Source organism: Passer domesticus, chromosome 29 (assembly GCF_036417665.1).
Source record: "Passer domesticus isolate bPasDom1 chromosome 29, bPasDom1.hap1, whole genome shotgun sequence".
In the NCBI taxonomy this organism is placed as follows: Eukaryota; Metazoa; Chordata; class Aves; order Passeriformes; family Passeridae; genus Passer; species Passer domesticus.
In genome coordinates this window covers 2404746-2473465 of record NC_087502.1, presented here as the reverse complement: position 1 = coordinate 2473465, position 68720 = coordinate 2404746, and the positions used below count along the sequence as shown (strand labels likewise).

The window sequence follows — 68720 nt, the reverse complement described above, 5'->3', positions numbered from 1 at the left end:
CTGGGGCTGGCATTCAGCCCTGAGCAGCCTCAGCCTGAGGCATCACAGCCAGCCCTGGGCTGCTGTGAGCCAGGGAAACAGGCTGGGCTCCCAGCCCTGCCCAGCCCAGCAGGGCCTCTCACTCACCCGTCTGCAGGGGCTGCACCATTGTCACCTCGTAGGGCTCCACTGGGGAGCTGCTTTCCTGGGGACCCCCGTCCTCCTCCCAGGCCACCCTGGGCTGGCTCGGGGCTCTCCTCTCCATGCTTTGGTAGAAAAGAAAAGTCTGGTAGTGGAGAAAGGGGAAATAAGAATCGTTTGTGAAAATCCTCAGCACCACGGGGCTGCTGAAGAAGCAGGGAAACTCTGGAGCTTGTGTGTAGAGGCTCCTGGCCAGCTCTGTATTCCCAAACTATCCTCTTCTCTCCCTGTCCAGCTGGACACTGACCACAGGGCCAGCAGTGGGGTGTCACAAAGGGCTCCCCTGTGACACAGCACCTGCCCCCAGAAATGGATCCAGGTAACCATTGACATGGAACCTGCCCCCAGCAACAGGCCAGGGACCCGGGCAGGGAGGCTCTGGCTGTCCCTGGGGGCATGGGCACAGCTCAGTCCTGGGCACACAAAGTGCTCCCAATGGACTTCCAGGCACCCTTTGCCCTCCTGTCCCCTCCGCACATCCCTGGTGCCCTCCAGCATGCCCCAGAGCCCTGTGTTCAGACACCCCCACATGCCCCCAGGATGTCCTGTGTGAAAAACAAGGTTCACTCTCCTGTAAAACATTCAAAGTTTAATAAAGGACAAGAGGAGACAAAGACAAGAAAGCAAAGATTTACAGCTGGGTGCATCTTGGCACTTAGCCAAGCGCACACCTGGTGTTTTGGAAACACCCTTTAGATACCATTTCTACTGCATCAGCCTATTCATAAACAATTATGCATAGTAAACTTTTCCCAAGCTAGCTTACATATTCCAAGAACTGTTTAGAATGGCTCCTCCTTAGGTCTGCCTTTTTAGAGCATGTGGATTCCTTGGCTGTGGTTTTAGTCCTTTTTTATCATCACCTTCAGTTCTGGGCCTTGGTGCATACTTTCTACTGATGGCAAGTGTTGATAGTTGGCATATCTGTACAGGTGTCCTCATCTTGTGTTCTTTGGGTTTTATCCCATTCAAGCAGGCATTTTAACACAAGCATACTTATATCAGCTATTTCTAAGTTTCAGTAAACAACAGAAATAAAACTATATCTTTATAGTCAAGTTATTTTAACACCACACATACAGAATCCATTTTAATATTTGTGAAAAACCAATATTATAATACATATGGTCTTAGGTTGGAAATGGGTGTGTGCATTCTATTGCTATCTGTGGAGCAGTTATCTTCTGTTCATTGGGCAGTTTTCTTGATCTCTTCCACAACCAATCCTCCAGAAGATATCTTCTGTTAATGGGCCACTGAGTGTCACTAATATAATTACATCATCCCACTGGGAGATGCTCTGCCCAGAGGGAGGAGCCAAGCATTCCCACCTGGATAGCATCTGAGATTTGCAACACCACAGACAGCCTTTTCCCACTGGATTCCCAGAGGAGCAGCTCTCTTCTCCACTGGATTCCCAGAGGAAGCCCAGGCCCATCTACACTGCCACTGGACCTTCAGAGGAAAACTCCGCCCTTCTACAGGATCACTGCTCCAGCAGAATCACATCTATCACTGCAGGAGGGCTGCAGCCACCATTTAATGGGACTGCTGCCAACACCCTGACCAACGGGGTGTCAGGTCGTATTCTGACTCTGTCAGTGTTGTTTTGTATTACTGCATTGTTATGGTTTTTTAAATTTTATTTTCTTCCCTAATAAAGAACTGTTATTCCCATAACAGTATTTATTAGGGAAGAGCTCCCTATCTTTGGGAACTCCCATATCTTTATTAGGGAAGAGCTCCCATATATTTGCCTGAGAACCCCTTAATTTCAAAATTAAAACAATTTGGAGGGAGGGGGTTTACATTTTCCATTTCAGAGGAAGCTTCTGCATTCCTTAACAGACACCTGTCTTTTCAAACCAAGGCAGATTTCTATAACAAACCCCCCTCTTATTCTTTATAAATTATTTGGCTTGAGTAATATTTCTTGTCTACTTGTATGTTTTGGACTATGCTGGTAATTAGCCAAATAAAATGGGATTAAACAAGGAAGAAATATCAAACCATCTGTAGCACATAAAAGGAAGAAGCCTAATTTCTTCCACCATTCTATCCCCAATGCATTGCCCCACTAGCTAGATTTTCACATTGGTTCCCAATTTTGGACCAGTACCTGGGTTATTTTTTCTGATATCTTTTGCTATTTCCAGGATGACATCCCTGTTCTCATCTATATTCAACAATCTGATATATTATAAACTTTCCACAAGCACCCACTTCTTTAGCCAATAACCTAAAGCCAATCTATTTTGATACACTATGGTTTTTGTTTGGCTTTGTTGACTTGGTATTAATTCCGATGCCTGAGCACTTCTGTTTGTTAATATCTTGAAAACAGCTTGGAGTCTTATCATAGAATTCAGCACATAAATTTGGGTTAATAATGAGTTAGATTGCTGTGCTGGTTTTACCTTTTTGTTTACTAATTGTTTTTTTCCCGAATCTTGAACTACACCCCTAAGGGCAAATGGGAAACAAATCCATCTCTCTCCTTTTGGATATTCAATTCCCAGTCTATAACCACTTTTTCCTAAGTTTCTTACAATCCAATATTTTTTCCTGTTTTGCCTACAGGTACTTCATTTGGATGGGTTATAACAGTGCCTGTTGACATGGGGGTGTGCAATAAAAGAGGAACTTTGGTTTCTTTCTATGTAATGTTTTCGGTAGCATTTGTGATGCAATCTTGCCATTATCCCAAAAGGGAAAAGACAAAAGATGAGTGACAGAAAAAAGAATAACTGAGGTCTGGTATGGCTTATACCCCCACCTCCCATGCCCATGGGGTTGCAGCCTGTTGGAACCCTGCATGCTGAGAATTTTAGATTTTCTGTACAGACAGACTCTGACACCCTGGAGAGCACTGCATTTGACCTGAGGCTGTGGAACAGGCTTCCAAAATTGATTGATAGCACTGGGGTCATGGGTGTGTAACTGGTTAGAGGTGTGTAATATCACAGGGTGGAAAATTTAGAGTTTGGGTTTTAGAATATCGTAATAAACATGAAGCAAGATGGAGGTTTTAGGGTGGAGACAGGTTGTTCTTCTTTACCTTATTCTTCCTTCTTCTCCATGTGTTTGGGTGGTCTTTTGTAATTAGACAGAAAGGTCCATACTTTGGGCTTTGAGGGATTAGTTATTGTGTTAAAAGGGAAAATAATTTAGGCTAAACTATCCAATTTCTTAATTGGATAGTTTAGCCTTAAAAGACCTTGTAACAAGAGATAGCGAGCCATTTTGTGCCTTGCTAATGAAAGACTGAAGAACTCATGGCTGTGAGGCTGTAACATTGATAAGAAATAATAAACACCTGAGTCTGAACGTGAACTATTGTCTCAAGTGCCTTCATTTCTGACCTCGACAGAGGTAGAAAAAGGAAGCTGAAAACCGGCAGCAAGCCATTGCAGGTGTATTTGATCTTCTCGGTGGCAAGTACAGTGGCCAACCCGGTCTTGCCCTCTTTTTCCCTTGTCACTTCCTTTTTCCTAATTTCCAGGCAAATAATTTTTGACATTTCCTTAACTGTTTCCCTCCATTCCTCAGGTATCTCCCATTCAACAGGCACTAATAATTCCCATCTACAAAGCAAAGTTATTATTTCAGCTGTTTCTGGTGTTTGGATAGCAGGACCAATTAGGTCCAGGTGTAACGTAACTTTCTATAAAAGCAATGGGTCTCTTAATAATGATATATAGAATAAAGAGATTGGTCAGCCTTCTGTGAGTCATAGAGTCAATGCTAATTGTTACCAGTTCAGGCACGCCCTGCTGCGACACTGACAAGACACCAGGCAGCCACCAAATCTGCTCTGTCACTGCCCTCCACAGCTGGACCCCCATTTTGTACTGGCTGTGCGCTGCTCAGGATCCCTCCCAGTCCTGTGTCCAAGCCATTTATGGAGGTGTTGGGGAGCACAGGGCCGAGGATGGAGCCCTGCAGAACCCCACTAGTGACCGGTGCCAGCCTGATGCCACCCCAGTCACTGTCACCCTTTGTGCCCAAGCCTTGTGCCCATTGTCACCCATCACATGGCAGGTTTATCCAGCTGGGGCTGGATAAACACTTTATCCTGAAGGATCCTGGCAGAGACAGTCTGGAAAGCCTTGCTGGAATGCAGATTCTCCACCTACACCCCGTGGGCAGTCAGGGGGTCACCATGTCCCAGGAGGAATCCGAGACGCGCTGGCTCCAACCAGGGCTGGCCTCGTCCTCCAGGGCTTTGCAACAAGTCCCAGGAAAATCTTTTCCAGGATTTTTCCCGCAAGTGAGACTGAAAGGCTTGTACTGGTCCCATGCAGCTCCTGTACTGGTCTCCTATTGGCCTGTGCTGGTCTTTAATGTTCCCTTACTGGTCCCGGTCTGTTCCGTACTGGTGTGTACTGGTCCCATCCTGGTTCCATATGGGTCCTCACTGCTCTCATCCTGATTCCATACTGGTCCTGCAATGGCCCATTCCTGGTCCAGTACTGGTCCCACACTGGCCTGTACTGGTCACATTCTGCTCCTGCAGTCACCCACAGTGCTCTCATACTGGCCCAGTGCTTGCCTGTAGTGGCCTATACAGCTCCTTACTGGTTCCCGTACTGGTCCAGTACAATCCAGCACTGGCTCATGCAGGGCTCTGCTGGCCCCATGCTGCTGCCATACTGCTCCACAGTGTTTGTACAGTGCTCACACTAGCCCTCACACTGGGCTGTACTGGCCTGCACTGGTCCCACACTGGTTTGTGCTGTTCTCTACTGGCTCCTACTGGTTTGTACTGGCCTGTGTTTGTCTGCACTGGCCCATCATGTTCCAGCAGCAGTCCCATAAAGGTCCTGCATTTGCTTGGCTTGGTCTCTACTGGTCCCACACTGCCCTGTACTGGTCCTACATCAGTCCAATCCTGGTCAAGTACTGGTCCCATCCTGGTGTCATACTGGTCCCATGCTAGCCCTACTGGCTGCATACTGGTCCTGTGCTGGTCTAGTACCAATCCCTTCCTGTTTCCATACTGGTTCTTACTGGTCCCATACTGGTTCAATACCAGCCCTTTTAATCATTTTGGAAGCAACTGAGCCATTTGGAGTGGGATTTGAATAATTTTGGAGCTGCTCCATTTTTAGGAGTTATTGAAAAATTTTGAGTAATTGTGTAAGTTTGAGTGATTATTCAGAGCTTGAGGCAGGTTCTCTACAGGAAAAGAGTTTGGTCTTTGGGACCTTTTCCTCTTTTTTCCCTGTTATGTTTTAATCCCAGAACTGATAGATGAACAGAAGGAATTTGAAGTCAGCACCTGGAAATTCAGTCTGGAAGAGATAATTCCCATTGCTGCGCAGTACAGTGAGACCAGAGAGGTAAATCCAACGTGATCAATGCATCTTTCCCTTCACCTGTGTAAAATTTGAGGTGGTTTTTGGGATTTTCCCAGTTTCAGTATCTCATGCTGCTCATTCAAAGGGCCTGGCAATTCAGGCTGACGAATTCCCACATCCTAGAGAGCTGCAATGTTCCTGTTTAATCCCAAAAATCACCCAAAAGAAAGACTCCATTTAGGTGTAAAATTGTGGATTATTTCAGAAAGCACCAACTGCACCTAGAGCAATCCCAAAGGTACCGGCGGGCAGGTGGGCACACACAGGTGTGATGGAGCTGGGCGGGATCAGGCCAGGAATCAGATGCTGATTTTGTGATTTACAGCAGGATTTCTCCCCTGATCCCAATTCCCAGTGTTGTGGTGGTGCCAGGTGTGCTGGTGGTGGGTCTGGGACGCTCAAACTGGGATCTGGATTCTTTAAACTGGGTGTGGGACTCTCAAACTGAGAACTGGTACCCCCAAATGGGGGTCTGCAGCCCTCCAGCAGGATCTGGGATACTCACACTGGGGGCTCAGCTCTCCAAAATGGGTCGGGACTCCCCCACCCACCCGGAGTTTGGGCCCCTCAAAGAGGGGTTTGGGATTCTCCAGCTGGGTGTGGGACCCTCAAACTGAGATCTGGGTCCCCTCAACTGGGTCTGAGCCCTTTAAACTCTTGTCCCAACTATGGGCTCATTCCTCAGGTGCAAATTCCCACAGCAAGGCAAAGGATTTTTATTTTTCATCCCAGTTACTCAGGGAGGAGATGGGAGTTCCTTGCAAAAGGCCCATCCCAGACGGAGCAGCAGAACTGACACTGGTTTGGAGTAGGGGCTCAACAGGTCAGTGGGCACAACCCCCCCCTTTTGTTGGTTCTAAAGTGGCTGGTTTTGCATCGAGTGCAAAACCTGAGGGTTTTGAGGGTGGCACCATGAAAAAACTGGAGGGACGTGGGGGAGTGAGGTAGGGGTTTATTTGGGTGTACAAAGAGAAAAGGAGGAAGGGGACACCTCAGGATGGAATTTTGGGTCCACCTTAGAGGGGGGAGGTGAGTGGGAGGACCCCAGGATGGAGATTTGGGATCCCCAGGGTGGGCTTGTGGGGTCTCAGGGGAGATTTGGGGGTCCCAGAGTAGGTTTTGGAGGGGCCCACAGTGGATTTTTGGGGTCCCAGAGTTGATTTAGGGGTTCCAAGATAGATTTTGGGGTCCAAAATAGATTTTGTGGGTCCCAAGATGGATTTTGGAGTCCCAGAATCTGGGGAGGTCTCAGGCATTGGAGGTCCTGGCAGATGGGAGGACTCAGTGCCAGATTTTACAGTCCCCTCAGCCGGGGGGCCTTTGGGGTTTGAGGATTCCCAGGGTGGATTTTGGAGTTTCACAGTGAGTTTTGCTCTCCCTGGGATTGATTTGGGCATCTCAGGTTGGGTTTTGGGGTTCTGGAGTAGGTTTTTGTAGGTCCCACCTTGGATTTTGGGGGTTCTAGGGTGGGTTTTCAGGGTCCTGGGATGGATTTTAGGGTTCCAGCCCCTGCAGTGCTAAGTCCAGGGCGGGGGCACTGTGGGTCAGACATCCCATGGACACCACGTCAATGTGGGGCACCAAGAACTGGGGGAGGGTCTCCAAAACGATGCCCCCACTGGCCTCCACCATCACCCCGGGGTGTGCAGCCTTGACCTGCACCGCCGCTGCCTGCAGCTCCTGGGGGGGACACCCCGTGAGCAGGGAGCTCGCCCTCCCCAAAATTTGGGGGCACACTGGACATCAGGATGTACAATGCTCAGGAATCCTGGCATGCAGCCAAAGACCCCTGCGGCTTTGAGTTCCACCCATGGAGCAAATTACCAACTTTATATGAAGAATTACGAGCCATAAAACTTTAAGCAGCATAACAGCAGTTGTCACAGGGTGAAAGGTGGAATTTGGAAGAATTTTACTATGGGGGTCTAGGGGACAAGATGGAGGGATTTGAGCGTTGTCCTGTTCTTCTTCCTTCTTCTTCCTAGCCTCCATCTTCTTGGTGATGGTAGCATCCTAGGTTTAGTGTAAAGTAGAATGTCAGTGTCTAACATAGATGGATAGGTAATGGTAAATAACTGCAAATAAAGTACATGTAGTTTTTAGTGTAAAGAGATATCACCGCCTCAGGGCAGAGTAGCGTGCCTCGGACTGACCTGCTGAACACACCTCGGCAGGCCAGACAGAAAATGTTTTAGATAGGAAATAATAAACAACCTTAAGAACGCGAGCTGAAGACTTCTGACTCCTTCTTTGACAGCTGGGTTGGAAAAAGAGACTTTTAACACACCTCGGGCTCACCTTGACCAGAGGAGATCCCGAGAGGGCAGGGGCACGAGAGCAGCACTGGCAACACCAAGTGCTGCTGCTGCTGCTGGGCACAGCTGCTGTGCCAGCACTGATCTGCCCCAGCTCTGCACACAGGCATTGCTGCTGCAGCTCCAGAGAAGGCAACAAAAGGAGGATCTCTGGTGGGAAATATTTTCTTTCATTTAAAACTACTGAGAGTGTAACCCCTCATTGACACAGTCTGTGGCCACAGGGAAGGTGGAGAGAAACAAAATGAGCAGTGGCACAAACAATGGCATTTCTTTGTGGACAATATTGAGAAAGAAAACAAAGAAACAGAGCCTCCAAAATGAAACCAACAAGCAGTATCAAAAATTACTTCTATTACAAGGGATTTGCAGAAAATGGCCAGCAGTTCAGTGTTTGTGAAACCTCCGCTCATCACTCTCAACACTGCAGCCTTGAGCTCCTGGTTCCTCAGGCTGTAGATGAGGGGGTTCAGGGCTGGAGGCACCACTGAGTACAGAACTGACACCACCAGATCCAGGGATGGGGAGGACATGGAGGAGGATTCAGGTAGGCAAAGGCTGCAGTGCTGAGGAATAGGGAGAGCACGGCCAGGTGAGGGAGGCAGGTGGAAAAGGCTTTGTGCTGTCCCTGTTCAGAGGGGATCCTCAGCACAGCTCTGAAGATCTGCATGTAGGAGAAAACAATGAACACAAAGCATCCAGAGGCTAAAAAGACACTAATCATGATAAGCCCAAGTTCCCCGAGGTAGGATTTGGAACAGGAGACCTTGAGGATGTGTGGGATTTCCCAGAAGAACTGGCCCAAGGCATTGCCCTGGCACAGGGGCAGGGAAAATGTATTGGCTGTGTGCAGCAGAGCATTGAGAAAGGCACTGGCCCAGGCAGCTGCTGCCATGTGGGCACAAGCTCTGCTGCCCAGGAGGGTCCCGTAGTGCAGGGGTTTGCAGATGGACACGTAGTGGTCGTAACACATGATGGTCAGGAGGAAATACTCTGCTGAGATGAAGAACACAAAAAAAAAAACCTGTGCAGCACATCCTGTGTAGCAGATGTTCCTGGTGTCCCAGAGGGAATTGTGCATGGCTTTGGGGACAGTGGTGCAGATGGAGCCCAGGTCAGTGAGGGCCAGGTTGAGCAGGAAGAAGAACATGGGCGTGTGCAGGTGGTGGCCGCAGGCTACGGCGCTGATGATGAGGCTGTTGCCCAGAAGGGCAGCCAGGGAGATGCCCAGCAAGAGGCAGAAGTGCAGGAGCTGCAGCTGCCGCGTGTCTGCCAGTGCCAGCAGGAGAAAGTGGCTGATGGAGCTGCTGTTGGACATTTGCAGCCTTGGGGTATGGTTATAGAGGATTAACACCTGTCTGGGAAGGAAATGGCTGTGCCACATTACTTTAGATTTCACAGAATAAAATCTATTCCAGACCTCATGTAAAATCCCCCTGAAATAATTTCTCCTCTCTTACACAAACCTTTGATGGCCCATTTTAGGAAATCTGGTGAGGGCTGGCTCAGAAAGCTCCAAGGAACAAGGGGCTCTGCTGATGCTCTGGAGGACTCATGTCTGTTCTATAGAAACAGATAAACAGAAACTGGGAGTGATGTTTGATTAAATCCACCCAGAGTATTAAACAGCTTTTCAGCACTGTCCCTCCCAATTCACCCCACTGCAGAGCAGAGCTCTGGGGATGTTGTTTTGGTTATTTGCTTCTACTTGCCTGCGACTCCACACTGCGGTCACTGGGGCTGGGATGTGCCGGCTAGCTGCTCCTGGTGTGACCGGAGGGGGTCACAAGACGCGCCACTCCAGGCTCCCTTTCCGAGAACACCTGGGCAGTGGTGTTGTCTGCGGCGTGGGTGACACAGGCGGGTGTGAGCCACGAGGATCCAAAACAAAGGAGTGAGAGAGCGAACACTTGTATGCGAGCCAAGGAAGCTTTATTCCCCAACAGGACTGAGATCAAGCACCTCAGCAGGAGCAAGGACAGGTGTCAGAAAAAAAGGGTCTGGCTAGCTCTTCTAAAGGGAGTGGGTGTAGGAGGGAGGAGACGTGAGGGAACCAATAGGTAAAAGCAAGGGGAGGACTATAAGAAACAATAGAACCAATAAAGATTACACAGGGGAGGGAGGAAGCCTCTGGCACAAATCACAGTGGGTGTAGGGGATGATTGACATAGAAGTTTCCCAAAAAATGGCGAGGAGTGTTTACAATGATGGACAGCAGCACTTTGGGGATTGACATAACCATACAAGGAAATAAGGGGCGGAGCAAGGGATCACTCACTTTGAAGGGCAGGCCAGTGGCGGGAAAAGCAGGGGGTAAACAACTTGGAAGGTACCATCATGAGGGAGTTACATAGGGGGAATCAAGGACCATACCATTTTTCAAGATAACAGAATATAACTAATTATCATAACAGAACTAATAACAATAACTTTTTAACTTTTCCCCATCAAGGTCCCTAATAGCCCTTCATGGCCCCTCAGAGCCCCTTATGGCCCCTCACAGACCTCATAGCTCCTCATGTCTCCTTACAGCCCCTCACAGTCTCTCATGGCTCCTCAGAGCCCCTCACGGCTTCTCATGGCCCCTCATGGCCCCTCATGGCCCCTCACAGTCCCACGTGTGGGGCTCCTCGCAAAGGATAAGGGGTCGGACCCTGCTTGTTCTCCTTTGATTTTGGTCCCTTCACATCAACCAGTAAAGAAAGGCTGAAATGGAACCTTTCCTCAGCGTTTCCCTCAGGGTTAATTGCAGGCAGAAGCTGTGTGCTGGCGCTGGCCCCAGCACCAACATCCCTGCAGCTGCCAGGCCTTTGCTGTCCCCCCGTGTCCGTCGCTGTCCCCGAGTCCCGCCCGGCTCTGGCAGCAGCAGCAGCCGCAGCGCAGCGGGCGCCGGCCCAGCCCAGCCGGGGCTCCCGGGCAGGAGCAGCAGCAGAGCCAGCCCCTTCCCGCCTGCTCCTGCCTCGGCTTCCAAGGGCTTTTTCCAGCTGAATCCTGGAGCAGAGCAATCAGCAGCCACACACAGCCCTGACTACTCAGGGCCCGCCTGTGCTGCCCTGAGCCAGCCCTCAGAGGAGGAAAGGATCGGGTTCCAGTGCTGTTTTCAGCGCTGTTTTACTCACTCTGAGCTGACAGCAGGAGGCTGCTGCTGCTGCCTTTGCCTTGAGAATTGGAGATCCTTGCTGCTCTTGTCCCTCTTCTGCTTCCCACTTGACTTTGAGCTGTAAAACTGCAATTGCCTCTTTTGATCAGTACTCCCCAGAGTGCTTTTGAGATGGGGAACTCAGGCTTTTTGTCACAGGCATCACGATTAGCAGATCTTGAAATGCTCACAAGTCCCTGAGCACTAAGTCAAGGAGAATTAAAGCCACACAGGCCACATTTGCAGTGCTCAAACACAGCCCTGTTGCTGCTGCTGCTGGAATAGAATCAACTGACAGAGGCCATGACAGAAATTGCCTCTGGAGTGTCAAATCAAATGAAAAAATCCACCAGGAGAAAACAAAACCAGAACTTCTCGACTCACTTCATTGTTTCTTCTGAGCAGCAGCAGGAAATGGAGATGGCCAGAGGTATTTCCAGCTGCTGCTGGTCCCAGCTGGAGCCCAGCCTGCTGCCCAGTCCCAGCGGGAACCTGAGCCCAGCCCGGGGAGCTCCCGCAGTGTCGGGAGCTCAGCGCACGCGGGGCCAGGCCCAGAGCCCCGGGCACGGCCGCCCATTGCGGGGCAGCAGCGCAGGCGGAATGTCCTGCGGCCCAAACCTCCTGCTCCTGCCACACAGAGCCCAGCCTTCTCCCCCTCCTCCTCCTCTCCCAGCATGGCACAAATTCCAGCTCGGAGGAGGCTTCCCCAGAGAGGGCTCAGGCTCCTGGTTCAGCCTCAGTGTCCCTGCAGAGGAACACGGCATCTTTCAGGCGCTTCCACAAGCTCACGGTTCTCATTTCATGGGGAATTTGGGATGAAAATGGCTTTGTTAGGAAGGACAACAGCGAAGGGAATGGATTGGAAATCCTTAGGGAAAATGACCATTCTTACAGGCAAAGTTCACCAAGTAATTCCCTGCATTTCTCCTTTTCAGATTCTTTCAGTCATCTTCTGAGAGGTCCAGCTTGTTCTGGTGCTTTCCATGAACTGATTGTACTTGTGATTTATAGAAATGCATGAGATGTAGAAGCATCTGAACTGAATGCAGAAACAAACTCTGTCTGTCAGCCCATTTTCATCTTCCAGATCACTTTCAAGATGTCCATGGGGATGTTGGAATGATTATCACACAGCTCTCCATTTCTGGCTGCAGGCTCTGGAGATTCTTTCTCTGCATTCAGTCAAGCTTGCATTCCCTAACAATTCCTGGTAGCCCGTCATGTTTTCTTAGGGTAGAACAGTAACAATGAAAACATTACCAATGACACAACTGCCCAGCCCACAAGGGAAAGAAAGAAGAAGTTTTTTAAAGTTTTTAAATATTTGTCCTGCTTTGCTGCAAGAGTTGTGCTGCACGCACAGTGGGGAAAGCCAAGAGAAACTGCAGTTGGTGGCACATCTTGTGACAGAAGCTGCTGCTCGTTCGCCAGGAAAGGTTCTTGGAAAGAGCAAACAGGACTGTGGAGAAGATTCTGGGAAAAGTGAAACAGCTTTTAAGAAATGAAATAAGAATGGAAAGAAACAATCCAAGATGTTTTATTTATTTTTATGCTTCCCTTTTCCATCTTGCACTACTTTGCCTTCCCATTAGTTCCAAATGGATCTTACCTCTAAGATCCATGACTTGGCAAGTTTTAGACACTCTAAAATACCATGAGCAACACACAGTTTGCCTTCCTCTGTATTTTTTGGAAAGTAGTGCTGGAGAGGTAAGTGCAGTGCTTGGGTCAGGTACAAATTCTGCATTCAGGGAATGTGCTCTGATAGTGTTTGACCCTCAGCAGGGACAATGCACAGCATCAACCGAGAGGATTCCTGTGCCACTGTGCAGGAGTCCAGACTCTGAGTCTTGGCTGAACACGGCAAAGTTCCCGTGTTTGGACAGGTTCAGGGGCTGCCCCTTGGGAGCGTAGGGCTTGGAGCGGGGGCAAACAGGCAATGGATAAACGGACACAAGGACAAACGGCCCCAGCACTTCAGTTGCAGCGGCAGCAGCGGCAGGAGCGGCAGCAGCAGTGAAAGCAATGAAAGAAGCGACTCTATCGACTCCCTCTTCCTTGTCCTCTCCCGCTGTCTCGCACCCTCTCCCGGTCTCCCTTTCCCGGTGTCCCCTCATCTCCCAGTCTCTCTCTCTCCCCGTGCCGGGCCGGGCCATGCCATGCCCCCAGCCCACCCCTGGCCCTGGGCGGGATTGCCCCATCCCCGGCCCCAGGCGTCCCACTGCGGTCTCACCTCCACCTGACTCTGGCTGTACTGGCGATGGCGCTGCTGGGCGGGCATCAGTGCCTGGGGCTGGGGCAGCATCAGCTGCCTTTGGCTCTGCCCGGCCCAAGCCCGGCCCCGGCCCTGGCCCTGGCCCCGTCCCCACAGAGGACACATATGGTGCAGCCCCTCCCACCACCTCCACTGCGGCATCCCCGGCCCGAGCTACGCTGCCAAGCAGCGCAGCCGCCGGCCCCAAGGCTCCCGTGTTGCATTCCAAAGAGCGAGCACCTGGGGATCCCGGCTCGGGGCACGTGACGGGCGTTCGGGGGCCGCTGCTGGCCCAGGCCGAGCGCTGACAGCCGCGTCCCGCCTACAGAGGAGGTGCAGCAGGGCCTGAAGGAGCAGTACCGGCTGGGCTCGCTGCTGGGGCGCGGTGTCCTTGGCAGCGTCTTCTCGGCAATGTGACTCTCGGACAGCGCCCCAGTGAGTGGCAGGCCCAGCAGTGGGCGGAGGAGGAGGGGGCAGAGGAAGAGGAGGAAAAGAATGGGGCTTGCCAGGGCAGGTGGTGAGCTCAGCTTGCTGCTCCCCTTGGCTCGCAGGTGACCATCAAAAAGATACCACGGAACTGCATCTGGCACTAGGGCAAGCTGGTGAGTGAGCAGGGCCACTGGTGCCTGCCGGGCGGGGATGAGCTGAGGCCTGGCAGGGTGGAAGCCGCCGGGACACCTCGAGAGGAAGCAGCCGTGGGGCCAGCACAGAGCATCCTGGGCTGGGTGAGGGGTTCCTCAGCCCTGGCATGGCATTGGCCCCCACTGGCGGCATCGTGATCCTCCCACAGCCCAACGGCACCAGCGCACCCCTGGAGATCGTGCTGCTGGACAAGGTGTCCACTGGCTTCCCTGGCATCGTCCAGCTGCTGGAGTGGCTTGAGCTACCCAACATCTTGATGGTTCGGGAGCGGCCAGAGCGGTCTCAGGACCTGCAGCATTTCATTCAGGCCAGCTACCATCTGGTCCCTGGGCATTGTGCTGCACCAGATGGTCTGTGGGGAGCACCCTTTCAGGAGGGGCCAGAACATCAGCTGGGACCATTGGCTCTCACTGCCCCAATGGCTCACTCAAGGTGGATCCTCAGTTCTGGATACAGGGGGAAAAACATTGCTGGGCGACAGCAGTGGGCTCAGGAGCATCCTGCTGTGGCAGCTGCTGAGGAGGTGGCACATGTCCTGCTCTCCTCCAAAACAAAGAATTGATGATAAAGTTTAGGCTCAGCTCTGAGCACATCCAGCATGGCCTGGGCATGGGAATAGTGGGGCAGAGCCAACAGGAGCCTTCTGCAACTGATGGGTGATTTCTGGTTTCTCTGCCCACAGTGCCAAGGTCTGATCAGGCGGTGTTTATCCACGCTGGACTTGGAAAGGCCCTCATTAGAAGAGCTGTTCTGTGATCCTTGGATGCAGGATATTCATCTGCCATAGAAGAAGGGAGAGAGCCACAGGCCCACTTTGATGCAGGGCCCTGGTAAGTTAGAGCTCCACACATGCCTTGGCAGTCAGAAGCAAAGGAACCCAGACCTTTTTTGTCCTGCCTGTGTCACTCCACCGGGATCATGGCATGGGAATCACGCAGCCCTTGTGCTGGAGCTGAGCTGCTCTGCCCAGCACTGGTGGCTGCCATCCAAGCTGCTTTTGCTTGTCCTGGTTCCCTGACAGCTGGGTGACACGATCCGTCCTAAGGACGTGATTCGTGTAGGTTCTTTTTCACTGATCTCAGGGTGCAAAAACTGACACGACAAGGGGATTTGCAGTAAAATCAAAATACATGTACTTTTATTAAATAGCCATAGCAAAGATGCGTTAGAGAGAGAGGGGGATGAAGAAAGGGAAAAGAGTAAGGAAAAGAAAAAAGAAGAGAGGGAGGGCAAGGAGGTATATAGCTACCAGACGTGCGGATGACAAAGTTCCTCGAAGTCCGGTCAACGAAGAGGCCTGTCGTCTTCACGTCAGGGGAGATCTCCAAGGTATCAGTCAGGTCTAACCTTTTTTATAGTCCTTTTGAAATGGGGGAAGGGGCCCCATTTCAAAATAGTCTATTGATAAAGGGTACAAGGAGTCCATCAGTAGTCCATCAGGAATAGGTGTCGTCAGCAGCAGATGTCGTAGGCAGGAACCATTGTCTTCTCGGTCCAGTGGTCGCTTGCAAAACTTGCTCCGGTCCCCACGCATACCTTCCCTCACCCTACGGTGGGGATTTCAGTCTCAGTCCTTGAGGGAAAAGAGGGGAGCTTTTCCATGTAGGGGTCGCACGTCTCAGTCCTTGATGGGAGAACCTCTCCCATCTCAGTCCATCTGTCACGGTGGTTGATGTACGGTGAATGGAGGGTCCTTTTGTGGTGACCTCCGGGAAGGTCATTCCAGAGAGAAAGTCCAGCCAAGTCAGAAGGGTGGAGAAATTCCAGGACTAGCGTTGCTAGGTGATGCAGGCGAAGGAGAGCACACTGCCCCTTCTTGGGTGCAGTGTTCCATGAGTTGAGCAAACACACCCGTAGGCAATAATCTGGCTTGGTGGACCAGACAGACCTGGATTTTCAGAACAGGATCTTTCCCTTTCCCCGGTGGTCTTGGCTTTCATGACGATCGAGAGGCAAAAAATGAGGGAAGTTTCGGACAGACTCTCACACTGGGGCCCTGGGCACAGCCCTGACAGCCTGGTCTGAGCCCAGGGAAGGAGAAGGAGCCCCTGGAGAAGCTGTACCAGGTGGGAATGCTGCTGCTGCTGGAGACAGCGAGGATGACATCAAGGATGACAACCTCTTCCTCCACCTGGCCACTGGCCAGCTGAAGATGATGGACTTTGATTCTGGCACTTTCTTCAAAGCCAGGCTCCACAGCGAATTTGCAGCTGAGTCCACACCCAGGGAAATGCTCCCAGATTTGGGCATTGCCCAGCCTGGCTGGGAACCAAAGGTTCCCCCTTGGCTGGGGTGGATGCAGCTGATCCTTCAGTCGGCTGCCCGGCTGCTTTTGGCAGGGCTGGTGGAATGGGCTGGGGTGGGTACGAAATGGGAGTGGGCTCCTGGCCCTGCCAACAGCCCCCAGCACCCACCGTGGCCTGGGCTGGGGTTGGAGCTGGGGCAGCCAGCCCGACACAAACAAACCTCCATGGTGGGAGCAGAGGTGGGACTCCAGAACCTGTGCTGGGGCTGCTTTGCTGTGCAGGCAAGGAAGGGCTTGGGCTGCCCCACTGCCCTTGTTTGCTTTGGGATCACGGTTATTTTGTGGGGCAGTGCAGGGGGGAAGAGAGAAAGTGTGGGCTTCCCTCACCCATGGCTGGGTTTTTCCCTAGCATGTAGGGGTTGGGCCTTCTTCAAGGCCCTGACAGAGATACAATTTTTTACCTTTTTTCTTGTTTTCCCTTTTTGTCTCTAATCTCTTTTCAATAATTTGTTGTTTGTTTTTCCAGAGGAAGCATTCTAGGTGGGGTCCAGTCTGGATCAGGAAGTGCTTGGGAGCAGCTGTGGTGTGGATGGGCCGTGCCCTTGGAGCAGGCTGAGGACATCGTTTGGGACCAGCTTTTCTTCCAGCCATGGATGGCGTGAGGTGGGTCCCTGTCTGCTTGGCAGGGTAGGATCAGAGCTTTTGGGAGATGGCAGCGAGCACAGGAGCATCCTGCTCTGGGCAGCTGCTGAGGGCTGGATGTGCCGTGGCTGGCTGCAGGCTGGGCACGTGTCCTGCCCTCCTGCTCTGCTCCCCGAGGCAGCAGTGATGGGCAGCTCTGGGCACAGCTCTGGGCACAGCTCTGGGCACAGCCAGCATGGCCTGGGCACTGCAGGCATTGGGACAAGGGGACAGGAGCCCTCAGCTGACGGGCAGTTTCTGGTTTCTCTCCTTGCAGCCAGGCTCTGTGGGTGCTGAGGCTGCTCTGGGCTCTGCCAGGGCTCTGCTGGAGCTCAGCACCGGGCCAGGATCAGCCAAAGAAGAAATGGTGTGACCTGCAGCACCGACTTGCTTGAGCATTTTGGCAACACAGCTCAAGTTTGCAGAGTGTACATCTCCAAGGGAAAACATGACACCCCCTGTAGCCATGATATTTTAGTGAAAAAGCCTCTGCTGGGATTTTTCCTGTCCTGAGGAGCTGAGAGCGTCAGGAAAGAAATGTAAACAATAACTGTCTGCTGCTGTGGAAGGCCACAGGTGCATCTTTCATTGGTCCATGTGGATTGTTTTCAATCAGTGACCAACCACAGCCACCTGTGCCAAGGCTGTGAGCAGTCACAGGATTTTTGTTATTCATTCCAATTCTATTCTTGTCTTTGTAGCCTTCTGATCTTCTTCTCTCTGTTCCTTTAGTATAGTTTTAATGTAGTATTTTAATATAATATATAACATAATAAATCAGCCTTCTGATGAAAATGGAGTCAAGCCTCGTGTCTTCGCACAAGGGGCAGCCTAAACAACAACCCCCCCCAAAATAAACTTGTTCATACCTTCAGAAATGAAATCAATCTGGGATGACCCCAAATACAATTTCTGAGCTTCCTGAAGTTGTAGCTCAGCCCTTCTCTGAACAGTTCTCTCCCCCACCTGCCTTTTACTTCCCAACTGCTCCCTCTTTTCCCCCAGTGAGTTCCCAGCCCATGGCAGTCTCCATCACACTGTTGCCTTCCTTGGTGCCCCTCACCACGAGGAAGGCTGAGCCCCAGGCTTAGGGACTCATCCTGTCACTGGCTGAGGAGCAGCAATGTCTCAGAGGTCCTGTGGGATTTTAGTGTCATTCAGAGCCACTCACCAGCCCTCAGCTCTCCTCACTGCTGAGCTCCCACTCCCTTTTTCTTGTCCTTGCAGCAGGATGAGCTCTTTGAATCTCCTTGAGCCAGCCCACTCTTCCCAGCTCACGCACCCACCTCAGTGAGGCTGAAGCTGAAGATTCTCTGTCTCCTCTGGCACACCAGTCCAGTCCCCTGTGCGGGGAGCCCCAGCCCCAGAGCACAGCACACAGCAGTGCAGTCCGGGCTGGAGCAGTTGCCCTGCTGCCCTGGCTTGGCTGTTTGTGGCAGCTGAATGCTCCCTGTTTCAGCTGTCCCTGCAGGATGGCCCCTGGGCAGAGCCCAGCCGGGCTCCCACTGCAGCCCCTGGAGCTTGGGGCAGACAGTGCTCCCAGAGCTGAGGTTCACGGGGAGCACCCGGATCTGTGCCTTGCACTCTGCTGCCGTGTGTCACAGCACAGGCTGGCTTGTACTGTGTGACTGTACCAGCCCCTGGTGTGACGGACAGGGCCTCACCCACTCACATCTCTCCCAAGGCTGCAGCATTTCACTGGCCAGAACCTGAAGGGGCGTAGAGATCAGACCAATGACATTTTCCAGACTGGGTTTTTCAAAGGCCCTTTCTAAGAAAGGGCTGGAAAATAAATGCTGTTTGCCACATGGACATTGGGGTGAGTGGTCTCTTTGTCTCCAACCCACCCCCCTGGGCCAACGTTACAGCCACTCATCCCCCTCGTGCCTTCCCACTGCCTTGTCCTGTCAGGGCTCCTCATCCCTTGGTGGACCCGTCCCCACAGGGTCTCCCCCAGCCCGGCCAAGCTGCTCAGCAGCAGCACTGCAGCTACACAGGAGCTCCAGAGGAGCCCCATCAAGAGGCACCTGGGAGCCCTCAGCAATCCAGCCAGCAACACACGGCCAGGAGGATACGGATGGCGGTTCCTGCCTGGCACAGGGCTTGTGGCCATCTCCAGGCACTGGTCTCACAGGAGTCCAGCAGCTCCGGCCCCTGCCCATCCGCTCTGTTGGCAGCACAGAGGCTTCAGCAGAACCACCAAAGGCCAAGGGGCTTCTGGCCACTTTCCCTGCAACACTGCACACCTGGGCAGCTTGCTGAGCCCAAGCACCCTTTTCCCCCTCTTCCCCCATGCCCTGCAGACCCTGGGCAGCAAAAGAAAGATCCTGGGAGTCTGTCTATTACAACACATCTATATTCATTTGCTACAGAAAAAAAAAAAAACAAAAAGAAGAAAAGAACAATATTAAAGAAATAGAAAATCCACGCTGGCTCGGGTGGCCCCAGCAGACAGAGCCGCTGCGATCAGCTCTCTGCAGAGCTCCAGCAGCGCAGGCAGCCCAGCCCCGACAGACGAGGCCGTGTCCACCGTGCCCTGCAGAGCTGATCCTGCAGCCTCTGGAAGACAGAGTATCGCTTACTCTGTAGTGCCCGGAGGACATCCAATGTTTGAAGTGCCGCGTCTGACACGGCACTGCTGATGTCCTCTGCCAGGTGTTCAAGGGCTGAAAGAGAGAGGAACAGAGCCATGGTCAGATCCCAGAGCTGAGGGGACCCGAGGAGAGCCCCCTGCCAGGGCCATCCCAGCCCGCTCTAGCCATGGCCAGGAGGGAGCAGGGACCAAGGGGCTCAGCCCGAAGCTGCTGGCCACGAATGCCCCAGGTGGCCCTGAAATCTCTGTGTGCTCTGCCCACGCCGGCCCTGGTCCGCACAGGGAGCAGAGCCCTCCTTAGCCGGGGCAGGGCTCGCAGCTGCCCCCGCCAGCCCCCGCTGCCAGCCCGCTGCCCTCACTCACCGCTGCAGATGAGCTGGAGCTCTTCCCTCTTCCCCCTCAGGTGCCGCCCGGCCATGCCTGGGAACACAGAGCCTGTCACGGCGCCAGCGGCACAGCTCCCTGCCAGCGGCGCTGCCGGCGCTGCGGCCACACGCCCTGCTGGCCCGGCAGGGCTCAGCCCGGGCCACGCCGCACGCTGCCGCCCGACGGCACGGCTGCCAGAGGCCGGCAGCAGCGCCGAGCCCAGGGGGGGCTCCGGGGCGCCGGGCCCGGACGGCGCTGCCGGGGCAGCGGGCGGGGCTGGGGCCGAGCTGCGGCGGGCCGGGGAGGGAGCCCGGGCTCGTGGCTCACCCGTGAACCTGATGGCCGCCGCTCGCAGGGACTCTTGTGGGTTCCGCAGGTACGGCAGGGCCCGGCGCAGGTGCTCGGCCGCTCGGCTCCTGTCCTCTGCTAGCTGCAGAGAGCGGCAGCAGGGAAGGCTCGGCGCGGGCTCAGCCCCTGTGGCGGGCGCTCCCTGCGCCCAGCCCTGGCCTCCCCTGCCCGCACAGCCCTGAGGCGCGGCCAGCAGCCGCTGGCGCCGGGCTCCGTAGTGGGCAGAGGGCCGGCTGCTGCCCGGGGAGCCGCGGTGCCGCCCCGGCCCACAGCCCCGCCGGGCCGCGGCTCCATCGGCCCCCGGCTCGGGCCCACAGGAGCCTGGAGAAGAGCCCGCACATCCTCGGGGTGCAGCAGCGGGCTGGGGCACAGCTGCCGGTGCCGCACACTGAGCACAGTGCTCAGGGGGCTTCTCCAGGCTGAGGCTGGGGCTTCCAGGCCGTCCTTACCAGGCACTTGGTGAACTTCCACAGCTTCTTGTTCTTCAGCTGTTTTTCAAGATCCCTCCTCTTCAGGAACTTGGCCACACAAAGCAGCGTTTCCTGAGAAACCTGGAGAGCAGCAGAGACACGGAGATGGCCCCACAGCCCAGGGTGCAGGACCCGCGTCCCTGTGCCAAGGCCTGGAGGAGGCTGCAGCCCGGCAGGCGCCAGGGCAGGAGGCAGCCGAGCCCCCTGCCAGGGGACAGCAGCAGCCCATGAATCCTCACCTGTGCCACAAGCCGATTCTCATCATGGCAGTGGAAGAAGAGTGGCAGCAGGCTCTGGCACAGGGGTGTCTTCAGGGCCTTTTTTTCCTTTTTCTGTGGAAGAGTCACCAATGTTCGGAAGAGGAGTATGGAGAGCACCTGCACCTGGTTATTGTCCTGTATGAAAGGAAGAGAAAAAGACCTCAGCATTGGCTGCACGGGGCTCAGCTTGGCGCAGGCCTGCAAATCCACAGGGCACAAAGTGTCTGGGCAGCACCCAGTGGCCGTGGCTGAGGGCAGCGAGCCTTACGTGGTCAAAGAGTGGCAGGAGCGCCTCAACCAGCTGCAGTGTGATGGGGCCGGCTATCAGCGTGTCATTGTCCAAAATAATAAAGCTGAGTAGCATGACCGTCATGCAAACTATCTCTCCATCTGTGTCCTGCAGGAGCTCCACAAGGCTTTCAGTCAGGCTCCACATTTTTTTGGTCTGTTCGGAACACAAGTTGGTGAAATGCCATCCTGCTGTGGCAGGGCCCAGAGGCCAAAGGCCTATCCTGAAGCACTTGGGCAGCTGAAGCGGGAGGCAGGAGAGCTGGGAGCAGCTGCCCCAGCACCCAAAGCCCAGCCAAGCCCAAAGGACTGCATTGCCCAGCTTAGCCCCTGCCCCCTTCTCACCATGGAGGGCTCGTCAGTGAACTCGAGAAGGGCCCTGAGTGCCAGGCGACGCCTCTCCCTGCACTCGCTCCGCAGGTGCCTTGACAAGATTTGCAGGACTCTCTTAGCACCGCGTTCACTCAAGTCCAGGAACTCGAGGACCTGAAAGGCACAGGGCAGTGACAGGGGAGCCGGCCAGCAGGAGCCAGAACCGCACAGGGCTGGGCCCAGGCAGCAGCACAGGCACGGGCACCGTCCCAGGCAGCTGCGGCTACGAGAGGGCAGAGAGCTGGGAGGCAGCGCTGGCCATCAGGCTCACCTCCGCAAGGAAGGCCAGGGCGGGCAGCTCCCAACGTGGCTCCTGTGTGCTGAGCAGCCGGAGCAGGTAGCGAGCGATCCGGGAGCACAAGGAGATGGAGACACAGGACATCTCCCTGGCAGGAGAGAAAGTCACCAAGACTGTGGCCATGGGGACAAACCTCTGCCAGGACTGACTCACAGAGGTCTGGTCTTTCCCCAGCATCCTGCAAGGGACCCTGGGCTATTGGGGAGGTGGCTCCTTGTGGGCACCCTCCTCTCCCAGCCTTTTCCAGTCTGCTTGGCTGTCCCTCGGTGACAAGGCCCTCTGGCCCGCGACCATGGGGACTGTGTGGGGCACCCTGGGCACAGAGCACAAATGTCAGAGGCAGCGGGGAGAAGGGGGTCTCACCTGGCCAGCAGAGCCACGGCATAGTGGTGGGTGTCAGCACACAGCAGCGTGTCCCAGCCACACGCTGGTGCTTCCATTGCCACCTCCACGTCCTCGTGCTGCATTCGGCAGAGCAGGGACTTCAGGGTCCGCACTGCAAACCTGCGTGCAGAGCAAAGCCCCGGTCACGCTGGGAGCACTGGCTCCTGCCCAGGGACGTGGCAGGGACAGGAGGAATGGGATGGAGCACCTGTTGGGGCTGGCGGCAAGGTCATATTGCTCTTGGCATCCCTTCCAGAAGGTATCCACCTCCTCTGGCATATCCAGAGTGGTGAAGAACACTTGGAAGAGCAGATGCACAAAGAGGCGGGGGAAATACACCGTCACCATGTGTGGGACACAGGGCACCTGGAGGATCTTCCACATCACCACAGTGGCCTGCAAAGGACAAAGCCCCCTGAGACAGCGCTCAGTGCCGAGGTGTCTGTGTGGCAGGGCCTGAACAGGGGAGGGAGAGGCCCAAAGAGGTGCAGGGGGAGCAGGACCTGGTGCCCCTGAAGCTGCCCCGAGGCCAGGTTTCAGCCCAGCGCCTGAGGCAGGGAGATGCAGTGGGGGAGGGAGGATGGAGAGCTGCTGGAGAGGCGGCTTTGGGGCCAGCAAAGGCCAGTTGCAGAAACTCACAGCCAGGACCAAGACACCCGTTTTGTCCCCATCGGAGGTGCACATGCTGTGCTCGGGCCAGCTCCCCAGCACATCCAGGAGTATCAGCAGCGCAGGCTCCGCAGTCCTGGGCGAGCACATGATGCTCTTCCACATGGTCAGAGCAGCTCTGTGGGGTTAGAGCTCTGTCTCAGGGGGGTCTGGGACACAGCACTGTGGCCTGGGCAGCAGCGGGGACCTGAGCTGGCTGCCAGCTCTGCCTCTGCCCACTGCCACTGGCCAGCAGCTCCCAGCAGCCCAGCCCTGTGGGGACAGGCCCCTGAGGGGCCGTGAGGGAGCATGGCAGCAGGCTCGGGGACTGACGTGCCAGGGCTGGCAAAGGGAGCAGCCAGAGGGCCCTGGAGCTCTCTGTTGCTCAGACAGCTGGGACAGGCTGTACAGGCTGATGGGCTGGGGAGCCCTGAGCGCTCTGGGCAGGCGGGCCCCATACCTGTCACAGGATGGGGCCACACGCAGGAGCGTCACCAGTACGTCAGCGGGCTGTGCTTCGGTGAGATCCAGCAGGGTCCTGTTCAGCCTGTGCTCAGCAAACTGATTGGCCGTGAGCCACTGGTGGATGTACCTGACCACGGCGGGCACCTGGAGAAGGCACGGGGACACTTGGACAGCTGCCAGAGGGAGGAATGTCCCCAGCTTCCCCAGAGAAGTGCTTCCCTTCCCACCACACTGCCATGGCCTCAAAGGCTTCCAGTGACCAGCGGGTGTTGCTTGGGAGGCTGAGCAATTCCTGGGAGGATCAAACCCTGGCCATGGGCTGCTTACTTGCTTTGGATTGCAAAAGCCCTCCTCTACCAGCATATCCAGCAGGGCAGCACTGGTCTTGGTTTTGAAGATGTGTGAGTATGCTCTGAGCCCAGTGCCCACGGTGCTGGTCTCTTCCTCCCGAATTCTCTTGATTAATTTGCAAACCAGCTGTAGGAGAAGGGCAAGAAACCAGGGATGTTCCACGGAATGCTCCAAGTATGGTGACAGCAGGCCCAGCCCAGGTGGGGATGGCTGCAGGTACCTGTGCTGTTCTGTGGAAGAGGCCACGGCTGGATTGCTGCTCTTGTGTGCGCTCCACGGCTGCATCTGGCAAAGAGCGAGCGCAGCCAGAGCTGAGGGGCTGCGGGAGAGGCCGGAGAACACAGCCCAGCCCTGCACTGCCCAGGCAGGGACAGCCCCGGGATGCCCCAGGGGATGGAGCACGACTGCTGTGGGGTGTCTGCCTGGCCCCTCTTCCGTCCTGTCCATAGGCATGGCCCAGGAGATGGATGGGATGGGATGGGATGGGATGGGATGGGATGGGATGGGATGGGATGGGATGGGATGGGATGGGATGGGATGGGATGCCATGGGATGGGATGCCATGGGATGGGATGCAACAGGATGGCATGCCATGGGATGGGATGAGTTGCAGTGGGATGCAGTGGGATGCTATGACACCAAGCTGGCTGCAGGCACCAGCCCTGTAGCCCAGCTCTGCCACTCACCCTTCTGCAGTGGCTTGAACGTCACCACCTCTTCCTTCTGCTGTGCTGGGGCAGCTCCAGGGCCTTCTTCCTCTTCCTGCACCCAGGCCAGCTTGGGCAATCTCGGGGGTCTCTGCTCCATGTCTCTGACTGGATTTGTGGCTGCTTGCAGGAGAGGTGCCTCGGAAAAGCTCCGAGTCAGCAAGTCCTGCAGTCGTGCCTGGAAGGCACCTTCAAGAGCGAAGCCTCAGGAGGGCTACAGGACAGCACGTCCTGCACTCTGCTCTGGAGGGCTCCTGCCACAAGGGCAGGAGAGTCCTGTCAAGGATGGTGGTCTGGCCTCGAGGGCACTGGCGGCAGGGATGGGAGATGCCTCCGGGGCACCAAGGCCCACGGTCGGCCCTCGAGGGCACCTGCAGGAGAGAAGCCTCGGGAAGGCCACGGGTCAGCAAGTCCTGTGGTCTGGCCTCGAGGTCAGCTGCAGGAATAACACTTCGGAAAGGCTCCGGGTCAGACACGAACGAGTGTGCTGTGTGGGGCTCCTCACAGCACTGCTCCGTCTCGTCCTGTCCCGTTGCGAGCTCCGAGCACTCTGGAGTGTTCTTGTCACCACCAGCTCCTATGTCACCACATGTCACAAAGGGCTCTAGGACACCCGTTCCATGGCGTGGTGACCATGGTACGCCATGTCACAAAGGGCCCCTGCACACACTGCCCCCTGCCCTGGAGCCACCCCCAGCCCACCCAAAGTGGCCCAGGTTAGGAGGAATCTCTGGCCCCGGGTGTCTGAGACAGCCTGACAGGGTCTTTAGGAACGGCTCAAACCACCAGCAAATGCTGCCCTGCTCTGCAGGCTCAGGGCAGCAGAAGGAGCCCCCAGGGCTGCCGACAAAGCCCCCCTTGGGAAGGGCACGGGGCCTTCCACAGAAGCTGGCACGGCCTCCTAGGGACACATCCTGGCTGGTGGCCATCCTAAACCTGCGGGTGTGACATGGACAAGGAACATGTGGGCCAGGGCACGAATGCTGCCCTGAGCCCTGGGGCCCGGGCAGCGCTGACATCAGCAGGTGTGGCAGAGTCCCTGCCCAAGCAGACCTGCCACCCCTCAGCCCTGGCAGCGCTGGTGCCCGTCTCCTGCCCCAGAGACCTGTGCCCCAGGGGGCTTCTGTGCCACAGGGAGCCAAAGCCCACGTGCATTGGGGACTGTGCTCCTTCCTGCAGGGCTGCTGGCAGGAGCACCTGGAGCAACTGCTGGCAACACTTGGTCTCTGTCAGAAGCTCTTACTCCGTGCTGAAATTATTTTCTCATTGAAGTCATTTCTTTCTGCAGGAAAACACCTTAACAGCAAAGGCACAGAAGAATGTGGCATTTAAGAATCCTCAGTTCAGGAAAGCTTCATTTCCCATTGCTCAATTCAAGTAGTTCCAAAAAGTTGCAAACATCCCAAATCAATTGGGATGGCTTGAGAAGGTGAAGAGTTGGAATTTTTCTTCCCATCTCAAAGCAGTGACGCACTTGTTTTAACGTCATCCACTGGGAGTCACTTTACAGAACATAACACTCCACAGAGGCAAAAAAAGGGCCATTCTTTGGTTTGCAAATGGTTTTTTATGAAGGGATGATTATATCCTCATTCTCCTAAGGAATAAAAACTCTCAAGAAATGAAAGTTTACTCAGTGTTACAAAAACAGCCCAACCAAAAAAGTAGATGGCAAAAGGGCTAATCCTCCCCCTGGTACAGATATCTAAGTGGCCAGTAAAGTACAGCTCTGCCCTCTTGTTCCCTGCAGGAGAATCAGGACCATGAACAGGAAAAGTCACAGATATTCTTTCTGCCCTCCGTAACCAAAGCTGTGCCAAACCACAGATGCTGCCTTCAACCTGGCTCAGATTCCAGCCTAGACCTCTCACCTTCCAGACAATGCCTTCTCCAACACCCCCCCAACACTAACCCCCCCAGCCTCCCACACAGAAGCCCTCAGCACCTCGCCAGGACCCCGAGCTGTCCCTGTCCCTCTGCAGAGCTTTCCCACCCTCCAGCAGACGCCCTGGTTCCCTGCACGTGCCGTGGGATGGCCCTCGGGAGGGTCTGCTCCAAGGCCTTCCCTGGTGGCAGCTCAGGCTGCCAGGCCTGTGGTTCCTGGATCACCCTTCCCACCGAGCCTTCCTGTGCACGGCTGTTCCATTGGCACCTTTGCTCAGCTCGGACTTCTCCACTTAACCAGGACTGCTGGTCAAGGATCCAGAGCAGCCTGGCCAGCTCTTTCTCCAGCTCCCTCTTTACTCTCGGGGGAGCTAGAGCATTGCACAAGAAAGCAACTGGTGCCACAAGGAGCCTCAGGCACCTTTGGCAGTGAAACAAGGCCTTGGTTTGACCTAAGTAAGCACAAGCCATTCACATTAGTGAACAAGCGCTTAGCACAGACAGACCTGAGTACTTGCACCAGTTAGAATAAGAAAAACCTGGGGACCTCATTGACAGGAGAGTGACTTGACAAAAAGTTTTAGACATAGTCTGCCAGAAGAACTAAGGGCAAGTACAGAATCAGCCCTGTGCAGGGATGCCATGAGGAAGATTTTGTGCTGCTTTAGGGCATCGAGACCACTCCTGGCCAGCACCTGGACATTAGCTTTGAGGATAGGAATGTGACACAGTGTATTTCTAACCCCCTGCCTATTGAATCACCTCAGCAGTGTAAAGATGGATGGTATTTTTGATACAATTCCTACACCAACCTACTGAAATTTATCCCTGGTGGAGAAGCATTTCAGTGGGGGCAGACTCCTGCCCTCCCGCCAGGTCAATAAAAAGGGCTTTTTGGCAGACAATGCATTTCTCTGCTGATTTCTTTGAGTGAGGGAGACCCCTCAGGACTGCTGTATCCTGAGGGAACACCGTTGGCTTTGACCTGTAGGCACCTGCACAAGCTTAGAATCAGCTGCCTCAGCTTCCAGGACCTCTCTTGGCCAGGATCCTGACATGGATGCAGGATTGCTGCGAGGCACTTCTGGGACACAGCAAGACAGGACCGGCTGTCTCGTGTCCACGTAGCACCCCCTGACACAGCCTGGGTCATCCCAAAACCAGACAAACGCTCACGTGTCAGCAGAGGGGAGCAAGGAGCACTGGGCTCCTCTCAGGGTATCTCAGCTGGCCTTGCTCCACAACACGCTTCCATTTTCACATGAGGGATTTTCCGTGGGGGACCACCAAAGTTACTAAAGTTACCAAAGTTACCCCAGAAAGTTCATTTGGCCAAGGGGTGGGGAAATTCATGGGCTATTGTCATGAAGCAGGTGTGAGCATATAGGGCAAGTTGCTCCTTGGCAGGCCCTGCTCAAAGCAGTGTACCATGGCTGTAAGCACTCCTGCAAACAATCACTTGTGAGCATCCACCTCAACCAGGCCAGAACTCCAGTCAGGGTCTTCAGGGTCTTGGTCTCTGCTCTTGTGACAGTTGTGAGGCAGATGAGGGAAACCTTGGACGATCTCTTGCAGTCATCTCTTCAGAGTGACGAATGAGCTTTGTCATCTGGTATTGTTCATTTTTTGTGCTGGGGAATGCTTTGCCTGTTCAAGAAACAGGTTTTTCCCACCTCTCTCTGAGGAAATTCTTTTCCAAACCGGTTGTGGGGAGGGGCCATGTGGGTTGGCTTTCTGGGGGGGCCCCTTTTGGAGGTTTCCTCCCAAATTTGCCCTAAACCAGGACATTCCTACATTCCCTATGCCACATTCCCGTTCTCATTGCCCCATTCCCTATCTCATTGCCAGTCCTGGACCCGTTCCCATTCCCTATCCTACATTCCCATTCTCATGACCCCATTCCCGGTCCTGTCCCCGGCTCCTTCTGTCTGGGGGAGTGGCTCTCCAGGGACTGGTCACCCCTGGGCACAGTGCAGCTGATTTTGGGGTGTTGCTACCTGCCCAGCAAGGGCCATGGGGGGTGTTGCTGAAGCTGGCGATCGGCCGGTGCCGGCGGGTGGGACACGGGTTTGGGGATCCCCGGGAGAGGCGGGGATGAAAGGCGGGAGCCCCGGCGTGGGGAGAGGGGCGATAGCAGAGCTGGGGGAGCTCCGGCAGGCTGGAGGGGTGGTGGAGCCGGGAGATGAGTGGGGCCCGGGCCCCGAGCCTGAAAGTATTGTCGGGGAGCGGGGGAAGCGCTGAGTGCCTGGGGTGGGGGGATGCTGGAGAAGGGGACCCTGGGACACCTGGGAGCCGCGTTTGAATGAGGGGAGGATGAGCCCTGGGAGCCCCAAAAGCCCCTCAGCATGCCTGAGTAGGACCCGGGAGAGGGGGAATGCCCAGGACCCACGGGCCCCTCAGCAGCTCTGAGAAGAGGGACCCCCATAACCCCAAAGTAAGGACCCTGGAAATAGGGAACCCCTGGGAGAGATTTTTGACTCCTCCTTGATTTTTGGAGGCATTTCTAGCCACCAGACACCCGGTGACTTCTAGAGATGGACTTGGTTAGCAGGACCTTCAAAGGCAATACACTCACATCTTGTTTTTCTCTCAAATCAGGATTTCCCATTCCCAACAATTTTTTGACTAGAGAAGGCTGCGAGGAAGCGAAAGATCCCTCAGGACACTGAAGCAGGTGAGGAGGAAGTCACTGCCCCTTTCTCCCTCTCTCCTGCTCCATCTCCCAGCCCAGCACAGCCCCCGGCGGCAGGACAACCCTGCTGTCTCAGGGAGATAAAGAACTAGGAAAGACCTCTGGCTCGGAGTCGGCAGCTGCCGGGGAGACCCGCAGAGCACAGCGCCTTTCCCAATTCCAGACAGAGGATGCACTGACCAATTTCCTGGGAAAAACACATCCACTCTCCTGTGAAACTTTAAAAGTTTAATAAAGGAAGATAGGGGAGAAAGACCACAGAGCAAAGATGTTATGGCCAGAAGCATCTTGGCACTCAGCCCAGAGCACCCCTGCTATTTTGGAAACACCCTTTAGATACCATTTCCAATGCATCAGCTTGTTCCATATTCATAAACAATTATGTTTAGTAAATTTCTCTGAAATCTAGTTTACATATTCCAAGAACTGTTTAGCATGGCTCCTCCTCGGGTCCGCCTTTTTAGAGCATGTAGATTCCTTGGGTGTGATTTTAGTCCATTTTTATCACAACCTTCACTATTGCACCTTGGTCCACACTGTCTTCAGACGGTGAGTGCTGATGGTTGGCATATCCGTAGCAGGTGTGCTCATCCTGTGTTCATTGGGTTTTATCCCATCCAAGCAGGCATTTTACCATAAGCATACTTATATCAGCTATTTCTAAGTTTTAGATAAAAGAAATAAAAACTATATAACGAAGATACTTTAATACCAGACATATGGAATCCATTTTTAATATTGGTGAAAAGCCAATATTATAATATGTATCTCTACCATTCCTCAGCGGTGGCTCCGCAGTTCCCGGGCAGAGCCGCAGCGCCCAGCGCTCCCCACTTCCACCCCACCTGCGCCACCCGCTCGCATCCAGCGAGCCCCGGGAGCGGAATTTTGGCTCGGGGGGATGGGGACGGCACGGACGGATCTGCACTGGGGGCCCCGAGCCCCCTGCCCATGGCTGGGGGCTGCTGGGGGTTTCTCCCCCTGCCCCAGAGCCGGTGCTGCCGCGGCCGTGGGGCAGAGCGGGTGCGGAAGGCAGGTCCGGGGCGGGAGCGGAGGAGGAGCGGGAGGAAGGGCAGGGAGAGGGGAAGGGGAGGAGCAGGAAGGCGAGCGAGGTGCACGAAGAGGAGCGGCCCGAGGAGGAGCAGCAGTGGCAGGAGCATTGCGGGGCTCCACGGCGAGCCCGCTGAGCCCGCAGCTCGGCTGGCCCCGGCAGCATCGCATTGCCCTGCGTGCCGCGGGTGAGCGCGGAGGGGAAGCTCGCCCCGAGCCGATCGCGGCAGCTCCGGGACGGATTTTTGGGGGACTAAAGGAGGGAGTTTGGAGGGGTTTGGGTCTGGCGGAATCCGGAGTCGCGTCCCAAATATATTTCGGTTTTGCTGGGAGCGGTATTTTTTCTTCCTATGACGAGGGGACATTTTTGGATGTGGCCGGAGTGCAGAGCTGAGCCGTGAATGGCCCGGGGGGATTTTGCGGGGCCCACGTGGCGCTCGGCCGGTGCCGGCGGGCGGGCCACGGGTTTGGGGATCCCCGGGAGAGGCGGGGATGAAAGGCGGGAGCCCCGGCGTGGGGAGAGGGGCGATAGCAGAGCTGGGGGAGCTCCGGCAGGCTGGGGGGGCGGTGGAGCCGGGAGATGAGTGGGGCCCGGGCCCCGAGGCTGAAAGTATTGTCGGGGAGCGGGGGAAGCGCTGAGTGCCTGGGGTGGGGGGATGCTGGAGAAGGGGACCCTGGGACACCTGGGAGCCGCGCTCGAATTGATATAAAATTTCAATAGTCAATCCGGATTTTATTTTTTATGTCTTTTATTTTAAAGCAAGCAAGCCATCAGCGCTAGGTGCTCTGGGAGTCACCGCTCCACTCACGGCACACACCACTTACAAGTTCGGTAAAGTATATATACTGTTTTTAAGCCTACAAAACATTTTCCAATGTGTTTGGTTAGTCCAAATCAGCAAATATCAATAAGCTGGGAGCAGCAATTTCATAATCTTTCCAGGTGGTCCTTGGCTTCCTGTCCTTCTTGTGGTCATCTGGAGGGAGGCTTTACACTGGTGTCTGCTACATGATTTTGTCAAGTGCATCAAGCTTTTTATTATACCTAAGCATTTAGTTGCTTTGTTAGCTTTACCACAACATCCTCTCTTTTATTCTAAGCATCAGTCGTCTTGCTACCTCATCTCTTTTACTCTTCTATACTTCATTGATTTTGATGCTTTATTTGTTTATTGGGTCAGAAAATTTCAGAACCTTTCCTTGTGTCTATTTTGGACACAGCAGATAGAAGCATTTGATGATTCCATTGCCAACTGACACGAATCACAAAAGCATTTTTCATAATCCCTCCCCTTTATGTTATTGATTCATGTCTTTGCATCAAATTGAGCTGATACTTTTTGGGTTGCAGTGTTTTTTGGTTCTGCTTTGGCCTTGACTATCATAAGGGAGTGAGTTTTTTCTCCTGTGGTTGTGATTTTAGGGTTTATGAGCATTCCTGAAATCTGCATTCCCTGGATCACTGAATGCATTAGACTAATAAAGCATGGAATCATACATGGTATAAACAATCGGCCTAATGCAGAAGAAAGCAACATGAACCCCAACTTTTTCCACCAGGCTCCTTCAAAGAAATTATTCCTCCAATTGTCAGTTAATATGGAATTCCATTTTTGCACTGGAACATGTGCAACTTGTTTAATTTTGTCTGCCAGATTTGTAATAGCTTCTCCATTATCATCAATCTCTAAATAGCACTCAGATATACTAAATTTTCCACAAAGCCCCCTTCTTCAGCTCATAAATAATCTGGGGCTAGCCTATTCTGATATACTGCTGCTCTGGTCTGGCTTAGTTGTCTAGCTACAAGCTTCAATGCCTCTGATGTTTGATTAAAAGTAATTTCTACACTGGCCTGTAATCTAATAATTTGGTTAAGCATATAAATAGGGGTTCTATAACCCCAGCTAGTGTCCTGAGCCCAGGAGGCAGGATCACAGTAATCTGTGATCCATTGGGAAGTCCATTCTTAATTTTTCCAGGTCTGTTTTCCTCCTATTTCAGTTTGTTTTCTTCTGCGCAGAGTTTCCTAAAGAGATTGTCCCAAATATTCACCTTTGCTCTTTGGTAGCAAAAAGAATACAGGTTGTATAATTGCAATTGTACAGGTACCTCTCTGTCTCTTTGATAATTCATCATATGCCCTTTTACCACATATCCAAATCCATTTGAAACTTTCCAATTTTCAGCCTTCTGCCCCTGATTTTCCCAATATCCCTTAAGATCTTTTGCCTCCTCTAAAGGATTAGCCTGTGTTACACTTTTCCAGCAAACAGTTCCATTGGTACAATTGATGGAGCAATAACCTGTTGGTGGTTTTGGCCACCAGGTTGTAAAAGTGGAGTTGGTGGTATATATCATCTTGCAGGGGGTGTGTCCTACATACGTAGTATAATTGTTTCCTTTCCTAGAAATACAAATTATGCCTACTACTTCATGAGTCAATATTTACCCCTCAGGCTGAATTTCATTAAATCTTTGTGTCGTGTTCCATAATATCAACTGATCAGGTCCAACCCCTTCTCCCCTCCATGGCCATTGCTCGGTCATTTGGGATCCCCACCAACCCAGCATTTAGTCACATTTAGTTCCTTAACTACTTTTTGCATCAGATCAATGAACAGATTATTTCCCTAACATGGGGAGGTCCCAATCACTGAGTATTTTCTTAATATTTTATACAGGTCACTTCCTGCTCTTGTTCTTCTTGGGTTTGAATTTCCCCTAGACGCTTTGTGATGTTTTTCACTAACTCTTCCTTGAATTTATCTTGTATTCCCCCTTTATTTGAGTATCCCCACGTTCCGCCTTTGGGAAAAGAGAAGAATGGTTCTCCCTGGTGACAAAATTGATAGTTTCCAGGTGCCCATCCTCCCATTCCTGAATCTGTTGCTACCCAGTAACTCTTCTCTCCTGTTGTACAGGTTTCAGGTTGTCCTGGCTCATAACATCCTGCATTAATATGAGTGTGTGCTCGGGCCATGGTCCAGCCATACTTTACATTTTGGTAGCACTTCAAGCAGGGATTGGTTTCCTATTCCCTGGAAGACCCAACAGTACCGGAAGGCCCCACAGTTTTATTGTCCCTCTTCCTCCTTGGCCTCCCGGGGTGCTCCCAGCAGTGAGGGGTACCATCTTCTCAGCAGCAAGGATATTCTTCAGGGGTTCCGTGTGAGCTTTCCTGCATTCCGTGCCGTTTCTTAAATACTTCCCAGTTCTTTGCTTTGGCTGTCTCGGATCCGCAAGGGACTTGATTACGTTTGCAATGCTCAATCTTTTTAATGTTTGCCTCACTTGATAGTCCCCCTCTTAATCCGCATTTCCACAACATCCACCACTCATAAGAATCTAGTTTTAATGTTCTTTCCTCTAGTCTCTTTTTTAAAAAATATATTCAGTTAAAATCTGTTCAGTGTGTTTACACTCTGGACACAACCCACTTGGAGGATCACCCCTGTGACAATGATAACACCACCTCTCCTTCCAATAGTTGCATTCAGTGCTTACAAAGGGATAGCAATTACAGTCCTTTTCAATGCAGGTTATTTTATCTCCTGGCATCTCTTGAGAATATGGCATCCCATATAACATCCTGCATGGGGAGATCCCATGCTCTGAGTTTGGCATTGTTCAAATATTTAACAACGCCAATGGTAAGCACTTAATCCAAGATAGTTTTGTTTCAGTCATTAGTTTTGCTGGCTGATGCTTTATGGTCTGGTTCATTCTTTCGACTCTCCCCAAACTCTGAGGGTGCCAAGGGGTATAATATTCCCAAGAGATCCCTAGAGCTTTCATTACTTTTAACACTTTTGAGGTAAAGTGGGAACCCTGATCTGAGTCAATCACTTTAATCATCCCAAATCATGGAATTATTTCTTCTAAAATAATCTTTGTAACAAAATGTGCTGTTGTTTGTGTCGCAGGGTAGGTCTCTACCCAATGAGTTAATTGGTTTACTATTACTAACAACGACTTATATCTTCCCATTTTCTGTAGTTTGGTAAAATCCTCTTGTATCTTTTCAAAAGGCCTATAGGCAGTTTTTCTCTCTCCCTGTGAGGTCTGTCTAGATGTCTTCTTGTTAATTTTCTGGCAAATAATGCATCCTTGTGTCTTCTGTTTTGCTATATCAAATATTCTTATACACCCAAAAAACTTTAAAAAGTGGTCGCTTAGTGCTCGTGTTCCCCAATGAACTCATGAATGTAACTTGGGAATTATTCTTTTAACATTACTTTTAGATAGCATTTCTCTACCATCTGGTAAAAGCTACTTGTGCCTTTCTAGCTTAGCCCCTAGTTTCTGCATCTCTTGTATTTCCTTTGAGAGATAGCATTTTTTATATTTTGTATCATCCTCACTTTTATTCAAATTATTTAAAAACACAGGTAAGCATACTGCTGCCCTTTGTGCTTCTGCATCAGCCAAATTATTGCCATGAGTCCCATAATCCGTTCCCCTCTGATGTCCTCTGACATGGACAGCAGCTATCACTGATGGACCCCTCAAAGCTTCTGATACTCTTATGGGAACAACTGGATTACTTATTTCTATCCTTATGGGTCCAGTCTTCAGCTTTCCTATTTCCTCTTTATGGTGCCACACTTTTGGATTAATTTTGTCTTCATCTTCTGACATTAAGGTATAAAACTGTACCTGTAGTTCTCCTTGTTTCACTTCTAAATTTATTCCTAGAGCTGTAATTACATTTCTTCCTAGCAAATTATTATCTGCTTCTGGTACCAATAACAAATCATTCAAACAAATCTTATTTTCTGATTCAATTTCAACATTTTCAATTATGGGTACTTTAAATGGTTCCCCTTTTGCTGCCACAACTAGAGCAATTTCTTAAGTAATTTTACCCCCTTTGAGGAGGTGCTGTTGATCTTTCTGCTCCAGTGTCTAATAAAAAGGTAACTTCTTCCCCTTGGGGACCTATTTTTAATTCCATCAAGGGCTCTTTTGATGATCTGGTCCTCAAGATGTACAGCCCCTGACACCCCTATTTGTCCTCTTCACACTTTTTTTTTTCTCCCATCTTTTTGTTGTTGCTTACAGCTTCGCTTTGTCTTCTCCTTCCTCACTAATAGGAATGATAATCTGCAGGACCATCTCCGGGGTTTCTCATTTGGGGAAGTTTCTTACAATCTCCCCTAGGTCTTTGTCCTTCTGTTCTAAACGCTTTCTTTTCCCCCTTCTGAGTTTCCCTCACAGCTGCTACAAATATCTTGGCTTTTGCCTTTTGTGTTTCTTCACCTCTCCTCACATACACCTTTTGGTCTTCCCACAATAGCTCTTGGAGACCCCAGTCCTGCCAATCCTCTCATTTCTCTAGCCTTTGGTTTTTTTTTTCGTATGTCTCCCCATAATTTTGCCACAAATGGAGTTTTAAGCAATGCTGTTCCTACTGGGGAATCTTGGTTCATTCCTGAATACATTTGCAGGCTCTTTCTGAGCCTCTCAAGCCAATCTGTAGGTGTTTCATCTTTTTCTTGGCACACGCTGAAGGCCTTGTTAATATTTTGCCCTCGAGGTATGGCATTCTGTATCCCTTGTATAATGATATCTCTAAGGTCCCTCACATTTTGTCTGTCCTGCTCGTTCTGATTAGGCCATTTTTGATCCCCACGTGGACCCTGCTGGTGTCTCCTTTCCCAGTCTCTCATTCCTGCTTGCCTAATCATTTCCCTTTCCTTACAGTAGTAAATAGTATTCCTGCTATAGCTTGAAGCTCATCCCAGGTGTAGGTATTTGGCCCTAAAAATTGGTCTAACCTCTCGGAAACCCCTAAAGGGTTTCCAAGCAGCCGCCCCATTTCCTTTTTAAATTCTCTTACATTGCCAGTATGAAGTGGGACTGCTACAGATGCTATTCCCCTATAATTTCTTCCAATAAGTATTTCTCTCAAGGGGAACAGTGTCTTCTTTTGATCCTTCTCCTCCACACTAGAATCATTTTCCTGGCGTTGTTCTCTCCTCTTGCTCCGAGTCCTACTAGATTGTGATGATAGTGGTGGAGTTGTTGAGCTCTGGGGCCTCTCAGGGGAGGAGAGAGTTTCCTGCCCTTGATAGGGAGGGAGCAAATTGTCTAATGGTTCCCAAGGTTTTTCTTTTTCCTTTGCCTTTCTCCTTTTTTTTAGTTCAGGGGTATAATGTTATCACTACAGAGACCCCCCCTCCTCCAAAGTGCCACATAATCACTTTCCTCCTGATCAAAGGGTTCCTTACTATTTACATAAAGATTTAAAGCTTGACACATCCAATCATGTAAGGACCCAGCACTGGCCAATATAAATGATCAGGCCTAATTTCTTCCTTAGTCCACTCTACCATACAATAATGGACCATCTCTTCTTTACTTTTTCCCTTCCTAGAGGGCATTGCATCCCAATGTGCAGTTGTTAACCCCAGGGGGCTGTCCGGGGGTATCTCTGGTTATTCACTCCCTTTCTCGTTTTTAGAGCCTCTCTGGGGGCCCCATAACCTTGAGCCTCTCTTGGGACCCTTTGAGCCTCTCTGGGGGCTCGTTGAACCTCCCTGGGGGCTCCTTGAGCCAGAGGTCTTACTGTTCCCCTGAGCCATCGTGAGCAGTGTCTCACAGCACTTGCTTTGTCCCTTCACTGGCCGAGCCCCTCGCGGTGCCGCTTTTCTTTCCCCGGCTAGCTGATGACAAGAGAGGGAGGGCGGCAGGTTCCCCCTGGAGCTCTGTTGAATCCTGGCTGTCAGTTGTTTCTGCACATTATAAAACAGAGCAGCATGCATGGGTCCCAGGGAAACTTTATTTGATGGTAAACTTCCCCTTTTCCTCTCCCGCGATCAAGAGGCAAACAAAGACTTATATGTGGGGGCAGGTCAGGGGAAGGCACAACTTTCAACAAATCAGGAGAGTTGGGAGTAAAAACCCAGGTGGGAATCACAATAGTGAACCAATAAAATTCCAAGGGAGGAAAAACAGTTTCAGTAAATGGCTAAAGTTTGGAGAAATAGAAACTAGAAACTAGCTGACGAAATAAATGGGAAAAGGCGGAGACAAAAGGAAAACAGCAACAAGGAAAACCACCAAACCACTAATCAAACCATAAACCTACTAATGAAACAAAAAGCATGATACAACATCACGTGGTGATGGGAGCACGGATAGAAGGACTCCTCGATGGCTCCACGATAATATTGCGTCTCACTCACTCACTCACTTTCACTCAGACACTGTCGTGTCCACCCAACCAAACGATACTCACAGCCCGCTGCTCTTGTCTGGATCTTCGTGCACTGGAATTGCAGGTGATTTAAACTGCAGTTCTCAGGGAGCTCAGTTCCTTGTTTGCTTTCTTTACCAGGTTTGTGGTGCCGTTAGCTCCAGAGCTATTGGTTTCTATGGACCACAAAAGTGGGGTGCCCCCTGCAGTAGCCTCAGCCTGAGAGATCCCAGGGCATCAAGTCGGCGTCACCAAATTGATATAAAATCTTAATAGTCAATCTGAATTTTATTTCTATATCTTTTGTTTTAAAGCAAGCAAGCCAGCAGCACTGGGTGGTCGGGGAGTCACTGATCTACTCAAGGCACACACCACTTAAAAGTTCAGTAAAGTATATATACTGTTTCTAAGCCTACAAAGCATTTTCCAATGAGCTCAGTCCAAATCAGCAAATATCAATAAGCTGGGATCTGCAGTTTCATAATCTTTCCAGGTGGTCATTGATTCCTATCCTTCTTGTGGTCATCTGGAGGGAGGTCTTACACTGGTGCCTGCTACATGATTTGGTCAAGTGCATCAAGCTTCTTTTATACATAAGCATTTAGTTGCTTTGTTGCAATATCTCTTAGCTTTACCATAACTTCCTCTCTTTTATTCCAAGCATCAGTCATCTTGCAACCTCATCTCTTTTGCTCTATTATACTTCTTTTATTTTGATGCTTTATTTGGTTATTTGGCCAGAAAGTTCTAAAACCTTTTTTTGTGTCAATTTTGGACACAGCAGATAGAAGCATTTGCTGATTCCATTGCCAATTGACACAAATCACAAAAACATTTGTCACAGAATCAGGGGAGGATGAGCCCTGGGATCTCCAAAAGCCCCTCAGCATGGCTGAGCAGATCCCGGGAGAGGGGGGATGCTCAGAACCCATGCTGGGGTCGGCTGTCAGTTGTCTCTGCCCCAGCACGGGAAAAGGTGGTTCTGGGCAGGCCACGCTTTCGAAGAAGGAGTCTGGACTCTTGCTTTTCGGTCTTCAGTTGAGTTTATTGTTCCTTATCTACAAAGTTTTTCTGTCTGTCCAGCCGAGGTCTGATCAGCAAGACAGCCAAGGGCACTCTCTCCCGCCCACCGGGAGGTTGTCTCTTTTATAGTAGAAACTACGTATAAGATATTTACCTTTAATTTCCAATACTTTTCGCCCTTGTTGGCAAGTTCACTTTCCCTATGAACCAATCCACACATGCCAACATCATCCTGAACATGGATGCCAAGGAGAAGAAAGAAGAAGGACAGGGCATGCCCAAATCCCTCCATCTTGGGACCCCTGACCCCCATGTACAGAATTTCAAACCCCCCTGTGCAACATACAAAACCCCCTGTACAGTGCTCCAAAGTTTTTCCCTTCACCCTGTGATTCCTACTTCTACGCTACTTAAACTTTTGTGGCCTGTAATTCTTCATATAAGGTTGGCAATTTGCTCCATGAATTAAGGTCGAATTTCCAGGTGTCTTTGGCTTCCTGCCAGGGTCTCCGAGCCCCTGCCAGGGCTTTGAGACATCCAGGGCATCCAGAGAGGTATCCTGGATTCTGACAGACCCATGGGCCCCTCAGCAGCTCTGAAAAGAGGGACCCCCATAACCTCAAATAAGGACACTGGAAACAGGGAACCCCTGGGAGAGTGGTTTTGAACTTGCTGATTTTTAGAGGTATTTCTGGCCACCAGACACCCAGTGACTTCTACAGATGGACTTGGCCAGTGGACCATCAAAGCCAATGCACTCACATCTTGTTTTTCCCCAAATCAGGATTTCCCATTCCCAAACCTTATCTGGATGAAGGAGAAGGCTGCGAGGAAGGAGAAGATGCTGAAGGACGCTGAGGCAGGTGAGGAGGAAGTCAGTGGCCCTTTCCCCCTCTCTCCTGCTCCATCTCCCAGCCCAGCGCAGCCCCCGGCTGCAGGACAACCCTGCTGCCAACGCTGTCCTGCCGGGGATGGATTGGGAGGATCTTCTTCTCCTTCCCTCTGGCACGGAGGCAAATCCCATCCTCTCCTTTTCCTTCTCCTGCAGACAAGGAGCTGAGGATGGAGAGCAGGGAGGACAAATCCCCACGGCAGAACCTCATGGACGAGGCCATTTTGAGCAGCTCCATGGCACAGGAATCCAATGGGGAGGAAAAGCCCCGGAGATCCCTCAGGAGGAGGGGCTCCAAACCCAGCCCAGGATGCTCTGAGGAGGAAAGACCCAGCCTGTGCCAGGAAGGCAGCCAGAGATCTGGCCAGAGCTCTGAGGTGGTGGTCAATAAGCAGCTTGACGATGGCAAGAAGCCCCACCAGTGCTTGGAATGTGGGCAGAGTTTCCTCATGAGATCCCGCCTGGTCCGCCACCAGAGGATCCACACCAGGGAACGGCCCTACGAGTGTGGGGAATGTGGGAAGAGCTTCAGGGTCAGCCACCACCTGGTCATCCACCAGAGGATCCACACCAATGAACGGCCCTATAAATGTGGAGAATGTGGGAAAGGCTTCAGGAAGAGCGGCCACCTGAAACTCCACCAGATGACCCACACTGGGATACGACCCTATGTGTGTGGGGAGTGTGGGAAGGGCTTCCGTGACAGCTCTGGCCTGATCATCCACCAGACAATGCACACTGGGGAATGCCCCTACACATGCCCAGAATGTGGGAAGAGCTTCATGGGGAACTCCAAGCTGATTATGCACCAGAGGATCCACACTGGGGAGAGGCCCTACGAGTGCGGGGAATGTGGGAAAAGCTTCAGCCAGAGATGCCATCTGATTCTCCACCAGAGGATCCACACAGGGGAGAGGCCCTGTAAGTGCAGGGAATGTGGGAAAAGCTTCAGTGTGCCTTCCACCCTGATCACCCACCAGAGGATCCACACTGGGGAGAGGCCCTACAAGTGTGGGGAATGTGGGAAAAGCTTCAGGCAGAGCTCCACCCTAAATGACCACCAGAGAATTCACACAGGAAAGAGGCCCTACAAATGTGGGGAATGTGGGAAAAGCTTCAGCCAGAGGTCCAGCCTGATTCCCCACCAGAGAATTCACACTGAGAAGCACTATGAGTGTCCTGAGTGTGGGGAGAGGTTTCAGAGCAGATACCGTCTCCTCAAGCATCAGCAGATTCACACAGAATAGAGGCCCTTCCGCTGCCCTGACTGCGGGAGGGACTTTAAGAGAAACTCCACTCTCATCACCCACCATCTGATCCACGCTGGGGAGAGGCCCTAACAGAGTCCCAAGTGTGGGAAGAGCTTCTCCCAGAACTCTACTGTGACCCAGCACCAAGGGAGGCAGCAGTAAGAGAAGCCCTACAAGTGCCCCGTGTGCGGGAAGAGCTTTGAGCGCTGCTCCAACTCCATCCCCCACTGGAGGACCCCCACTGGATGGTCCACAGTGAGACTTGGTGATCCATGGTCCTGGTGATTCCTGTTAGAAAAACACGCGGCTGGTGGTCTGCACATCTTCCTGGCTTCCCCTGGACACTTGGACACAGCCAGAGAAAAATCCACTGGGATGCAAACCGACATCAGAATTTCACAGGGGACCGCACAGTTTTTTACTTTCGACCCCAAAAATACTCACCTTTTACATCCAGTCATTTCTTCGGGTGGCATAAAGGATGGTGTTGGAGGTTTTTTCCAACCTAAATCATTCCACGATTCTAATTCTCCCTGGACCAGAGACATCTTTCATAGCCAAATGGTGATGGACTGGGGCACAAAGCCAGGATTTTGGAGGCAGTGGAGTGGAAATTCCTCTAGAAAAGGTCCTTTCTACCCACCAGGCACATGAATACTCAGCCAGCATGGACACGTAAATCCTTTTATTTTGGCCTTGATTTTCTATCATTTCTGTTCATCCCTTCACCCACCATTGGGGTAAAAATAAAGACATTTAACTAAGACACGGATGGTGACATTGTGGAACATGGTGGGGATCATGGTGGGGCTGGGGACATGGACAAGGACATGGGTGCGGACATGGCTGTGGATGGCGATATTGGGCATGGGGGGGGTGTCACAGGTATAGATGGTGACATGGGGCTATATGGCCGTGGATGAGGACATGGGGGACGTGGCCATGGGTGGTGACAAGTGGCCTAGGGGACAAGTCCCTGGGTTGATGTGTCCATACCATGAGGTGTCCCATGACCAAGGACAGCACATCCCCACCACCACCACGATACTGTCCCCTTCATGCTCCCGTTTATTCCCTGCTCTTTCCCTGGCTGTGACACCTCCCTTGCAGGATGTCCCCATGTCCTGGTGACCCGTGTCCCTCAGCCACTCCCAGTGGCTCCAGCAGCAGCCAGAGCCCATCCTCAGCACGCAGGATCAGCTCGGGCTTGCGGCGCGGGGGTGGCCTCGCCGTGTCCCTCCACAGCACAAACCGGGACAGTGTCAGTGCCACTGCCACCTTCATCTCAGCCATGGCAAAGCTCTGCCCGATGCAGTTCCTGCCACCACATCCCCACTGTCAGTGTCACCCCGCTGTGAACCCAGCCAGAGACGGGGGTGGCACCTGGGGACACTCCTGTCCCCACTCCACCACATACCTGGGGCCAGCAGAGAAGGGGATGAAGGACGACGGGGACCGTCCCTTGCTGTTCTCTGGGCTGAACCTCAGAGGGTTGAACACCTGGGGTGACACCAGCACAGTCACACCGAGGGGACACAGCTGTCACCATCATGGTGACAAGGACACCTCATAGGGTGGTCCTACCTCAGGCTCAGGCCAGAGGTCTGGGTTGTGGTGGGTCCCGTAGATGCTCATCCGGCAGATGACCCCTGGTGGGATGGGAATGGCCACTTTAGGGACAGCAGATGAGGGTGGCTGGTGACACTGGGGATACCCTGGCCATGCTATACCCTTGGGGATGACACGGCCATCACGCAGGGGAATGTCCTCGGTGCAGCGCCGGGACACAGCAGTGACAGGAGGGTGCAGCTGCAAGCTCTCCTTGATGCACATGGTGGTGAAGGGCAGCTGGGACAGGTCCTCCCTGGGGACAAAGCAGGGGTGGCACTGTGTCTCCGAGCCACGTGACTGGGGGTGGCCCTGGGGACATCTCACCATTCAATGTCCGCTGTGTCCCGGCCAGCCAGGAGCTCCTGGACCTCCTGGCGGCATCGCTCCTGGTGCTCAGGGTGGCCAGCCAGGTTGTAGAAGAGCCATGCCAGGCCACTGGCCGTGGTGTCATGACCTGTGGGGACATTGGGTGAGTGAGGGGACACGGGAGTGGCTCCTCCCCAATGGCGCCTGGGAGCTCGTGCTCACCCTCAAACATGAAGGTGTCAGCCTCAGCCGTGATGTCCTCGTCCGACAGGGTGTGGCCGTTCTCGTCCTGCGGGGGTGAGATGAGCCAGGGGCCACCTGGGGCCACCGGTCTACGGCCAAATCCCATCCATGGCCACCACTCTTCCCCAATGGCCACCACCCTACAGGCACCACCATCCCACTGGCCATCAGCTCTATGGTCAATGCTGCCCATGGCCACCACTGTTCCCCTGTGGCCACCAGTCTATGCCCCAGCCCACCATGGCCACCAGCATCCTCCTGGCCTCCATGGCCAACCCTTCCATGGCACCACCATCCCCTAGACCACCATCCCCCCATGGCCACCACCCTGTGGTCACCATCATCTCCCCATGACCACAACCACCCTCTTGAGCACTTCCATTTCTCCATGGCCACCATCATCCCCCATCCCCTCATGGCCACCAAAGGACAAGGGTTGTGGGACAACCAGAGGCTGGACATGGTGACACCGTTGGGTGACCTTGGGGAACCTCAAGGACAGGTTGGTGGCCACTGTGGGGTGGCATTTGGTCTAGCAGTGGTGACACCTCTGGGACCTGTGGACTTGGGTTGGTGGCCACTGCCTGGGCACTGCCAGGTCTCTGTGCCAGGTGTGGTGACACCCATGGGTCGTCCTGGGGACCCGTCTGGTGTCCCATGTCCTACCTGAGGCACTGAGGAGTGGCTGGAGGGTGCTGGGGTGGAAGAGGCACAGGACAGGCAGCCAGGGAAGTCCCCCCCAGAGGCAGCCATGACGGTACTGGGCCACCAAGGTGTCCACCTGCTGTAGGGCTTCCTCCGTGCTCTGGCCTTGGGGACAACAGGACATGTGTGTCACTGGGGATACAGATAGGCTTGGGGACATGTGTATCCTCAGGATACTGCCAGCCTTGGGGACATGTGTGACTGTCCCCACTGTCCCCTTGCAGGTGCCACCATCCTGTCCTCACCATCCCAAGTGCCACCACCCCATTCCTTCGGTCCCCTCATAGGTGCCACCACCCAGTTGTTCCTTTGCAGGTGCCCCCACCCCTGTCCCCGCTGTCCCCGCAGATGCCACCCTCTGTCCCCTCACCATGCTGGTGTGTCCCAGCAACCAGTTGTGCCAGGGTAGGATGGGGAACTTGTTCAGCTGGCGACAAGTGGCCCGGAATCGGGTGACAGCCACCAGCGCATCCCAGAGCCACCACAGCAGCAGGGCCACCACAAAGGTGCCCAGGGCCACCGCGCCCAGGGAACCTAGTGCCGTGGCCACCGCCATGGAACCGCTCCTGGGGACAGGCTGGGGACAGGGCAAGGGGCGGGCATGGGCGGTGTCACCGCGGGGTCACGTGGCGCCGCACTGGGTGTCACCGGATCCGCCTTTTGTCGTAACGCGCGTTCTGGTGGCAGCGTCCTCTGACACGTCCTGATGGCTTCTTGTGCTGACATGTCCTGGTGGCAGCGTCCCCACATGTGTATCCTGGTGGCATCGTGTTCCCCCCTTGGTGTGTCCCTGTCTCCCTGTGTGCGTCTATGTCCCCTCCATGTGTCCCTGTCCCCATCTCCCGCGTGTGATCCTACTCCCTTCCCTGTGTCCCTGTCCCTCTCTGTATGTCCCCTGGCCCCCGCCCCTGGTGGGACCAAAGTCCCCGAGGTCCTGGGGCTGTGTCCTGTGGGATATTCACGTGTCCCACAGCATGTCCCCGTGTCCCATAGGATGTTCCCGTGGCTGTTCCTTGCACTGAGCTTCTGCGCCTGTGCCAGCACAGAGAGGGACACTCCATGACACCCCACAGCACCCCACAGCACTTTGACCTCTGGTTTTGTCTTTTCTCCTTGGTTTGGTGGGCACCTCTGGCACAATCCTCTGGTACAAGTGGAGGTTGTGATGGTTCATTAACTGATCTCAGAGTGCAAAAACAACACAGAGGGGATTTCAGTATTGATCAAAAGAAATGCATCTTTTATTGACTGTCCACAGCAAATGCCCTAGAAGGGTTAGAAAAGAGATAAAATATAAAGACAGAGAGAGACAGAGAGAGAGAGAGAAAGAGAGAGAGAGAAAGAGAGGGTATAGCTACCAAACATAGAGACAAAATCCTCATGATCCAGGTCGATGGAAATTCACCTTGTGACGTCGGGGAGAATCTCAACATCCTGGTTAACTCAGGTATTGTATTTGTGTTTCCCCCAGACAGGGAAGGAATGATGAATCTGACTCCATGTTCTCAGAAGGCTAAGTGATTATTTTGTGATACTATATTATATTAAAAGAATGCTATACTAAACTATACTAAAGAATACAGAGAGGATACTTACAGAAGGCTAAAAAGACAATAATGAAACTAGTGACTCCCTCCAGAGTCTGACACAGCTTGGCCCTGATTGGCCAATAAGTCAAAACAATCAGAGCAAAAACCCATGAAACAATCACCTGTTGGTAAACAATCTCCAACCACATTCCACATGAGCAAAACAGAGGAGAAGCAAATCAGATAATCATTGCTTTCATTCTTCTCTGAGGCTTTTCAGCTTCCCTGGAGAAAAATCCTGGGCAAAGGGATTTTTCAGAAAATGTGAATGTGACACTCAGGGGTCTATTATAGTCCTTTGCCAAGGGGGGGAACAGGTAATTCTCTTGAAATTGCTGAGGGGGAACAGGTACAATGAAGAGCAAGTCTGTTGAAACCACCAAGGGGGAACAAATCATGCTCTCAGCAGTGAGTGAGAGTCATTGTTTTCTTGACCCAACGACCACACCTGGCACATCTTGCTTCAGTTTGGTCAGCCCCTCCCCATTATAGAATCATAGGGGTCTCAGTCACAGCCCTTGGGAGGGGGGGCTGCAATCTCTGTCTGTCATTGTGGTAGAGAAGCAGATGAAGGGTTTTCAATAGGGAACCACCAAAGTTACCCCTGAAAGTTCATTTGGCCAAGAGGTGGGGAAATTCATGGGCTATTGCCAAGAAGCAGGTGCAAGCATATAGGGCGAGTCGCTCCTTTGCCAGCCCCCTGCTAGAAGCAGTCACTCCAAACACAGCTGTGCACAATCACTTGGCCAGCATCCACCTCAGCCAGGCCAGAACTCCAGTCAGGGTCCTCAGGGTCCCAGTCTCTGTCCTTGCGACAGTCGTGAGGAAAGTGAGGGAAAGTTCAGACCATCTCTTACAAGGTCCCACGGCCCCAAAGGGGCCTCTGGATTATCCAAGACCCCAGAGTGTCGCAGGGCCCCTGTGATCCCATCAGTCCCTGCAGTGTCACCATGTTCCCATGAGTCCCTCTAGTGTCACAAAGTCCCCATGAATCCCTGCAGTGTCACAATGTTCCCAGGAGGCCCTGCAGTGTCACAGAGGAGCAGCACTGGAGTGGGCACAGCACCAGGGGAGGTTTGGCAGCGTTCCACTCTCTGTGAGACCACAGCAGTGGAAGCCACAATGTTCCCCTCTCTCTGACACTACAGGTGTGGCAGTACCATCTCCCCCTCTTTGTGAGACCACAGCAGTGGCAATTCCAACATTCCCTTCTTTGACACCACAAGGGTGGCAGCTCCAAAATTCCACTCTTTATGACCCCACAGCAATGGATGCCCCAGTGTTCCCTTCTCTGTCACACCAGAGCAGTAGCAGTGCCAGCATTCCACTCTCTGTGACACCACAGTGGTGGCAATCCTGACCTTCCCCTCTCTGTGACACCACAGCAGTTACAGCCCCAGCGTTCCCCTCTCTGTGACAACACAGCTGTGGCACCCCTAGTTCCCCTGCCTGTGACACCAGAGGTGGCACCCCCAGTGCTCCCCTTTGTCTGACACCAACACAGTGGCAAACCAAACATTTTCCTCTCTATGAGAAGACAGTAGTGGCAGCCCCAAGGTTCCAATCTCTCTGACACTGCAGCAGTGGCAGTCCCAGTGTTCCACTGTGTGACACCACAGCAGTCACAACCCCAACTTTCCCCTTTTTGTGACACTGCAGCTGTGGAAGGCCCAAGTCCCTGTCTCTGTGGAACTGCCGCAGTGGCAGCCCCAGTGTCTCTCCCTCTCTGACACCACAGTGGTGGCAGCCCCAAAGTTCCCCTCTCTGTGACACTGCAGGGGTGGCCATCCAAAGTTCTACTCTCTATGACAGCACCACAAGTGGCAGTTCCAACATTCCCCTCTCTGTGACACCTCAACATCTGCAGCCCCAGTGTTCCCCTGTCAGTGACATGACAGCAGTGGCAATACCAATGTCCCCTTGTCTATGACACCAAAGAGGTTGTAACCCCAACGTTCCCCTCTCTGTGACATCACAGTAGTGGAACCCTCAGCGTTTTCCTCTCTATGACAGCATTGCATTGGCAGCCCCAACACCCCCCTCTGTATGACACTGCAGGGGTGGCAGCCCCAAATGTTCCCCTGTTTGTGACACCACAGGAGTGGCACCCCCAGCATTCTCCTATGACAGCATTGCAGCGGCAGGCACAACATTCCACTCTGTATGGCATCACAGGGGGGGCACCCAAATGTTCCCCTGTTTGTGACAGCACAACGGTGGCAACCCCAGTGTTCCCTTCTATGACACCACAGCAGCAGCCGCCCCAACTTTCTCCTCTCTGTGACACCACAGGGGTGGCAGTCCTATTGTCCTGGTCTCTGTGACACCACAGTGGTTTGTGCCCAAACGTTCCCCTCTCTGTGACACTGCAGCTGTTGCAGCAGCACTGGAACAGAAGCAGCAGCCATGAAACAGCAGAGGAGCAGGGGAGGAGCAGAGATGGAGCTCTGGAACAGCGGGAGATGAGCAGTGCTGGAGCAGTGCTGGACAAGCAGAGGAACTGTGCTGGAACATCCTGAGAGCAGCACTGGAGCAGCTTCTGAGCAGCAGTGGAGTAACCATGGAAAAGGTGGAACAGTGGTGGAACAGGAACCACAGACATGAACAGTGGTGGCACACTGGTGGCACATTGGTTACACATAGGTGGCACATTGCTGGCACGTTGCTGGCACATTGGTTACATATATGTGGCACACTGGTGGTGCACTGGTGGCACATTGGTGGCACATTGGTGGTATATTTGTGGCACAGGCCCCACAGCCGTGGAGCGGCACAGGAGATGCCGACGCTGCGGGACACAGAGCGGCTCCGAGCGCTTTGTCCTGCAGGGACTGGCTCTGCACACCAGAGCGATCCCATCAGGCTGATCCAGATCGGGGACAGAAGAAGGAATTGCTGCTGGGCTCTGGAAGGCAGGGATGGAGAACATTGAATGGTGACCTGGGAGTTTGATCCTGCTCATTGTGGCCACTTTTGGGGTGCCAAGGCAGTTCCAGTCCATTTGAAGTCATGAACTCAGGAGATACTCAGAATAAAAGCAATCAAACTGCCTTCTTTACTGCAGGGAAACACAGCTTGGGAGAAGTTTCATGATTTCTGATTTAGGAACCCAACTGGGTCAATTACTTGCCTGTGGTTTGTTCTAGTCCTGAAACTATTCCCAAAGTGCTCTGATTTGGTGTTAAAAACGAGCAATGTGCCTCATCACCTGGATATTGCACACGGAGTACAGAGCTATTTGTGGTCATTACGATCCAGAAAACAAATGGATTTCTGTTCCTGATTTCACTCTTCCTTCCTCTCTCTCTGGGATGAGGCCTCCAAGACTCCCTGCAGGTCTGCTTTCCAGAATCTGCTCCTCTGGAGTCGGGATGGGACAAATGAGCGTTGGGAAGAGGGAGGAAAATGGACCATTCAAACTGCAAACTCTGTTGGTGTAGCCTCTGCATTTCCAATATTGAGAAACTGTCATGTTTTCAACTCTCTGAAAAAATCCCACATTTCTCACTTCTGCCCTGGCAGAAAACCTTCCTTTGGACCTATTTAGCATCTGACCCTTGGAAACACCTCAGTGCAGATGCTTTTTGGTTGGTTTTGCTAACAGATGACAAGAAAATCAGCACAAGGGGAGGGATGAGGGAGAGGGCAGAAACAATTCCTTTCTTTTCTCTTCCAGGTGCAATGTCTCCTGTGCAGGTTGTGCTGCAGCCAGAGACTTCCCAGGCCAAGGGCTGAGGGAAGCGCTTCAGCTGAGGCAGCTGAGACATCTCCTCCCTGCTTTGCAGCCCTGGGGCTGACAGGGGACACAGCTGCCCCCCCATGCACCCCACACAGCCCCTGGAATGGGGGATTCTTCCTGCCTCTGCCAGATGCTCCTTCTCCATCCCTGGCCTGGCTGCTCCTGCTCTGAGCTCCCTGCCAGGGTCATTGCTGGGGCTGAGGAGCAGGAGGGAGGAGCTCAGCACCAACCTGGGAGGTGCCAGCGGGGTCAGAGATGTGTGGAGGTGACAGTGACAGGGTGACGGGATGTGCAGATGGACACAGGGACAAGAGAACACCTCTGGGGGAAACCTCTTCAAAATTTGGGGGATTTTTGTTTGTAAAATACATGTAGATATGGATACACAGGCCCAGAGTGTGACTTTGGTGAAAGGGTTTATTGATTATTGAGGGGAAATGGCCCAGGGCTCCCAGGGGATCAGAGGGTTCCTCCAGGGATGATCATCTCCTCATGCCACCAGACGGGACTGGGACACCGGTGTCCCCACAGCTTCCAATCCTAAAAGAAAAACCCCAGAACGTGACTCTGGAGCACACTGGGCCATGGATGGGCTTTGTCCCCCTCCCTGTCCCTGCAGGCACGGCTCACCTAGGCATCCAGAGAGGCAGCCAGGCGCTTCACACGCAGATCCAGCAGCTTTCCAGGCAGAGGGGGCTGGGGACAAAGGCAGCGTTAGAGACACACTGGGGGCACTGGGCTGGACTGGGAGGCAGGGGAGAGCAGGAGGGCCTTGGGGAAGGGGCTGCAGGAGCAATGGGGTGCAGGAGCTGCTGCGCTCCTGCCCAGAAGCACTGGGCTCCTGGCCAAGAGGCACAGCTGGGGCAGGGGCTGCGTCCTGGCTCATCCAGGGGGTCCTGGGGTGACAGGGACGGGAATGCAGCAGGGGCCCTGGGCAAAGGCTTCCCTGGCGAGGAGCCGTGGGGCAGGCTGCTGTCTGGGCTGTCAGTAGGGGTGCACTGGGCTGTGCTGGGACAGACTGGGATGGGCTGGGCTGTGGTGGCCATGCAAGGGGAGGGTCTGACACTGGCAGAACTCGTGGTACCCACCAGAGGCGTCTCCAGGTCCACGACGTTGTCTAAATCCAACTGCAGAGAGAGCAGGAGACCTGGCTGGTCACTGGGATGTCCCCAGTGCCAGCGAGGGATGGGGGGACTGAACTGCCACCCAATTCCCTGAGGGGATGCCCTCCAATGCCAGCAGCCCACTCACCTCCCGGAGATCATCTTGGGTTCCTTCCAGGAGTGCCTGGAAAGGAGAACAAAGGCTTGGTCTGGACTGGCCCTTGTGGGGCTGTGGGGGGACACGGGTGCAGGGAGCAGGGCCCAGGCAGAGGGATGGGAATTCAGGGCCTCCAAGGAGATCTGCTGGAGGTGGGGGAGACCCAAAGACACTGATCTGGGGTCAACTGAGGGCCCATGAGACAGGGCTGGGGGCGTGGAAGGAGCAGGGTGTGAGGTACAGGGGAGGAGAAAGGAATTGCAGTGTAGGGACAGGGGAGTGCAAGAGAGGGGCTTGGTGGGGACAGAAGAACGAGGATGGGTAGGGACAAAACCAACAGGACTGAGAGATGGTGTGGGAGTGGGGAGTGAGTCAGGGAATTGTACAGGGAGACCCTTCTGCCATGGCCAGGAAGAAAGGCAAAGAATGGAGGGGAGACATGGAAGGAAAGGCGTTGGGAATGGTGAGTGGGAGGGAGTTTGGGGATCCTGAATGGGATACAGAGGAGGGACCAAAAGGGTGGGAAGGGAGGGCAGAAAGGGCAGGATGTGGGGACAGCGTTTGGCTGGTGCCTCACCTTGGCCTGTGCCGGGGGGCACAGCAGGATGGAGAAGAGCAGGGCCACGCTGAGCACAGCCACCTTCATCTTCCTCTCACTCTGGGCAGTGCTGTTTGAGGCTGCAGCAGGTGAGGAGCACCTTTATCCCTGCTGGGACTCCTCCCTGCACCCTCCCTGCCAGCCCCCAGGCCAAAGCCGGCTTGGCACAGCCCCCAGCCCTGGCCACAAGCCCAGCCCTGGCACAGAGTCCACTCCACCTGTGGCACAGATCCAGCCCCCTTGTCCAGCATCCCTCCAGCTTCCTGCACAGGGCAGCTGCCCCTGGAAGGGCCCAGGCACCTGGGGGGCCAAGGGGGGCAGGCAGGGAGACAAAGGCATCTGGGGACCCTGTGGGGACAACCCCCATTCCAACACAATCCATCCTCCAACACCCCCAGTGACAGATCCCCCATCTCCTGCTGCCCCTCTCCTCCCAGAGCTTTCCCTGTGGGACAGCCCAGAGCTGAGCCCAGCCCCAAACCCAACATGTGGGACAACAAGGGGAACAAGGGACATGTGATCAGGTGGGTGATTGGCATCTCCAGTCACTGCAGACACTGGGAGCACTGGGCAATGCTGATCACCTGCACACAAGGCTCAGGGTTGGGGAATGACTCAGGCGTGGCAATTCCCACGTGCACACAACCTGATATCCCATTCCCTGCAGATGCCAATCTAATGCAGCCTCCATGCCCAGAGCACTGTCCAGAGGGGAATGTGCCCTGCCCTGACCCTCATCCTGTCACACCTGCAGCCACTGAGCCCTCCCAGAGCAGCTGGGGCATGGCCCTGGCTCTGGGCCCAGGCCAGCACTGGCCCCGAGCAGGATGTGCCCATCCCAGGGACATGGGGAAGGGGGCACCTGTCCCCAGGCAGCCACTCGGACCTCATTGGGGTAACAGAGGTGCCCTGTGAGGAGCAGGGGTGTTGGTCCCTTATCAGCATCTCTGACAAGCCCTGTTTACCCAGGCCCTGAGGCACCAGGAAGACATTCAGATATCTTGGGCTTCCAGGAAGAAAAAGCCATGGTGAAGTGATTCCCGAGAGCTGTCCTTGGCAGTGACTCCTGTTTGACATTCCAGGCCATTAGTGAAGGGTTGTGCACCTCTCTTTCCCCAGGGACAATGTGGATCCATCCCAGATGTGTTGTGGCCCAGCTATGAAAACATTTCAGGCCACTGCCTTAACTGTTTGCTCTGGAACTTGCCCAAGGAGCTGCAGGGTCCAGGAAGATTTTCTTGTGGAGTGCCCCAGGACTCAGAGACCAGAGTGTCCCCGTGGGGGATCCTTGACCAGAGGCACAAGTGCTGTGACATCACTGCTGTGCTGACATGGTCTTGGAATGGGATTGAGGAAGTGTCCACAGGGTTCCAATTGCAGAATAATGGCCAAGGAGAGATCCAGACCTCCTTGGAGATCAGCGCCAGTCAGGGGGGTGGCAGTGGACAGCCACTGACCACGTGCTAACAGCCCAGGCAGAAGGAGCTGGACATGGCCAGAGGCTCCCAGTGTGGGCAGATTGGCCCTGCAGCTTCAGGAACCCCATGGGAATGTCCCTGCCCCCCTTGGGGCTGTGGATGAGCTGTGCAGAAACTGTCCCTCCATCTCTCAGCAGCATTTCAGCAATGAGGTTATTTCCCCTCCATTGTATCCACTGTGATCCCCATGGCAGGAGAAATGATGAAGAGGATTCCATGGATATCAAAAGGGTAATTAATTACTATATTATACTACAATATTATATACTATATTACACTATATTACATTACATCTAAACTGAATCTGCCAAGCACTCAACTCTGCTCTCAACTGCCGACAGTCCCGACACACACACACATACCTGCCCCTGATAGGCCAGGGAAACAAAACACCATCCCTTTGGGTAGACAGTCTGCATATTGCATTCAACTTCTGCACAAACACAGGCACTGTAAATGAGATAAGAATTGTGTTTCCTTTTTCTGGGGTTCAGAGAATGTGAATCTCAGAAATATTCTTGGGAAGTCGTGCCTTGCTTTTCTCTGTGAAGAGACATGACTGGTGCTTTTGCATCAACCTTTTACAGTGGGGTCCTCAGCACAGTAAAGGCTCAGACTTCGTGGAGCAGTTCCAGAGGAGGCTGAGATGCTCCAAATGCTTGCAGCACCTCTGTGACAGAGACAGGCTGCGGGAGTTGGGGCGGTTCAGCCTAGATCAGAAAAGGCCATGGGAAGACCCCACAGTGACCTTGCAGGACTTCAAGGAACCTCACAGGAAACATGGGGAGAAATGTTTTAGTAGGATCTGTCTCAGCTGGAGAAGAGGAAATGGCTTTAAAGCAGAAGAGGATAAGTTCCGACTGGAGATAAGGAAGAAATCTTTGATGCTCTGGTCGGTGAAAGACTGGCACAGGTTTCCCAGACACCTGGTGCATGCCCCATCCTTGGAAATGCTCCTGGTTGGATGGGCTCTGAGCAACATGATGGAGGAAAAGATGTCTCTGCTCCCACCCCCCAGGAGGCCCTGTGGTGTCAGCTACAGGAGTGGTCGGTGTCTCTTGTAGGATTCAATTCCCCCCGGGGAGCGGAGGGAACACACAGCAGCATAGATGGCAGGAACGTCCTCCCATGGAGATGGGAATATTCTGGATCAACAGGCTCAGGCTGCCCAGTTTTGTGTCTCTGCAGATGGACACAAGTGTCAGAAGAGACTGAGAACCAGGAGGCCCTGCAGTGTCTCTGAGTCCCCTTGGTTCCAGGAGGCCCCACAGAATCCCAGGCTGTAGTAGTAAATTCCTTTGTTATGAAACAGTTGTGTTATAAGTGAAAGCAGTTTGTTCTGGTTGTTCCCCATGCATACTGGTTTGTTCTGGAGATGTACCTTCCCATCCCCCTATCCATCAACCTCAAGACCTACCCCTTATTCCAGACACTTCCCTGCCACTCAGGGAAACCCTGTCCTTCTCCCTTGCCCATTACAGAAACCCCACCTTGAGCTCTAGAATCTTCTGTGTCCATCTTGTATCCCTCGAATACCTATTGGTATGCTCAGTCTACTCTCCTCCCTGTTGTTCCCCGTTGGTTGTCATAATGTGGACGCCGCCCTGTGCTCCTGCCCAGGTTTCCTGCGTTGGTCCTGGTTTGTATCCTCCCCATGTTCACTCCCCCGTACTGCAGCTGTTGTAACCCTGGATTTGCTGTCAGTTGTCCCTGGACCCTGTCAGATATTAAAGCCTCTTGGGAACCTACACAAGCGATCCCTCTCTTTCCTTCGCTCTGGATTCCTCAGCTCTGGACATCAGTAGCTGCACAGAGCAGCCTGCTGCTTCTGGGAGACAAGCAGCCCTGCTTGTACCAGCAGCCAAACGGGCCCAAAGGGCAGATAGGGAGTGGCCACTCTTGGCATGGGCCAGGAGACAGGGCTAGCCACAGACATCTCTGAGCAGCCACAGTGTCACCAGGGCCCCTTTGGCTCCATGAGGCCCCACAGAATCCCAGGGCCCCTTTGGCTCCATGAGGCCCCACAGAATCCCAGGGCCCCTTTGGTCTCATGATGTCCTACAGTGTCACAAGGACCCCTGGACACCACAAGGCCCTGAGGTATCCCAATGGATCCTTGATGATTCCAACTGGCCTGGCTGTGTCACGAGGGCCCCTGGATTCCCTGAGACCCCACAGTGTCCCCTTGTTTCCACAAGCCACAGGGTCACAATGGCCCCTGAGCATCTTTAGGCACCAGAGTGTCACAGCATCCCCTCAGTTCCATGAACTCCACAGTGTCACAATGTCCCCTTGGTTCCATTTAGTCCTGCAGTGTCACAATGGTTCCTGGGAACCATGATCCCCTGAGTGATCAGAGTGGATGGTTCCATGAAGCCCCACAGGTTGGCAGTCTCCTCTTGGTTCCATGAGGGCCCATGGCCCCAAAGGGGCCTCTGGATTCTTCAAGGGCCTGGAGTGCCACAGGGCCCCTGTGATCCCATCAGTCCCTGCAGTGTCACCATGACCCCAGGAGGCCCTGTGGTGTCACCGTATCTCCATGAGTCCCTGAGGTATCAAAGTGTCCTCAGGAAACACCGCAGTGTCACCATGTCCCCAAGAATCCCTGCAGTTTCACAGTTTCCCCAGGAGGCCCTGCAGTGTCACAAAGGAGCAGCACTGGAGTGGGCACAGCACCAGGGAAGGTTTGGCAGCATTCCCCTCTCTGTGAGACCACATCCTTGGCAATTCCAACATCACCTTCTCTGTGACACCACAAGGGTGGCAGCTCCAAAATTGCACTCTTTATGACCCCACAGCAATGGCTGCCCCAACATTCCCTTCTCTGTCACACCAGAGCAGTAGCAGCGCCAGCATTCCCCTCTCTGTGACACCACAGTGGTGGCAATCCTGACTTTCCCCTCTCTCTGACACCACAGCAGTTACAGCCCCAGCGTTCCCCTCTCTGTGACAACACAGCTGTGGCAACCCCCCCCCCCAGTCCACCTCCCTGTGACACCAGAGGTGGCACCCCCAGCATTCCCCTCTGTCTGACACCAGCACAGTGGCAAACCAAAGATTCGCCTGTCTAAGAGGAAACTGTGGTGGCAGCCCCAAGATTCCAATCTCTCTGACACCACATCGGTGGCAGACCCAACCTTCCCCTGGTCTATGAAAATACAGAAGTAGCAGCCCCAACGTTTGCCTCTCTGTAGCACTGCAGCACTGGCAGCCCCAGTCTTCCCCTGTCAGTGACACTATAGTGTTGACAAGCTCAGTGTTCCCCGTTTTGTGACATGACAACAGTGACAGTACCAATGTCACCTTGTCTATGACAGGAAGCATTTGTAAGCCCAGTGTTCCCTTCTCTGTGAAAACCCAGTGGTGGCAGCCCCAAAGTTCCCCTCTCTGTGACACTGCAGGGGTGGCCATCCAAAGTTCTACTCTCTATGACAGCACCACAGTGGCAGTTCCAGCATTCCCCTGTGACACCTCAACATCTGCAGCCCCAGTGTTCCCCTGTCAGTGACATGACAGCAGTGGCAATACCAATGTCCCCTTGTCTACGACACCAAAGAGGTTGTAACCCCAACGTTCCCCTCTCTGTGACATCACAGTAGTGGAACCCTCAGTGTTTTCCTCTCTATGACAGCATTGCATTGGCAGCCCCAACACTCCCCTCTGTATGGCACCGCAGGGGTGGCAGCCCAAATGTTCCCCTGTTTGTGACAGCACAGGGGTGGCAACCCCAGTGTTCCCTTCTATGACACCACAGCAGCAGCCGCCCCAACTTTCTCCTCTCTGTGACACCACAGGGGTGGCAGTACCATTGTCCTGGTCCCTGTGACACCACAGCTGTGGCAGTCCCCTTGTCCTGGTCTCTGTGACACTACAGTGGTTTGTGCCCAAATGTTCCCTTTTCTGTGACACTGCAGCTGTGGCAGCAGCACTGGAACAGAAGTAGCAGCCATGGAACAACAGGGGAGCAGGGGAGGAGCAGAGACTGAGCTCTGGAACAGCGGGAGATGAGCAGTGCTGGAGCAGTGTTGGACAAGCAGAGGAACTGTGCTGGAACATCCTGAGAGCAGCACTGGAGCGGCTTTGGAGCAGCAGTGGAGTAACCACGGAAAAGGTGGAACAGTGGTGGAACAGGAACCACAGCCATGAACAGTGGTGGCATGCTGGTGGCACATTGGAGGCACATTGGTTACACATTGGTGGCACATAGGTGGCACATTGCTGGCACATTGGTTACATATATGTGGCACATTGGTGTCACATTGCTGGCACATTGCTGGCACATTGGTGGTACAGGCCCCACGGCCGTGGAGCGGCACAGGAGATGCCGACGCTGCGGGACACAGAGCGGCTCCGAGCGCTTTGTCCTGCAGGGACTGGCTCTGCACACCAGAGCGATCCCAGCAGGCTGACCCAGAGTGGGGGAAGCAGCAGGATTTGCTGCTGGGCTCTGGAAGGCACGGATGGAGAACATTGAATGGTGACCTGGAGGTTTGATCCTGCTCATTGTGGCCGCTTTTGGGGTGCCAGGACAGTTCCAGTCCATCTGAAGTCATGAACTCAGGAGATACTCAGGACAAAAGCAATCAAACTGCCTTCTTTACTGCAGGGAAACACAGCTTGGGAGAAGTTTCATGATTCTGATTTAGGAACCAAAGTGGGTCAATTATTGGCCGGTGGTTTGTTCTAGACCTGGAACTATTCCCAAAGTGCTGGGATTTGGCGTTAAAAAGGAGCAATGTGCCTCATCACCTGGATATTGCACAAGGAGTACAGAGCTATTTGTGGTTGTTATGACTGAGAAAACAACTGGAATTTTTTCCCGATTTCACTCTTCCTTCCTCTCTCTCTCTCTCTGGGATGAGGACTCCAAGACTCCCTGCAGGTCTGCTTTCCAGAATCTGCTCCTCTGGAGTTGGGATGGGAGAAATAAGCATTGGGAAGTGGGAGGAAAATGGACCATTCAAACTGCCAACTCTGTTGTTGTAGCCTCTGCATTTCCAGTATTTTAGAAACGGTCATGTTTTCAACTCTTAGACCAACTCTCAGACCAACTCCCACATTTCTCACTTCTGCCCTGGCAGAAAACCTTCCTTTGGCCCTATTTAGGAACTGACCCTCAGAAACACCTCAGTGCAGATGCTTTTTGGTTGGTTTTGCTAACACATGACAAGAAAATCAGCACAAGGGGAGGGATGAGGGAGAGGGCAGAAACAATTCCTTTCTTTTCTCTTCCAGGTGCAAAGTCTCCTGTGCAGGTTGTGCTGCAACCAGAGACTTCCCAGGCCAAGGGCTGAGGGAAGCGATTCAGCTGAGGCAGCTGAGACATCTCCTCCCTGCTTTGCAGCTCTGGGGCTGTCAGGGGACACAGCTGCCCCCCATGCACCCCACACAGCCCCCTGGAATGGGGGATTCTTCCTGCCTCTGCCAGATGCTCCTTCTCCATCCCTGGCCTGGCTGCTCCTGCTCTGAGCTCCCTGCCATGGTCATTGCTGGGGCTGGGGAGCAGGAGGGAGGAGCTCAGCGCCAACCTGGGAGGTGCCAGCGGGGTCAGAGATGTGTGGAGGTGACAGTGACAGAGTGACAGGATGTGCAGATGGACACAGGGACAAGAGAACACCTCTGGGGGAACCTCCTTGAGATTTAGGGAAATTTCCTTTGGAAAACACCCACGGACACAGATACACAGGCCCAGAGTGTGACTTTGCTGAAAGGGTTTATTGATTATTGATTATTGAGGGGAAATGGCCCGGGGCTCACAGGTGATCAGAGGGTTCCTCCAGGGATGATCATCTCCTCATGCCACCAGAGGGGATCGGGACACCGGTGTCCCCACAGCTTCCAATCCTAAAAGACAAATCCCAGAACGTGACTCTGGAGCACACTGGGCCATGGATGGGCTTTGTCTCCACCCCTGTCCCTGCAGGCACGGCTCACCTAGGCATCCAGAGAGGCAGCCAGGCGCTTCAGACGCAGAAGATCCTGCACGTTTTCATACAGAGGGGGCTGGGGACAAAGGCAGCGTTAGAGACCCACTGGGGGCACTGGGCTGGACTGGGAGGCAGGGGAGAGCAGGGGGGGCTTGGGGAAGGGGCTGCAGGAGCAATGGGGTGCAGGAGCTGCTGTGCTCCTGCCCAGAAGCACTGGGCTCCTGGCCAAGAGGCACAGCTGGGGCAGGGGCTGCGTCCTGGCTCATCCAGGGGGTCCTGGGGTGACAGAGACGGGAATGCAGCAGGGGCCCTGGGCAAAGGCTTCCCTGGCAAGGAGCCATGGGGCAGGCTGCTGTCTGGGCTGTCAGTAGGGGTGCACTGGGCTGTGCTGGGACAGACTGGGATGGGCTGGGCTGTGGTGGCCATGCAAGGGGAGGGTCTGACACCGACAGAACTCGTGGTACCCACCAGAGGCATCTCCACGCTGTTGTCTAAATCCACCTGCAGAGAGACCAGGAGACCTGGCTGGTCACTGGGATGTCCCCAGTGCCAGCGAGGGATGGGGGGACTGAACTGCCACCCAATTCCCTGAGGGGATGCCCTCCAATGCCAGCAGCCCACTCACCTCCCGGAGACCAACTTGGGTTCCTTCCAGGAGTGCCTGGAAAGGAGAACAAAGGCTTGGTCTGGACTGGCCCTTGTGGGGCTCTGGGGGGACACGGGTGCAGGGAGCAGGGCCCAGGCAGAGGGATGGGAATTCAGGGCCTCCAAGGAAATCTGCTGGAGGTGGGGGGAGATCCAAAGATACTGATCTGGGGTCAACTGAGGGCCCATGAGACAGGGCTGGGGGCGTTTTAGGAGCAGGGTGTGAGGTACAGGGGAGGAGAAAGGAATTGCAGTGTAGGGACATGGGAGTGCAAGAGAGGGGCTTGGTGGGGACAGAAGAATGAGGATGGTTGGGGACAAAACCAACAGGAATGAGAGATGGTTTGGGAGTGGGGAGTGAGTCAGGGAATTGTACAGGGAGACCCTTCTGCCATGGCCAGGAAGAAAGGCAAAGAATGGAGGGGAGACGTGGAAGGAAAGGCCGTGGGAATGGTCAGTGGGAGGGAGTTTGGGGACCCTGAATGGGATACAGAGGAGGGACCAAAAGGGTGGGAAGGGAGGGCAGAAAGGGCAGGATGTGGGGACAGCGTTTGGCTGGTGCCTCACCTTGGCCTGTGCCGGGGGGCACAGCAGGATGGAGAAGAGCAGGGCCACGCTGAGCACAGCCACCTTCATCTTCCTCTCACTCTGGGCAGTGCTGTCTGAGGCTGCAGCAGGTGAGGAGCACCTTTATCCCTGCTGGGACTCCTCCCTGCACCCTTCCTGCCAGCCCCCAGGCCAAAGCCCGGCTTGGCACAGCCACAAGCCCTGGCCACAAGCCCAGCCCTGGCACAGAGTCCACCCCACCTGTGGCACGGATCCAGCCCCCTTGCCCGGCATCCCTCCAGCTTCCTGCACAGGGCAGCTGCCCCTGGAAGGGCCCAGGCACCTGGCGGGCCAAGGGGGGCAGGCAGGGAGCCAAAGGCATCTGGGGACCCTGTGGGGACAACCCCCAGTCCAACACAATCCATCCTCCAACACCCCCAGTGCCAGATCCCCCATCTCCTGCTGCCCATCTCCTCCCAGAGCTTTCCCTGTGGGACAGCCCAGAGCTGAGCCCGGCCCCAAACCCAACATGTGGGACAACAAGGGGAACAAGGGACATGTGATCGGGTGGGTGATTGGCATCTCCAGTCACCGCAGACACTGGGAGCACTGGGCAATGCTGATCACCTGCACACAAGGCTCAGGATTGGGGAATGGCTCAGGCGTGACAATTCCCACGTGCACACAACCTGATATCCCATTCCCTGCAGATGCCAAACCCATGCAGTCTCCATGCCCAGAGCACTGTCCAGAGGGGAATGTGTCCTGCCCTGACCCTCATCCTGTCACACCTGCAGCCACTGAGCCCTCCCAGAGCAGCTGGGGCATGGCCCTGGCTCTGGGCCCAGGCCAGCACTGGCCCTGAGCAGGATGTGCCCATCCCAGGGACATGGGGAAGGGGGCACCTGTCCCCAGGCAGCCACTCGCAGCTAATTGGGGTAACAGAGGTGCCCTGTGAGGAGCAGGGGTGTTGGTCCCTTATCAGCATCTTGGACAAGCCCTGTTTACCCAGGCCCTGAGGCACCAGGAAGACATTCAGATATCTTGGGCTTTCTGGGACTGCCTGGTCAGGGTGGTCTGTGCATGGGGGAGCTGAGAGCAGATGGATCCCTGGTTGAGACAACCCCCACTCCAAAACAATCCATCCTCCAACAGCCCCAAGAACCATGTACCCCCATCTCCTGCTGCCCCTTCCCTCCCAGAGCTTTCCCTGTGGGACAGCCCAGAGCTGAGCCCATCCCAAAATCTGTTGGGTCCCAGCAGAACTGCCCCTGTTCCTGCTCTGGCACTTTGAGGAAACAGTGGTGGGTACTGACCCCTCTTCCAGGGGCATCAGGACCCCAGACTCAGGGAAAGCAGGAATGTGGCAGGACTTTGAGTCAAGGGCAGGCAGGTGATTGGGATCTGCAGTCCCTGGAGACACTGGGAGCACTGGGCAGTGTTGATCACCTGTTGATCACCTTGCAGACAAGGCTGAGACTTGGGCAATGCCTCAGGTGTGCTTGTTCCCTCAGCCAGACCACTCCATTTCCCTTTCCCTGCTGGCCCCAAACCAGTCCCATCTCCAGCCCCAGAGCAGAGTGCAGAGGCCAATGTGCCCTGCCCTGCCCCTCAGCCTGTCCCACCCACGGCCACCGTGCCCACCCAGAGCACCCGTGTCCCGCTCTGCACAGCTGCCACATGCAGGGTGCCAGGGACCCCATCCCCAGCGAGGCTCAAACTCCAGCCCTGGCCCTGGCTGCCATGGGCTGCAGCTCCCCAGGGCCCTTGGCCCCACACAGGGTCTCTGCAATGGCCTGGCCCTGAACTGAGGCCAGCACTGGCCCAGAGCAGGATGTGCCCATCCCAGGGACATGGGGAAGGGGGCACCTGTCCCCAGGCAGCCACTCGCAGCTAATTGGGGTAACAGAGGTGCCCTGTGAGGAGCAGGGGTGTTGGTCCCCTGCCAGCATCTCTGACAAGCCCTGTTTACCCAGACCCTGAGGCACCAGGAAGACATTCAGATATCTTGGGCTTCCAGGAAGGAAAAACCATGGTGAAGTGATTCCCGAGAGCTGTCCTTGGCAGTGACTCCTGTTTGACATTCCAGGCCATTAGTGAAGGGTTGTGCACCTCTCTTTCCCCAGGGACAATGTGGATCCATCAAAGATGTGTTGTGGCCCAGCTATGAAAACATTTCAGGCCACTGCCTTAACTGTTTGCTCTGGAACTTGTCCAAGGAGCTGCAGGGTCCAGGAAGATTTTCTTGTGGAGTGCCCCAGGACTCAGAGACCAGAGTGTCCCCATGGGGGATCCTTGACCAGAGGCACAAGTGCTGTGACATCACTGCTGTGATGACATGGTCTTGGAATGGGATTGAGGAAGTGTCCACAGGGTTCCAATTGCAGAATAATGGCCAAGGAGAGATCCAGACCTCCTTGGAGATCAGCGCCAGTCAGGGGGGTGGCAGGGGACAGCCACTGACCACGTGCTAACAGCCCGGGCAGAAGGAGCTGGACATGGCCGGAGGCTCCCAGTATGGGCAGATTGGCCCTGCAGCTTCAGGAACCCCATGGGAATGTCCCTGCCCCCCTCGGGGCTGTGGATGAGCTGTGCAGAAACTGTCCCTCCATCTCTCAGCAGCATTTCAGAAATGAGGTTATTTCCCCTCATTGTATCCACTGTGATCCCCATGGCAGGAGAAATAATGAAGAGGACTCCATGGATATCAAAAGGGTAATTAATTACTATATTATACTACAATATTATATACTATATTATACTATATTACATTACATCTAAACTGAATCTGCCAAGCACTCAACTCTGCTCTCAGCTGCCGACAGTCCCGACACACACACACATGCCTTGCCCTGATTGGCCAGGGAAACAAAACACCATCACTTTGGGTAAACAATCTGCATTTTGCATTCAACTTCTGCACAAACACAGGCACAGCAAATGAGATAAGAATTGTGTTTCCTTTTTCTGGGGTTCAGAGAATGTGAATCTTAGAAATATTGTTGGGAAGTCGTGCCTTACTTTTCTCTGTGAAGAGATATGACTGCTGCTTTTGCATCAACCTTTTACAGTGGGGTCCTCAGCACAGGAAAGGCTCAGACTTTGTGTAGCAGTTCCAGAGGAGGCTGAGATGCTCCAAATGCTTGGAGCACCTCTGTGACAGAGACAGGCTGCGGGAGTTGGGGCAGTTCAGCCTAGATCAGAAAAGGCCATGGGAAGACCCCACAGTGACCTTGCAGGACTTCAAGGAACGTCACAGGAAACATGGGGAGAAATGTTTTAGTAGGATCTGTCTCAGCTGGAGAAGAGGAAATGGTTTCAAAGCAGAAGTGGATAAGTTCCAAGGGGAGATAAGGAAGAAATCTTTGATGCTGTGGTCGGTGAAACACCGGCACAGGTTTCCCAGACACCTGGTGCATGCCCCATCCTTGGAAATATTCCTGGTTGGATGGGCTCTGAGCAACATGATGGAGGAAAAGATGTCTCTGCTCCCACCCCCCAGGAGGCCCTGTGGTGTCAGCTACAGGAGTGGTCGGTGTCTCTTGTAGGATTCAATTCCCCCCGGGGAGCGGAGGGAACACACAGCAGCATAGATGGCAGGAACGTCCTCCCATGGAGATGCGAATATTCTGGATCAACAGGCTCAGGCTGCCCAGTTTTGTGTCTCTGTAGATGGACACAAGTGTCAGAAGAGACTGAGAACCAGGAGGCCCTGCAGTGTCTCTGAGTCCCCTTGGTTCCTGGAGGCCCCACAGAATCCCAGGCTGTAGTAGTAAATTCCTTTGTTATGAAACAGTTGTGTTATAAGTGAAAGTAGTGTGTTCTGGTTGTTCCCCATGCATACTGGTTTGTTCTGGAGATGTACCTTCCCATCCCCCTGTCCATCTACCTCAAGACCTACCCCTTATTCCAGACCCTTCCCTGCCACTCAGGGAAACCCTCTCCTCCTCCCTTGTCCATTACAGAAACCACACCTTGAGCTCTAGAATCTTCTGTGTCCATCTTGTATCCCTCAAATACCTATTGGTATGCTCAGCCTACTCTCCTCCCTGTTGTTCCCCATTGGTTGTCACAATGTGGATGCCGCCCTTTGCTCCTCCCCAGGTTTCCTGCATTGGTCCTGGTTTGTATCCTCCCCATGTTCACTCCCCCATACTGCAGCTGTTGTAACCCTGGATTTGCTGTCAGTTGTCCCTGGACCCTGTCAGATATTAAAGCCTCTTGGGAACCTACACAAGCGATCCCTCTCTTTCCTTCGCTCTGGATTCCTCAGCTCGGGACATCAGTAGCTGCACAGAGCAGCCTGCTGCTTCTGGGAGACAAGCAGCCCTGCTTGTACCAGCAGCCAAACGGGCCCAAAGGGCAGATAGGGAGTGGCCACTCTTGGCACGGGCCAGGAGACAGGGCTAGCCACAGACATCTCCGAGCAGCCACCGTGTCACCAGGGCCCCTTTGGTTCCATGAGGCCCCACAGAATCCCAGGGCCCCTTTGGTCTCATGACATCCCACAATGTCACAAGGACCCCTGGACACCACAAGGCCCTGAGGTATCCCAATGGATCCTTGATGATTCCAACTGGCCTGGCTGTGTCACGAGGGCCCCTGGATTCCCTGAGACCCCACAGTGTCCCAGTGTCCCCTTGTTTCCACAAGCCACAGGGTCACAATGGCCCCTGAGCATCTTTAGGCACCAGAGTGTCACAGCATCCCCTCAGTTCCATGATCTCCACAGTGTGACAATGTCCCTTTGGTTCCATTCAGTCCTGCAGTGTGACAATGATTCCTGGGAACCATGAGGCCCTGAGTGATCAGAGTGGATGGTTCCATGAAGCCCCACAGGTTGGCAGTCTCCTCTTGGTTCCATGAGGGCCCATGGCCCCAAAGGGCCCTCTGGATTCTACAAGGGCCTGGAGTGTCACAGGACCCCTGTGATCCCATCAGTCCCTGCAGTGTCACCATGTCCCCAGGAGGCCTTGCGGTGTCACTGTATCTCCATGACTCCCTGAGTTGTCACAGTGTCCTCAGGAAACACCGCAGTGTCACCATGTCCCCATGAATCCCTGCAGTTTCACAGTGTCCCCAGGAAACCCTGTAGTGTCACAGAGGAGCAGCACTGGCGTGGGCACAGCGCCAGGGGAGGTTTGGCAGTGTTCTCTGCTCTGTGAGACCACAGCAGTGGCAATTCCAACATTCGCCTCTCTGGGACACCACAAGGGTGGCAGCTCCAAAATTCCACTCTTTATGACCCCACATCAATGGCTGATCCAACATTCCTTTCTCTGACACACCAGAGCAGTAGCAGTGCCAGCATTCCCCTCTCTGTGACGCCACAGTGGTGGCAATCCCAACTTTCCTCTCTCTATGACACCACAGCAGTTACAGCCCCAGCATTCCCCTCTCTGTGACAACACAGCTGTGGCACCTCTAATCCTCTTCCCTGTGACACCAGAGGTGGCAACCCCAGCATTCCCCTCTGTCTGACACCAACACAGTGGCAAACCAAAGATTCCCCTCTCTATGAGAAAACTGTGGTGGCAGCCCCAAGGTTCCAATCTCTCTGACACCACATCAGTGGCAGACTCAACTTTCCCTTGGTCTATGAAAACACAGAAGTAGCAGCCCTAGCGTTCGCCTCTCTGTGACACTGCAGCACTGGCAGCCCCAGTGTTCCCCTGTCAGTGACACTACAGTGTTGGCAAGCTCGGTGTTCCCCCTTTGGGACACAACAGCAGTGGCAATACCAATGTCACCTTGTCTATGACACTGAAGCAGCTGTAAGCCCAGTGTTCCCTTCTCTGTGAAACCCCAGTGGTGGCCGCCCCAAAGTTCCCCACTCTGTGACACTGCAGGGGTGGCCGTCCAAAAATTCTACTCTCTATGACAGCACTGCAGTGTCAGTTCCAACATTCCCCTCTCTGTGACACCTCAACATGTACAGCCCCAGTGTTCCCCTGTCAGTGATATGACAGCAGTGGCAATACCAATGACGCCTTGTCTATGACACCGAAGCAGTTGCAACCCTTGCATTCCCCTCTGTGTGACACCACAGCACTGGAACCTCCAGCGTTCTCCTCTCTATGACAGCATTGCAGTGGCAGCCCCAACATTCCCCTCTCTATGACACCGCAAGGGATGAAGCCCCAAATGTTCTCCTGTTTGTGACAGCACAGTGGTAGCAGCCCCAGTGTTCCCTTCTATGACACCACAGCAGCAGCCGCCCCAACCTTCCTCTCTCTGTGACACCACAGCTGTGGCAGTCCCGTTGTCCTGGTCTCTGTGACACCACAGTGGGTGATGCCTGAATGTTCCCCTCTCTGTGACACTGCAGCTGTGGCAGCAGCACTGGAACAGAAGCAGCAGCCGTGGAACAACAGGGGAGCAGGGGAGGAGCAGAGACGGAGCTCTGGAACAGCGGGAGATGAGCAGTGCTGGGGCTGTGCTGGAGCAGTGGTGGAACTGTGGTGGACGAGCAGAGGAACTGTGCTCAGAGTTCAGAGGAACATCCCCAGAGCAGCACTGGAGCAGCTTTGGAGCAGCAGTGGAGTAAGCATGGAAAAGGTGGAACAGTGGTGGAACAGGAACCATAGCCATGAACTGTTGCCACATTTCCCTTCATAGAGAAAAACAAGGCACAATTCTTCCCAAGGATTTCTGAAATTAATATTCTCTGAAGCTCAGGGAAAGGGACAACACAATTCTTATCTCATTTGCTGTTCGTGTGTTATGCCAACGTAGAATGCAATATGGAGATTGTTTACCCAAAGTGAGGATGTTTTGTTTCCTGGGCCTATTAGGGCCAAGAGAGTGTGTGTGTCGGACTGTCGGCTGACAGTCAGGGGAGAGTCACGAGATGAGTGCAGTTCTGTGCAGTTGTGTGCAGAGATGAGTGCTTGGCAGATTCAGTTTAGATGTAATGCATACAGCATAGTATAATAAAGTAATTAATTAGCTTTCTGATATTAATGGAGTCCACCTCTTCATTCCCTCACCAACATTGGAGACATCTTTGATTTACAATAATGAACACTCTGACACACAGGAACCACAGCCATGGACAGTGGTGGCAGATAGGTTGCACACTGGTGGCACAATGGTGGCACATTGGTGTCACATTGCAGGCTCATTGGTGGCCCATTGGTGGCCCACTGGTGGCACAGGCCCCACGGCCGTGGAGCGGCACAGGAGATGCCGACGCTGCAGGACACAGAGTGGCTCCCAGCGCTTTGTCCTGCAGGGACTGGCTCTGCACATCAGAGCGATCCCATCAGGCTGACCCAGAGTGGGGGAAGCAGCAGGAATTGCTGCAGGTCTCTGGAAGGCATGTATAGAGAACATTTGATGGTGACCTGGGGCTTTGATCCTGATCATTGTTGCTGATTTTGGGTTGCTGGGACTGTTCCAGTCCATCTGAAGTCATGAGCTCAGGAGATACTCAGGACAAAAGCAATCAAACTGCCTTCTTTACTGCAGGGAAACACAGCTTGGGAGAATGTGGAAACCCAGAGCACTGGGAATATTTTTCTGTATGCTCTGGGTGCCCTGACACCCAGGGCAGCACTGACTTGGACCTTCATTCATGGAGAAAGTTTCCTAGACTTCAAGTTAGACTAGAATCCACAAAAGTGTGAAATGGATTAGAGAGAGTAGTGTAGGTGTATCACTTGGTGAGAAATTTAGGTTTTGGGATTTTTAGTATGTTGTAGATGGAAGCAAGATGGAGGGCACAGGGTGTCATCCTGGGTTTCTTCTCCCTTCTTCTTCTGGGGTTTGGGTGGCATTCTGTACTTGGGCAAAAAAGTCGGCATTGCAGGCTCTTTGGGATCAGTTATTGGGTTAAAAGGCAAAATAATCTAGGTGTCAGTTCTTGAATGGATAGTTTAGTCTTAAAAGACTTGTAACAAGAGATTATTAGCCATTTTGTGCCTTCTAATGAAAAGATGCTGAACTCACAAAAGTGAGACTGTTGTACTGACAAGAAATAATAAACCCTTGAGTCCCAACATAAACTCAAGTGCCTTCAATCTAGACCCAGAGAAACCCACAACAGGTACTGCCACAGGGGAAGTTTAATGATTTGTGATTTAGAAACCAAACTGGGTCAATTATTGGCCTGTGGGTTCTAGTCAAGGAATAATTTCCAAAGTACTGTGATTTGGCATTAAAAACAAGCAACATGCCTCATCACCTGGATATTGCACACATGGAGTAAAGAGCTATTTGTGGTCATTATGATCGAGAAAACAACTGGAATTCTTTTCCTAATTTCACTCTTTCTTTCTGGGATTAAGCCCTCCAAGACTCCCTGCAGGTGTGCTTTCCAGAATCTGCTCCTCTGGAGTTGGGATAGGACAAATGAGCAGCAGGAGGAGGGAAGAAAATGGAGCGTTCAAACTGCACTCTGTTGTTGTAGCCTCTGTATTTCCAGTGTTTTAGAAACTGCAATGTTTTCAACTATCAGACTGAATCTCACATTTCTCTCTTTTGCCCTGGCAGAAAACCTTCCTATGGCCCTATTTAGGAACTGACCCTCAGATACACCTCAGTGCAGATGCTTTTTGGTTGGTTTTGCTAACAGATGAAAAAATCAGCGCAAAGGGAGTGATGAAGGAGAGAGAAGAAACAATTCCTTTCTTTTCTCTTCCTGGTGCAAAGTCTCCTGTGCAGGTTGTACTGCAGCCAGAGACTTCCCAGGCCAAGGGCTGAGGGAAGCGATTCAGCTGAGGCAGCTGAGACATCTCCTCCCTGCTTTGCAGCCCTGGGGCTGGCAGGGGACACAGCTGCCCCCCGTGCACCCCACACACACCCTGGAATGGGGGATTCTTCCTTGTTGAGATCAGTGGAAGAAATGCGGAAGGACCGTCTGACCGCGCCCCGTCTCCGCCTGCTCCAGCACAGCCTCAGCCTGCGCCACCTCGGGGGTGTGGAGAGGAACGCCCTCGCCGGACCCGTGCAGCCCCGATCTCGTTTGGGCTCCGCTCCGCCTGGATCTCCACTCGGGCTGGTTCCCCCGGCTCTGCGCCAGCACCCGCAGCCAGCAGGAGCATGTCCCCCACCGCTTGTGCTCTTGTGCGCTTACAAAATATGAAAAAGCCCTCCCAGGTCCACTTTCGGGTTTCGTGTTACTGGTGCACGTCCGCCGCGCTCCGCTGCTGCCGCCACTGGCACTGCGCTTGTTGCTGCCGCGTATTCGGCCCCCGCGTCTCGCCTTGGCTGGCCCGGCCCTGGCTGGCACTTCCCTCGCAATCTGTGCGCTTTCTCCACGGACAGCTACCGTGCGAGTTTTTGTCACCGTGCGTGTCACTGGACCCACGGTGAGCGTGACCGCCGCCGTCACCGAGCACACCGCCGCCACCACACGCGTTCTCGCCACCGCGTCTGCCCCGGCCTCTTCCGCGGCCCCTGTCGCCCTCATAGTCTCGAACTTACACCACTCTGTTAATTCATGTCCGTAAGCTAACAACTGTGGGAGATCTTTCTGCAAGTCTATGTCCTTAACCTGACGCTTTTTTAAAAAGCAAGTAAATAAATCACGTGCTGCTTGCCTTTCCATTTCCATTTTTGAGAACATCGATGTTTTTGCAGCCCTTCAAGGTCTCAGCAGCACGTATCGGCCGGGCTCTTCTATAAGGTCACACAGGGCGCAGCACCTTTTGCTTTTTCAGTGGTGCTTATTCGCCGTCCTTGCTGCTATAGGACCAGAACTCGTTCACCGATC

The 68720-nt window shown here is 53.6% G+C and overlaps 4 protein-coding genes and 1 long non-coding RNA gene across 5 annotated transcripts in view; 2 read left to right on the top strand and 3 right to left on the bottom strand.

Annotated features, from left to right (window-relative positions):
- The window catches only part of LOC135287279 (uncharacterized), an 8200-nt gene extending 7635 nt beyond the window's left edge, over positions 1–565 (bottom strand). Inside the window, exon 1 of the mRNA XM_064400631.1 lies at positions 127–565. Within this exon, the coding sequence (XP_064256701.1) occupies positions 127–244 (118 nt within the window). The 5' untranslated portion in view covers positions 245–565. The remainder of the gene's footprint in view (positions 1–126) is intronic.
- A 21171-nt stretch (positions 566–21736) lies between these two features.
- LOC135287278 (maestro heat-like repeat-containing protein family member 9) lies at positions 21737–24899 on the bottom strand. The gene is made up of 8 exons (XM_064400630.1): positions 24346–24899; positions 23880–23944; positions 23636–23785; positions 23304–23452; positions 22835–22982; positions 22404–22591; positions 22175–22315; positions 21737–21899 (listed from the first exon to the last, which is right to left on the bottom strand). The coding sequence occupies exons 1-8, from the start codon at positions 24464–24466 to the stop codon at positions 21737–21739; spliced, it is 1125 nt and encodes a 374-aa protein (XP_064256700.1). The 5' UTR covers positions 24467–24899.
- A 126-nt stretch (positions 24900–25025) lies between these two features.
- LOC135287432 (uncharacterized) lies at positions 25026–25993 on the top strand. The gene is made up of 2 exons (XR_010351111.1): positions 25026–25082; positions 25655–25993. It is a non-coding gene; the product is annotated as an uncharacterized LOC135287432 (long non-coding RNA).
- A 4067-nt stretch (positions 25994–30060) lies between these two features.
- Positions 30061–41092, top strand: LOC135287391 (zinc finger protein 239-like). The gene is made up of 4 exons (XM_064400746.1): positions 30061–30180; positions 30753–30824; positions 39001–39079; positions 39265–41092. Exons 3-4 carry the CDS (start codon positions 39028–39030, stop codon positions 40353–40355), a joined length of 1143 nt encoding a protein of 380 aa, XP_064256816.1. The 5' UTR covers positions 30061–30180; positions 30753–30824; positions 39001–39027; the 3' UTR covers positions 40356–41092.
- Positions 41093–41426: 334 nt separating this feature from the next.
- LOC135287277 (cytochrome P450 4F3-like) lies at positions 41427–43779 on the bottom strand. Its single transcript, XM_064400629.1, has 7 exons — positions 43594–43779; positions 42498–42564; positions 42294–42423; positions 42089–42222; positions 41943–42007; positions 41776–41858; positions 41427–41676 (listed from the first exon to the last, which is right to left on the bottom strand). Exons 1-7 carry the CDS (start codon positions 43777–43779, stop codon positions 41427–41429), a joined length of 915 nt encoding a protein of 304 aa, XP_064256699.1.
- Between the last annotated feature and the right edge of the window lie 24941 nt (positions 43780–68720).

What these genes read in the sequence shown, in the direction of transcription:
- LOC135287391 (XM_064400746.1), top strand. Translation starts at nt 39,028, where the DNA reads ATGAAGGAGAAGGCTGCGAGGAAGGAGAAGATGCTGAAGGACGCTGAG. An exon ending in GCTGAAGGACGCTGAGGCAG is followed by an intron (nt 39,080 to 39,264) that starts GTGAGGAGGAAG and finishes CTTCTCCTGCAG; the next exon opens with ACAAGGAGCTGAGGATGGAG.
- LOC135287277 (XM_064400629.1), bottom strand. Translation starts at nt 43,779, where the DNA reads ATGGCGGTGGCCACGGCACTAGGTTCCCTGGGCGCGGTGGCCCTGGGC. An exon ending in GACACAGCGGACATTGAATG is followed by an intron (nt 42,223 to 42,293) that starts GTGAGATGTCCC and finishes CTTTGTCCCCAG; the next exon opens with GGAGGACCTGTCCCAGCTGC. An exon ending in ACCTCTGGCCTGAGCCTGAG is followed by an intron (nt 41,859 to 41,942) that starts GTAGGACCACCC and finishes GTGTCACCCCAG; the next exon opens with GTGTTCAACCCTCTGAGGTT.
- LOC135287278 (XM_064400630.1), bottom strand. Translation starts at nt 24,466, where the DNA reads ATGGAGCAGAGACCCCCGAGATTGCCCAAGCTGGCCTGGGTGCAGGAA. An exon ending in TCTTCCACAGAACAGCACAG is followed by an intron (nt 23,786 to 23,879) that starts GTACCTGCAGCC and finishes CTTCTCCTACAG; the next exon opens with CTGGTTTGCAAATTAATCAA. An exon ending in GTGGCCCCATCCTGTGACAG is followed by an intron (nt 22,983 to 23,303) that starts GTATGGGGCCCG and finishes CTAACCCCACAG; the next exon opens with AGCTGCTCTGACCATGTGGA.